Below are 63,053 nucleotides of genomic sequence, written 5' to 3'. Positions count from 1 at the left end.
ATTGGATGCAACATTATCTCGAATCTGAAAGGTTGAGCATTTCTTTTTCTGTCTTTTCATTCTATGAGCACAGCGCAATGGCTTGACCCCATTCTAGGTTTAGCCTCTAATAAGAAGTCATCAATATTATTCTAGTTGGAAGACAAAGAAAACTCATCCAAACTAACTTGAATAAGTATTTTTCCCTATCTCCTATTGGACTAGGTAAACCTCTCCCCTTTGAGGTCTAGATCTAACAAACCAATTGCTTGGAAGAAATATTCCAGGTCCAACATACTATTGGAGAAATGTTCTAAGCCTCCCAATTTCTTGGATTGGTGTAGAGGAGTGTTCAAATCTCCATTTTAGCATCCATTTAATATTTTGATTATTACACATCATATTTCCAAGGAAATCCCATTATTTTTTATGTATATAGATAGCAGCCAAGAGACAGGGGGTTGACCTTGGAGTACAAAAAGGTTGAAAGATCAATCGGAGGTTACCTCCCTATCATCTAACCAATACTAGTTTTATACTTCAAAAAAATAACATAATCCATAAGAACCCTATACCATTAGTCCTGTCTAAAACACCATACTACTACTATCAATCCAACAATTAAACTTAAACAAATAACAAAAATCCTTGCAGTGCTTCAAACTCAGAATAAATGATATCATTAAAGAAAAAAGAAAAACAACCAACTGGGCTAATTTCCCTCCTTATTATCTAGTTCATCAACATCCTTTGCCTTAGGTCTATCCCTATCCATAGTTACCCCCTCCTCCTTGACAGATTTTCCCAAGAGGGTGTTCATCCAGTCCTCAACCAAGAAGCCATATTTGGAGTGAGAAGTCTCTCTCTCCTTTTCTAGGTCCTTGAAATCCTTGTTCGCTATAGAAATTAAAGGGTGGTAACTGCAAAATACTTCACTTCAATGGAGAACTCAATTGAGGTTTCAAATCTTTGGTAGATGTCAGTATGATCATCTGCCAAATCCTTCCTTGATTGTTTGGGCCTGTCAAGATGAGCCTTGAAATAACTTCATTCATGGCTATGCTTTCCTTTATTTTTCCCCCACTTTAGGAGTGTCCTTCATGAGGGAACTAATTTCCTCACCATTGCTTCTAGCTGGGGAAGGGTTAGCCCCCAGGGTATCAGAAATATGGGAGGGGCTAGGAGGGTTGGAACAAGACTTTTTGTCAATTTCCTAGTAGGGTTTTTTCATCTTATGGGTTTAATGTCACTTTTAGTAGACTCTGAGCTAAGGACCTTTTCGAGAGTCAACCTAAATTTCTCCATTTGGAGGTGTTTGGTGGATCTATGAGAACTCATTTTTCTCTTCCTAGTATCCATATCAGAGTCTATGAGACTAATTTTGACCTCAGGAATGGTGGCTTTCTTTATTTTTTATGGTTAGGCCCATGGCCAGGGTCAAAAGAGACTTGGGGGGTAGCAGTAGCTAGAGGGTTAACCAGGAGTAGCATATTTTGGTCAAGGTAATGTGTATAAAACGTATTCATTAAACCCTGGTGGATGAGGTAAAAGGGTTTTCCCTCCTTCTTTCCCATAGCCTTGAAAATACTATCTTCCAAAGAATTCAAGAAAAAGGAATAAAAAAGAGATTTGATCTAGATTTCTAAAATGGTTGAGGATGGGGAAGTGGTAGAAATAAAGTACCTGAAAGAAATGTTGCAGAGTTATGTATCTAATAATAGTATAACAAATGATGTACTGGGGCTTAGTGAGGTGTTCCTTGGAAAACCCACCACACATACAAACCAGTTCTTCATTAAACTTGAAGAATTTCCACACAATAGTTTCATCGTTCATGCAAGCTTGTTTTCACCAATTCTTGCCACAAATGGGAAACCCATCGACCCTAGCAATAAGATCCTTAGTGATCTCAAAACTCATCCCATTGACGACCACCCTTCTATCATTCCACAAATTGATGTACTGAATAGAGATGCTTTTCTCATGTTTTATCATCCCTTCCATACAGGGTAACAAGCCACCCTCTTACAAATAAATAGTTGTTTCTTCACTCTTGTGAATGTACTCCTCCACTCCCAATGATTCAATATGATCACTGGTGCCTGTACTGCCACCCAACTCAATCACCAACTCTTCAGATTTTTCCACCAACTCCTCTAATTTTTTTGACATTGATCAGTTGCAGGTAAGCTAGTTTTAGGAAGTTAAATAAAATATACTCAAGATGCAGATGTAGAGACAATCAAAATCCATCATAAGGCCACAAAATTTTTTGAAGCCCAAATAATTTCTTTCCATGGAACATGTGAATTGTCCCTTTCTTTCCATAATCACATGTCACCAACTATTAATGTAGTAGGGTATGAGAGAGGTTTCATTATTATCTATTACAGTCATTTTTTTGAATCTAAGAAAATTCATTACCTTCATCCTTTTGGGAAAACAAATAACGTTTATGGCAAGGAGATCATAAAAGTGTATCTACATATAATCTTTCCATACGTAAACTTTATGAGACCTTTTTCTTTCCCACCCATGAGAAAACTTGAAGACATGTCACTTGGTGTGATGATTCATATGATAGTGTTAGGGGTAAAAGCACAAACCTATGTCACCTTTTATAAAGAAATGAGATATTAGAATGTGATAGTTCAACATTAATGACAAAAAAAATGATATTTGTGTTTAAAATAGGAAGATGATTTAAACTGATGAAATGTGTAGAATTGAATGAATTTTATGCCTATAATTTTTATAATTTTTTTTAGTAAGAATTTATTCATTTTATTTTATTTTGAAGTCTTTTTTTTAATTGTAAAAAATATATGGTGTAGTTCCCATCAAACAAGTATATGCAAATCATCTTTTTTTGTTCTGATTTGAAAATGTCTTATAGATGACATGTATAGCTAGTGAATTAAAAAAAGAAATAATTATTTTTTATGTGTATTTTCTTTGTTATAAGTACTCAAGTTTGACCTTATCAAAATCCAACAGTTTTTTCCTCCCATCAAAACTTCCCTATCAAATCTATACATTCTTGAAAAACAATTACATATTCATGAAGAGGATTGTATCCTCTAGAGATAAATATAAATTTTTAATTTTTTTGATATAATTTACTATTTTTTTTCTTTTTTGAGGGAGCATCTTCTAGAATGTTGAAATATTGACTTATAATATTTTGAGATTATAACATATTATAACTAATCAAAACACTCAAAAATTTATATAATGATGATATTGAATCTGAGATCTGTATTTAAGGGTATTTTTAGTTCTTGAAAACAATTGAGTTTTGATAGAGAAATGAGATTTGACCAAAACAAGTTTATTCTCATGAGAGATGGATTCGTGTTGAATCACTACTCATGAAACATGGGTCAATGAGTTTGACTCAAAATCACACAGTTAAATCCTGATATTCACATCACAATTTGACTTGTTGTGGAAATTATCTCATACTTATCAATTGATGAGCTTAAGGGGCTTTCTAATAAATGGTTCATAAGGCACAACACTTGGTGAAGGTTTTGCAAATGGGGTTGCAAGCTTTGGGTTTAACTATGGAGGAAACTCTGTAGTTAAGCGCGCTCAGGCTAGAGTAGTACTGGGATGGGTGACCTCCCGGGAAGTCCCAGTGCTTCACCCCTGTGAGCATCGCCTAGATCCAATGAGTGCTAAGTGTTCCATTTATTCTCATGAGAGATGGATTCGTGTTGAATCACTACTCATGAAACACGGGTCAATGAGTTTGACTCAAAATCACACAGTTAAATCCTGATATTCACATCACAAATGTGACACTGTCAAACCACTATCCCATTTATTTTGGCATTTCTTGGCAAACAGCTATCCCCAAGGTGGCCAAGTCTCAATTCTTCCTCAACACGTCTATGTTGTTGCATGCTTCCACCATCTCCCACATCCAACATGTCTGGAACTTAGAGCCACATCCGCATTCCCATCGAGGTTGGATTCAATGGTGGAATGATGCCATTACCAGAACTGCTCATTTTTTGTGCATCTACAGGTGTCAACTGGCTATCTTCAGAAAACGGTCTTATGAAGCCAACACCCTTGCCCTCAAAAAAGCCTCTGAAGCTCTCACCTTCAACCCCTTTGATGTGGAGTTACAAATTCAACTTGCCAAGCTTTGCCATGATAAGCAAATTGCTGATAACTATGATGCCCGAGGAGCCCAAATCAAAGCCTCTCTCCATTGGTTGGAGGTTGGCGACAAAGCCTCGAAGGAATTCTTCCAGGCTCTCTGAGCCCGTCATACCAATGTTGGGATTAAAAAGATAAAATAGGGAACTGATGTTCTTTCTAGTCTGCCTGACATCCTACAAGCTTTTGTTCTTCACTATGAGAACATGTTTGCTTCATAGGGAAATTCGATTGCTTAGGAGGAGGCTCTCAGAAAGTGTATTGCTGTTACTCCAAACTGCCTCGCGGTTGAGCAACGCGCTTTCTATGAGCAAGTTATTTCCCTCCAAGACCTTAAAGAGGCAGTTTACTCCATGGCGGATGACAAATCGCCTGGGTGTGATGGATTTTTCTGTGAATTTTACAAACATCTTTGGGATAAAATTGGTCCTGATCTGCACAAAGTCTATCTTGAAGCATATCATTCTAAAAGCCTAGGAGCGATCATAAATAAAGGCAATATTAAATTTATACCTAAAGCTGGTGATTTTGAGGACATATGCAACTGGAGGCCCATGACCCTCCTGAATGTGTCTTATAAGATCATTGCGAAGGCGCTCTCTCTCAAAATCTGCCATATGCTACCTTTAATTGTGCGGCCTAAACAAACTGGCTTCATCAAATCTAGATATATTCTTGACAACATCATTGCTGTCTGGGAAAGTATGGAATGGGCCTGTAAGTCCAAGCAGCAAGCTATCTTTTTAAAGATAGATTTTGCTAAAGCCTATGATCGCATTGAATGGCCTTTCATTTTGGCTATGCTTCAGGCTCTGGGTTTTGGTCCTAATTTCATTCAGTCCATGGAGATGCTCTTTGGTGACGCTAATGCTTGCATCACCATCAATAATTCGTAATCTGAAGCTTTTGGGCTTTTTCGCTCCATCAAACAAGGTTGTCTGCTAGCTCCAATGCTTTATGTCCTTGTTGTTGAAGGTTTTGGTTATTTACTTGCTCACTCTGTGTCTTCAGGACTGGTCCGTGGCATTTCCTTGCCTAATTCTTCCTCCCAGTTAGTCAATGGTCATTTTGCTGATGATTCTTTTCTTACTCTTCTTGAAGATGAAGAAAACATTAAAAATGCTTTAAATTTTTTGGACACTTTTTGTCAAGCCTCTAGCTCTACCATTCAATGGCATAAAACGCTCTATTACCGCCAGTGTTTCTTGCTAGCTCCACCTTGGCTTAGCCAGTTTCAATGGAAATAGGTTACTCATGGAGAAATCTTTCGCTTTTTTGGCATTCCCTTTGCTTTCCAGGCTTCCCCTGTGGAACATTGTAATGTTGTGCTTGCAAAGATTAGCAAAAAGCTTGATTATTGGATCACTAAGCCGCTTTCTCTTGCTGGTAAATTCCAGATTTGTTCTAAGATTCTGGCTACCACCCATGTGTACTATTCTTCCTGTTGGGCTCCCTCCAAAGCTTCCTATCTCAAGCTAGAACATTTTCTCAGAGATTTTCTTTGGGCCTTTGGTTTTGGCCATCGTGGTTTTCACAGAGTTGCTTGGGATTTCTGTTGTCTCCCAAAGGAATCTGGGGGTCTCGGCCTACTTTCCACTCGAAAGTAGGGCCTTTCCCTCTGTGCTAAATGGATTATCAGAGCTATTTCTGGAGATGAAACCTGGAAGATACTAGTAAGGCATTGCATTTCTTCTAGCTTCCCTGTTAACAGACCAGCGTGGAAGGGGATTGGTTTCCAGACCCTTCTCACTATGCATGAACCAATGGTCATACAGGGCTCTTTTGTTATAAAGAGCATCTAGAAAGCCTGGGAAGCTATTAAACCTTGGCTTCATTGGGCTGGTGATGAGTTTCACAATGGGCTATCCTTAAATCAACAGAACATTTGGTGGTCTCCCCTGTTTTCCATCCAGGGCACTCCTCTTGCCAAGACTCAAGGTGCCAGTGCTCTGCATTTCTTTAAACGTGGCATCTGCACTACCAAGGATATTTTTTCAAGAGTCACCATGAATTTTAGGTCATGGGAGGATATGCAAGTTCAGTACCGCCTTGTTAGTTATAATTGCCAAACTTTTGACCTTCTGTTATCTTCCATCCCTGTGTACTTAGTTCATAAAGTGGGGATTTACTCTGTTCGTCCTTGGTGGCATGATTGGAAGTGGTATCCTGCCACTCCATTTACCAGTTATAAGCCCAACATGGGGTACAGATGGCTTTCACCCCACATTCCAATGGTGGACACGCTTAATCAACGGTGGCATTTGCAATCTTCACTTTCTCAATGGAGAAAACATTTCGACATCATTTGGAGTGCCATTATTGAACCTAAGATTGCCCACTTTTCTTGGTGCCTTGCCTTCCAAGGTCTTCCCCTGGGGCCTTGGCTCAAGCACATTAGGGTTCCTGATCCCAGATGCCCCTTCTATGGTCAAGCTGAGTCCTTTTTGCATTTTTTTGGTTTTGCAAGCGTGCTCATAATTATTGGCATTGGATTCATGATTTTTCAAGCCTTTCTGGCTTGAACCTTTTTCATGGTATATGATCCTGTTGGGTGATTCCCCCAGAATTCCTCAGAAGTTCTCCCAAATTTGGCATACCTTCAGGATGGAAATTTTGTTTTCTCTATGGAAAGATAGGAATGCAGTTTTATTCACTCACAGTTTTTTGGATGTTAACGTTGCAATGTACACTAAGGCATGCATTTGTAACAATGTCATTATGCAGATACAGGTGCAAGCTAATAAAGTTTCCCTGGAAGTTGCTCACTTATAGGAATTGTTAAATCATTGGGGCAATGCTCCATGCACCATTGCCAGGGTGCCTCCGGATGCCTCAGCCAATGCCTCTTCGTCTTGCGGTCGCCGTTCCCAACACCAATCCTCTAGCTTCCATTAACACACACCGCGCCCCCAGGATCCCCGCCACCAAAGCCAGTGGGCATGGCAGTTAGAGGCGCCACTCTGCTTCCCCACCGCGTGGTGGTTCTGGCTGGTCCCCGGCTCCTCCCCCTGGGTGGGCTTCTTGCCGGTCCTTAGTTCCTCCCCCTGGATGGGCACACTCTGGCAAGTTTCCTCGGCTGGCCTTGGCAATTTCTCCTCTATGGCTAGACAAGAAGGATGCAGAGATAGCGACTACCCCAGATCCTGCTAATGCTGCTGACGGCTGGACTGTTCCCAGTCCGCCCCACAATCCCACTGATGCATGGGGATTTCATGATAAAGATGATCCTCCCTCTGTTGGCATTGCCTTGGCAGCTTAAAAGTTTTTTTTTTCAATGAATAGTTAATAGTTTCTGGCTGAGGCCATGTTATTTTTTTTGGCTTTGGCTATCTAAACTCATTCGTGGGGTGATCCTATATCCCCTGGCCCTTTTTTGTGAATTGTAATCTTAGTAAATTTTATTAATTGAAAAGGACTATTCATCAAAAAAAAATGATATAACCCGTGCGCTGGGTGCTAATAAAGTTCAAAGAGATTGTAAAGTGGCATACACAAATCATAATTTTATTCAAATAGGAAAATATGAATCATAATATTTTGGAAAGAGTGTTTTCATTGATATTGTTCTAATTGGTAACATTATTGTCACTGTAGTTGTTTGTGTCACCTGGCATTCCTACCCTAAGCGTGGAGGTTGAGGCTCCATCTTTCCTTCCAGCATCTGCGCCACTTGCCCCATACTTGGCCTTAGCTCCTCGTTCTCCTGAATGCATAATAGTGTTACGATGCATGATCTTCTTACCTCTTCCACATCTGCCTCCTCTGCAACATCCTCCTCTACAATATTAATTGTGTTCCCCTGGTAAACTTGGGTTGTAGCCCATGAAGGAAAGTAAATATCATTTGAATCTTGGACGTTCAAGCTGTCTATATTTCTTCGCCTAGAAATGATTTCCAAAAGGGTCATACCAAAATTGTAGACATCTACCTTGGAAGAGATGGGAAGACCATAGATCCATTCTGGAGGTAAGTATCCTCTCGTTCCTCTCGTAGTGATCAGTATGAGACTCAAATCTCTACCCATCAGCTTTGCCAGTCCAAAATTGGCTAATTTGGGTGACATATTACCGTCCAGCAGAATGTTTGCGGGCTTCACATCATTGTGAATGATGCAATCTCTACATTCTTCATGAAGATAAAGTAACCCTCTTGCAGTGCCTAACGCAATCTCCAATCGCATCTTCAGTGGAGTAATCTGTGTTCGCCTTCGGAATAATTTGCGAATAGAATTGAATTCAGGGAGTCATTGGGCATGTAATCATAAACCAATAGCCATCTCATTCCTTCTACACAAAACCCTTGAAGCCTAACCAGATTGACATGGTGTATGTTTCAAGAGAACTAATGTATGCTCAAAATTGCTTCTCATCTTGTCTCGAGCCCTCCATTTTCTTAATGGCCACAAGTGTACCATCTCGTAGAGATCCCTTGAACACTGGGCTGAATCCTCCACTCCCCAACTTTGACTTAAAATTGTTCGTCGCAATCTTCAACTCCTTGTAACTAAACATTCTCAGGAAAGAATATCGGGTATCCACAGGTGACCTCCTCAACCGTAGCCGATGCCTCCACCAAATTACAATTGAACAGATACACAGAGCAAAGGTGAGTGCACCAATAATACCAAACACTATACCGACTCTAATTGGGCTAGAGTGTTTCGTCAAAAGTTTAAAGGCACCCACTCTAATAAAGACATTTGAACTCCTTTTTGATGGAGTAGATCTGCGCATGTTTAGCAAATTGCCAAACTAGATTCGGCAGGGCCCTGAAGGTGGATTGAAGTTGAACACGGTGCACGAACAGTTGCAGAGGCAAAAATTTTGGCAATCTTTCTTTGTAGATGTAACATGCGAGGTTGCCAAATCATCAGGCAAAGTGACACCAAGGTCAATGAATCCGTCAGTGCTACCATTAATGGCATCACATTTTAATGGACTCTTTCAAACACAACCAGTGGAAGCCCAGTCTTGCGAGGGCACTAGCTACAGTGCAACATATTTGTATCGACAGTCGGCTAGCATCATCCTCATACACATGGTCATATGCATAAGCATCAATGAGTACGCTATCTATCTATCCAATCAAATTTGTACTATGCTCTCCAATCAAACTCGTACTGTACTCTACAATTAAAATAAAAATATTGTCAAAACTGACAAATTGCATGGCATAAGTTTTAAGAATTAAAATACAATTGTAAAACCAAAATTTGTATCTAATTTTCAGCATTAACTTTTTTAATTCAACTGCAAAATGTTACCGCCTAATTTGTTTGAAGGTTTGAGACAATTTTCAATGTATGAATTCATTACTCATCTTAAAATTAATTATATGATTTTTTCTCAATATTCTTAACATTGTGAACAATCTCCATATTGAATTTGATGGTGATAATTTTTTTAATGGTCGTTATTATTTTTGGAAAAAAAAAAATTAGGCAAAAGTGGCAAGCCACTGTAATATTTTATTAATCTGACTCAACGAGGTCAACTGGGAAAGAATCAGTGAAGAAAACCTAGCATCAACTCTAATGTATACATAGTTTTAGATATTTTGAACAAATAATTACAAAGGGTGAATCAAGTACCACCAATCAGTATATCTAGAATTGAATATCACCTTCCTTCAAACTGGTATATGTGAGCACGAGCTAGCAAACTTATCTTCCTAAATTAATTTTTTGAGGGCAACATGTTTCTCAATTATGGATAAAGGGTGAAGTGATGAAATCAACAATCCATCACAACCCAAATTCGAAAGAAAATCTGCAACATGGTTTCCTTCCCTATAGGTGTGAGATACAAACATCCAAGCACTCATCTAGGAGCCTCCAAATTTGAATAAGAATATATTTTAACTTCCAAGAGAAGATAGTCCTATGAATATAGGATTTAATAATGACAGAGGAGTCCTCTTCAATATGTAGCAACTAAAAATTACCTTGTTTTGCTAAAATAAGACTAGCTAACAGAGCTTGTGCCTCTACCATGTTATTTTCATTAATAGGCAAAGGGGATACTATAATTGCCACAACATCTCCATCTAAATTTTTGATACATGCACCAAAACCAGAAGGGCCAGGATTACCTCTTGATGCACCATCAAAATTCAATTTCCAATATTGCTCATCTGGTGGCCTCCATCCTTTTTGTTTATGGGATAATGAAGAAGTGGAAGAATTACCAATTTTTCAACCATTTGGAATGAATAAATGTTTCCATCTTTGAATAATCTGAGAGTCCCAAGAAGTAACAACAGGATTAAATTTTGTTTTTTTCAAACTTGAATTTGTCACCTCTGAGATATATCTTTCAATTCCCTCCAAAACAATTTCTAAGGAATGGCTCTCTTTTCTGAAAATGTGTTTGTTATGTTCCCACCAAATAGCTCAAACAACCAATGTTAGGATACATTTCCAAAGGCTTGCAAATAATGATTTGGGATAAAGGACTGACCAAGCTTGAAAAAGATCCCACAAATTATTTGGAGAGGAGTACTATAGTCCAGCTTATTCAAGACAAAACTCCAGCATTGATAAGAAAATAAGCATGAGACAAAAAGATGATCCACTAATTCTTCACACTCATCACAAAAAAACACAATTAAAAGAGGAGGCAATGTGCAATCTAGTCAATCTGTCACTGGTCAAAATCCTATGTTTTAGTGCAAGCCAAGTGAAACAACCTGCCTTTGGAAGTACAATATGATTCCAACAAAATGAAAATGCCCTATAGGTAACTTTATGTGAAACATTTTGTTGCAAAATTTTATAACCCTCTTTTACTAAATAATTGCCACCCTTAGCTAGAGCCCATAAAATCCTATCTTGAGATCCAGAAAATAAAACTTGCCTGGAAGACAAAATATCTTTGAATTGTCTAATTTCCTGAGATGAAAATGGTAAAACCACTGGATCCTTCCAAAACACTTTTCCTAAAAGTTCACAAACATATGCCACATACTGATAAAGTTGAGTACCCCAATGTAGTTTTGACACTTCAATAATATTCAGAGAAATCAAATTATTGGAAAGTGGAATTTGACCATTCCAAGAATCTCTCCAAAAGTTAACTTTAGTACCATCATTAACTTTCCAAGAAACATAATTAACAACAATATTATGAGAAGATGTCATGAAATCCCATATAAATGAACCTTTAGGAGGATCCAAAATAGAGAGGATTCTAGAAGGATCATTATTGTCTAGATACTTTTGTTGCATAATTTTGCACCAAGTGGATTCAGGTTTAGTGTACATTTGCCAAACCAATTTTCCACCAAATGCTTCATTTCTTTTAGTAAGGTCATGCACACCTGCCCCTCCTACTGCTAGAATTTGTGACATGTCTTGTAATGAAATAAGTGAGATCTTATGAGAATCATCCATATTACCTGTCCATAAGAAGCCCTTAATCATTTTCTAAATTTGAACTAGAACTTTGGGGGGAGCTTTAAGAACAGCAAAAAAGTAATTTGGAATTGCAGCGAATATTGATTTAATCAGCAAGACTTTCCCAACCAAGGATAACCATCTGACTTTCCAAGCAGTGATTCTACTTTGAATACATTGAATGACAGAGTCCTAGTAAGATTTATTTGAACCCATAAAGAAAGGGATGCCCAAATAGATAGAAGGTAAGAAATCTTCTAAGAAACCCAATATTTGTTTAATTTTATTAGAAATCACTTTGTTTGTGTTAAAAAAATAGATTTTTGATTTTTGAGCACTAATGGCTTGACTTGACACTGCTGAATATAGATTGAGAACATGAAGAATATGCCTAGCTTTCTGAACATTTGATAATCCAAATAAAATTGTATCATCTGCAAATAGGGAATGTGTTATAGCAATATTTGTACTCGAAATAAGCGTCCCATGCCAATTACTAGGCTTGTGTTGATGTGAAATGGTCCTACTAAAGGCTTCAGCCATAATGATGAAAATAAATGGGGATAGGGGGTCTCCTTGCCTAATCCCTTGAGTATTAGAGAAGAAGCCCGCCGGTTTACCATTTATTAATACTAAAAACAAAGCACATTATTTTTGAAAAATTATTATAATCAATACTTTTAAGTTTTAATGAAGATGCTTCCACAAGTTGAACTTTATTTTTAGAAAACTTCAAATAATTGGTAGTGATTTGGTTAACATCAAATGGTAATTTGTTTGTCCATTATTACGGCTTGTTAGCCACCATGCAAATATAGAGTAGATATGATTAACTTCGAGAATTTATATTTGTATTATTTATTTTAAAAGATGAGGCTATAGATTAGGTTGTTTTTTCAAGAAAGAAAGAGGTAATTACAAATAGTAGATGATATATTACCAAAAAATAGTTACAAATATGAGTTAACTAAATTATATTTTTTAAACTTTCATTTATGAACTGTTTCTAATTTTGATTATTTTGACATTGATTTGTATAATTATAAATTAAATATATTATTATTTAAATGTTAAGATATTCAAACAATTTTGACATAATATTATTGATTTTTTTTAGTTGATATGTATTTTGACATAATAAGTTGTCTAATAAACAATTTTTATATTAAAGAAAAATCTGGTGATAAATTGATATCTATTATTCTAATATGTATTTTGATATAATAATATCCTTAGAATACATAACTAACTCATCTTGATTTTCTAAAATTATATAGTGTAATAGTATCAATCTTCCTTTAAAATATTTAATCATTTCTAATCTTTTGTATCAAATAATTTTTAAAAAAATAAAAATATTATAAATAATTTTAAAACTATAATGACAAATACACACCACTTGCTCTATTTATAATTTTTTTATGTAATTTTTATAAATTTTAAGTGAATTTACTTCACACACACACACACACACACACACACACACACACACACACAAGTTAAATAGCAGTAATTATGTAATTAAACTATAAGAAAAATTCTTTAATAAAATTTAACACCTAAATATGTAATAAAATCATGATATATTATAAGTAAGATATATCACATTACCATATTATAAAATGATTGGGGCAACTAGTTGAAAGCAACTAACAAAGTAAAACTAATAAAATTTACATCAAATTCAAAATGATTAACATTATCAAATTCCACAATCTATTTGTCATGAAATTTTGTTTCGATTTTGTGTCCATTTTACCATCAACCATCTCATGACACTATGTTATCCATCAATCACTGAGTGTGAGAAACGTTGATGCTAAAAAAATACACAATTGAATTGAGAAGCAAAATTTCATGAAAATTTTATTAAATTGTATATTAAATGAATATGAAACATTGATTACAATTTCAAGTTTTCCAAAAGCAAGAGAGTGTAAAATGAAATATAATCATTTATTGTATAAAAATATTTTGTAAAGATTAGTTTACATATATTTATATTATCTTTAAAATTATTCCACTCAAAAATTAACATAGACATATCATCAAAGTTAGAATTAAGCTAAAAAATATGAAAATATAATAATTCATTGTCATTAAATAGAGAAAATAGTTTTTTAAATAAATTTTTTTAAATGATCTAAAATATAAAAAATATGCAAAAGAAAAAATATATAAAAGTTAATATAAAATTATGAAAAATGCAACAATAAAATTTTTAAATTTATTTAAATAATTAGAAATCATTAAAATACTAAAAATTAATTTGATAATTCTTAAAACAATTTATTTCCTATTAAACTCATCATTAATATTAAACATCATACATTTAAATTTTATTTAAATAAAATTTAATACATATTAATATCTATACCGTGCAGTTCAGTTTAGTTCTGACAATATTTGTATGCATGCGCTGGAAAACTCAATAACTGCACAAGATAGTACGCAAAGTCAATCACTGCACAAGACAGTACGAATATGATTGAGTGCATAAATAGGTATCCGTCGATGCTTATGTCTATGCCTATGTATACAGGCAATGGCTACCCAGGCAGGAGGATCGACTGCCTCGGGTATGCCCCCGCCATGCCCCATCGTTATGCCATCCCCATCATGCCGGATCCATCCGGCCTCTTACGTGCGGGCGTTGTACCCGGTCTCCTTCGTAACTACATCAGCTAAAGTCTAATTGTACTAAGTGTCTGTCATGTCAAGACTGAACGGAAAAATAAATCCGTTGATTAAATAAACTCTATAATAATACGACGAATGAGGATGATAAAAATGAAGTATTTTTTTTAAGTTTGAAAGGTTTAAACAGAGTCCCTCTTTGTACGATATGTATTTTAATTTGTTACTTTATAACTATTTTTTTAATCGCTTTGTTAGTTTAGTTATATTATTAGGAACATAATATATAAATTATTTTAAAATGTATTATATAATTATATTAATATAATTTTTCAATTTTAAAATCTTTGATTTGTAGAATCATTAAGAATCTTTTTATTTTACTATATTTGTAACACTTTTGAGTAATTTGTTTAAACAAAATTGATCACTCTTTTCAAATAATGGTTTTTTCATATCTATCTTTTATCTTTATTGTTTAAAACATTTTATTTTTAAAGGAGCAAACCTAACTAATTAGTTTTAAATAAAGGGGTTTAGATATTTGTTGTTTATTTTCAATGTAAGTTACTTATGAAATGGACAGTTTTATGAAATAGACTTATGTTAATATGTATCTTTATATACTTTTGTTCCATCAACCTTTTTAGCCATAGTTGAGGGAGGTTGGTGAAACTTAAGTTTTTAAAAGGACCATTATTTTTCAATTATATTTTTATATTATCATTAATCTATAAATTTCATTTTAAATTTACAAATTCTTGTCTTGGGAATTAATCACACATCATTTTGTAATTTTAAAAGAGATAGATATTAAGAAGAATGTTTTCAATTTTATAATTTTGTTTGCATAATTTTCCCAATGAAAATATATAGATAGTTTATATATTAGGGATGTGCTTTAATTTTCAAAATTTATATATCTTGATAAATTCCAAAAGTTGTTTCTAAATTTCCAATATTTTGTACTAATATTCAATTAAATTGAGTGCTCAAGTGCTAATTCACATTTTAATGAAAGTAACAATAATTTTTTTACATGAAAATGGTAATATGTATCTCTTTTATTAATGTGAGCCAGTATGAAACTTAAATACAAGCTCTAAAATATATAAAATAAATGTAAGACATAAGTATTTTAATGTTAATTATGTGAGCTATTATTAATATTTACATAAGTTTCTAAAAGAAAAAATTATAATAATGTAATTTATAAGTACATTTTTAAAAAATATTTAAAATCTAAAATAATAAAAATAATTTTATAGCATTTTAACTGATTTATGTGAAATCATTTTTTTCCTTTTTGAACAATAGTCAAATATACACGATAACTAGAAGGCCTTACAATCTAATGACACCATCCTTTTGAAACTCGCAAATTCTTTGGCCCCACAGTATCCACATCTCTTTCTGTCATTATGTCACTTTGGTTAAACTTAGCAGATCTTCCTTTAGAGACTATATGACAATCCTCGATCTAATATGCATTTGATGGCTCTCATTCAAGCATTCAAACTACTATATTTCTACAGCCCAACTAGATGCGTGTCATAACCTCATTTTTTCACACAACTTAAAAACCTTGCACTTTTCTTTAGCGACAAAGCGATGACCTTTGATTAGCTTTTGATCTAATGTTTGCAAAATTAGTTTGCATCAAGTATCCACCATAGGCACAATATAATGAGTAATCAAAATCAAAGGACCTATCATGATTAATTCATGATGAGGGGGACCTGCCTCTAGTACTGATGGCACAGAGACTAGAGATGTATGAAAGATCATGTGTGATGTTGGTGAGTCGGCAGTTGGCATGGTTCCTGCTAGTAATACTACTCCCTTGGTGATATCTTCAAAGGTAGTAGTCAGTACCAACATGGTTAATGATCAATTGCAGTTAGTTTCATTTGGATTGCAGTCTAAGCCACTGACTGAGATTGGCACATTCTATCAACATTACATTGTGAGGTATGCTCATCAATTCACCTTTGATGACCATGTTGATGAGATGATGATACAAAAATGTATTTTGGTTCCTAATGCTTATCATCAGTTATGGGATAGTTTGATGCCTCGAGATGAGAGTTGTGACAGGCACGACATGGAAATAGGTTTTGCAGTTGACAACTTGATAATACATGACTTAGAGAAGGAGTTTTGGAGTGATGCTTCAACGGGTGTTGTTATTGATTCTACTCCTTTGGCTATGACATCTCTTGACTTATCTGGTGATCAGTCACAGTGGGTTGTATCACTTGTTCATGGTGAGCTGTTGATTGAGTTTGGTTTTTTTTATCAACATTATATTGCAAGGTATGTACATCCTAGATTACCCAAAGGATAGATTACTATCTTATCATAGTTATAAAGTAACAAGGATAGATTACCTAAAGGACCAAGCAAAAAATTGCAGATGAAATGCTCAACCGGAAACAACAAACTCTTACAAAATACACACCCGAAAAACCACAAATCTGCACTGTTTAGCACAAAGGCAAACTCTGCATGAGCATGCACATAGAATGGCTTCAAAATCCCATCCTTAACCTTCCTAAAAACTTGCAAACTCCCATTCTTGGGTCTTCTTCTCCATAGGTTTGGCAGCCTCTGAAGAATAACAAGAAATGAGCAAAAATCAAGTTCTGGAATGAGCCCAAAATGCCTCCAAACCCCTTAAAAGAGGGCATAGCCCTAACTCACGTCCAAGAGGGGTTAATAAAACATATTTTAATAATAATTTTCATTTATTAGTCCATTAGCTTCCAAATATTATCCCCTTTTTTCGAAACTTCACCTTTTTGGGCCTGCCTGCCTTAGGAAAGATTATTATTTTTAATTATTTGAAAAAGGGACATGACAAGTCCTCCCCTCACAAATATTGCTTGTCCTCAAGCAATGGCTAAACAATAAACCAATCAATCCACCTAGATCCCAAATGTAGTCATGAACTATACTACTATCAATTAACACAAGCTCCTGCAATACCCTCTGCAATATAACCAAGAGGAATCCATAACCAAACTGACAATTATAGCTCAACCAAAATCCAAATCCAACACTACCATAGTCAGAAACCCATGAGAAACAAACTCTTAGAACATTAGAACCAAATTAAAGTGGATAAATCAAATTGCCAACATAGTAAATACCATCAACGCATCCCACTGGCCTATATGGAATGTACAATCCAACTCTGCAACAATGGTGAATGCTCCTGAATGAAAATGTACCGTGTATGGAGAATCCACACACTATACAACTCCTACAGTCAACATAACTCTTTAGATCACCGACCACTGTCTCATAACCATAACTCCCATGCACTGAAGATGGTGAAAAGACATTACAAAATAAATAGCAAGAAATGGAACCCAAACCAAATTTTCCTGCCATCAACTCCTCAAAACAAGGATCAAATGCTAACGGATGTACATACCTTGCAATATAATGTTGATAAAAAAAACCAAACTCAATCAACAGCTCACCATGAACAAGTGATACAACCCACTGTGACTGATCACTAGCTAAGTCAAGAGATGTCATAGCCAAAGGAGTAGAATCAATAACAACACCCGTTGAAGCATCACTCCAAAACTCCTGCTCTAAGTCATGTATTATCAAGTTGTCAACTGCAAAACCTATTTCCATGTCGTGCCCGTCACAACTCTCATCTCGAGGCATCAAACTATCCCATAACTGATGATAAGCATTAGGAACCAAAATACATTTTTGTATCATCATCTCATCAACATGGTCATCAAAGGTGAATTGATGAGCATACCTCACAATGTAATGTTGATAGAATGTGCCAATCTCAGTTAGTGGCTCAGACTGCAATCCAAATGAAACTAACTGCAATTGATCATTAACCATGTTGGTACTGACTACTACCTTTGAAGATATCACCAAGGGAGTAGTATTACTAGCAGGAACCATGCCAACTGCCGACTCACCAACATCACACATGATCTTTGATACATCTCTAGTCTCCGTGCCATCAGTACTAGAGGCAGGTCCCCCTCATCATGAATTAATCATGGTAGGTCCTTTGATTTTGATTACTCATTATATTGTGCCTATGGTGGATACTTGATGCAAACTAATTTTGCAAACATTAGATCAAAAGCTAATCAAAGGTCATCGCTTTGTCGCTAAAGAAAAGTGCAAGGTTTTTAAGTTGTGTGAAAAAATGAGGTTATGACACACATCTAGTTGGGCCGTAGAAATATAGTAGTTTGAATGCTTGAATGAGAGCCATCAAATGCATATTAGATCAAGGATTGTCATATAGTCTCTAAAGGAAGATCTGCTAAGTTTAACCAAAGTGACATAATGACAGAAAGAGATGTGGATACTGTGGGGCCAAAGAATTTGCGAGTTTCAAAAGGATGGTGTCATCAGAGGTTAAGAAGTGTCACAGTTTGATTGGATTATAGCTGGGGGTAGGAAGGCTTTTAAGATGTATTTAAGTCATTGATCAGGTTGAGGATCAATGAATTTTGCATCGTCACTATGAGGAAGTGCTCAATTTTTAACCAATACGACAAAGTGAGGTTACGACACATGTCTTGGTGGGCCTTACCCTATAGTGGAGGTGTTATCTTTCATACCATTTGACAAAGTGCAAGGCAGGAGAATCCCCAAAGGAGATGTCCCAGCCCCTAGAAAATAACCACAAAGTCAAATATACATAATAACATAGAGATTTAGATCAACACAATGTCAATTCTCATAATACAATTTTCATTCAACATGCCCGATTGTAAGGCCTTCTAGTTATCGTGTATATTTGACTATTGTTCAAAAAGGAAAAAAATGATTTCACATAAATCAGTTAAAATGCTATAAAATTATTTTTATTATTTTAGATTTTAAATTTTTTTTTAAATGTACTTATAAATTACATTATTATAATTTTTTCTTTTAGAAACTTATGTAAATATTAATAATAGCTCACATAATTAACATTAAAATACTTATGTCTTACATTTATTTTATATATTTTAGAGCTTGTATTTAAGTTTCATACTAGCTCACATTAATAAAAGAGATACATATTACCATTTTCATGTAAAAAAATTATTGTTACTTTCATTAAAATGTGAATTAGCACTTGAGCACTCAATTTAATTGAATATTAGTACAAAATATTGGAAATTTAGAAACAACTTTTGGAATTTATCAAGATATATAAATTTTGAAAATTAAAGCACATCCCTAATATATAAACTATCTATATATTTTCATTGGGAAAATTATGCAAACAAAATTATAAAATTGAAAACATTCTTCTTAATATCTATCTCTTTTAAAATTACAAAATGATGTGTGATTAATTCCCAAGACAAGAATTTGTAAATTTAAAATGAAATTTATAGATTAATGATAATATAAAAATATAATTGAAAAATAATGCTCCTTTTAAAAACTTAAGTTTCACCAACCGCCCTCAACTATGGCTAAAAAGGTTGATGGAACAAAAGTATATAAAGATACATATTAACATAAGTCTATTTCATAAAATTGTCCATTTCATAAGTAACTTACATTGAAAATAAACAACAAATATCTAAACCCCTTTATTTAAAACTAGTTAGTTAGGTTTGCTCCTTTAAAAATAAAATGTTTTAAACAATAAAGATAAAAGATAGATATGAAAAAACCATTATTTGAAAAGAGTGATAAATTTTGTTTAAACAAATTATTCAAAAGTGTTACAAATATAGTAACATAAAAAGATTCTTAATGATTCTACAAATCAAAGATTTTAAAATTGAAAAATTATATTAATATAATTATATAATACATTTTAAAATAATTTATATATTATGTTCCTAATAATATAACTAAACTAACAAAGCGATAAAAAAAAATAGTTATAAAGTAACAAATTAAAATACATATCGTACAAAGAGGGACTCTGTTTAAACCTTTCAAACTTAAAAAAAATACTTCATTTTTATCGTCCAAATTCTTCGTATTATTATAGAGTTTATTTAATCAACAGATTTATTTTTCCGTTCAGTCTTGACATGACAGACACTCAGTACGATTAGACTTTAGCTGACGTAGTTACGAAGGAGACCGGGTACAGCGCCCGCACGTAAGAGGCCGGATGGATCCGGCATGATGGGGATGGCATAACGATGGGGCATGGCGGGGGCATACCCGAGGCAGTCAATCCTCCTGCCTGGGTAGCCGTTGCCATGTATACATGGAGGATGTCATCTGGCCAGTGCGAATATGTTGCACCGTAGTCGGTGCCTCTTGCGAGAGCCAGGTGCAATTGTCTGTTGGTTCAAAGCCTTCGACGCAGCTGCAGAGCTGAAGATTACTGGAGTCGCAGATTTCCTAGGCACCATAGGGACCATACACGTCACATCCATCTCTGGGTACGGACCAGAACATGCTCCACTTACTCCCAACGAATGCATACACTCGCACTTGTCCGAACTTAGTCAAGACGAGGCGTATTAGCGCATTAAAAGGAGGAATCAATTCATAACTTTCAAAAAACCCCGAGCTATTACTAATAACGCTGACATTGATCTGACGTTTGTCTGCAATTTCTGGAACTCCGCTGTACATTGTGCCCTCCCAAATGGCAATGGCTGGCTGGGTATGTCGTCTGTCTTCCTTCCGTCTCTCCATTCCGACATTCTTGCTTCTTCACATATCACAACAATCAATGCACGGACCCCGTGGCAGAGTACTGACACAAACCACTTGAGACTGGCATTCATTGCACTTTGTAACTCTCTCTCTTTAGTATATTATTCTTCTTGTCTAAGGTTATTCAGCACCACTTCTTTGTTTTCTGATTATTTCTTGATTCTGTAGATGCAATGTAATGTTCTAATACAATTGTGACTCTATATGAATGAGTTTTAAATATAATCTACAAAGCAAAAATATTCATAACTCTTGATCCTTTTCAGTTAACTGATATATAAGACTATCAAATTATGATTCCAGTGATGGCTTGATTTGATTAGTGTTTCTTTTGATACTTATTTCTCCAGCTTATGCAATGAATATGGTAAATTTGTGATCCTTAATGTAATCACTGACAAAATCAATCACTATAGTGATCTTCCCTAAGCACAAATTTTGTAAAAAAATTTTAATTCAAAACCCAATATGAAGTCAAGATTATAGTAAGAATTCACTATTATTATTCTTAATGAAGCTTTTTATTGGTTCACTTTTATTTGTTAAAAAAACAAAAAATTATCATAACAAGAACCAACGCTAGAACTAACCAAAATAGTTCACTTATTCATTGTTTACTTATTCTATTTCAATCCATTCTTTTTATCTTTATCCATTCGTTGTTATAATATAATAAAGATAAATAATACATTTTTCTACTTCTCTATTAAATAAATAATGAAAATTTAAATTTATTTTAATTTCTTATAGAAAAACTTAACCAAAATATTATATGTTGAACATATAAAATTAAATGAAAACTTTTAATTAATTATATAAAAATTTAATTAAAAAATTCGTGATTGTATTTGATAATATAATATAATACTTCAAACTATGCTTCACATGAAGGCTTAATTTACTCATTCTATCAATAGATTATTCTATCATTTGTAGGAAAATTACATTGTTCTTTTCAAGACACTTCAACAAGCACTTCCTTATCTGAATCTAGAATTTAATATCCGTTATCTAAACCAAGTGTTGTATCACTCAATTTTAGAATCTAGAATTTATAAAGTGCTGCGTATGAGAGTAGCAGTGGGAAAATAACAATTTTTGCCTCCCTGGAACTTGATCCCAACCTAGAGAGTGTTAATCTGGTGTGGCAAGTGGGTAGCTCAGTCAGCAACATGATTCCTAGCATCCACGGTTTTGCTGAGGCCAACAAAAATAGTCTAGAAGAACTTAATCTCCAAGTTGGATCTTCCTCTGCTTCCATTGCTGAATAACCTACACCAGTTGTTAATAATATGAGTATTGCATTTTTTAATCATGGGTTTTTTTGAGACATTAGATTACCAGGGTCTGTATTGTGTTTCTAGATTTTCATATTCATAATTATATGTCATGATTCATCATTACAAGAGAGTTGTGAAAATTTCATCATCATTGGATTTTGTACAATTCACTAAATAGTGAATTGTGGATTATAATCTAAAGGAAAAGAAATATGCAATTCAATTTAACTAATATTTTTCTTTTTTCAATTTAATTTTTCTTCTTATATTTTGAAAATGTTTTAAAACTTCAAGATCTAGCTAAGGAAGAGGAAAGGAAACAGGTTTTTATAGTCCACCACACCAGCTATAGTTTTTGGGTTGACATATGGTGATAGTGATATGGGATTACCTCATTTTCGGGAGATACCTAACTACACTACAAACGAGGCGTACATACCCTGCCCTGCATTGGGATTTGAATTTGTGACCTCTCTTTCAAGAGTACCAGTTCTATATGTATTATAGAGAGAATTCCAATAGAGACAATTTAAAATTTGAGTTTTACTTTGAGTTCAAATTTGTTTAGCCTCTTTTAGCTTTTTCATTATTTCGATAATGAATAATAGATTGCAAATCCAAAATAACCAAGTAAAATACTTGCAAACAATTTGAATCAGAATCAATATTAATCTACTAGATGTTGAATTTTGTGAATATTTAGTATTATGTGAAATTGAACTCTTTCTATAATCTTAATTAAATTCGTAGTGAAGGTGATATAAGAGAGTGCTAGTAAAAAGTGGCTTTTGAAGTTCAAGCCTTGGAAATAACATGAAATATATGTTGCATTCTTGCTATATTCTATAATCTATTATAACAAATTCATTTTCTTTATTTAGTTTGGATTCAAGAGCATTTTCTTTCTATTGATTTCAATTTGGTTTTTTCACATCCCTATAATATTTTTGCTTTAGTTTGCAATGTTATGGGTGGAGATAGGATGAGTCAAACCCAATAAACACGATGACTTCTATAACATCGTGATAAATATCAAACAAACATCAACAATGACCACCAACAAATGTATTATACATATCCAATGTATGGGGTTAATGATTTACATGTGTCATAAGACTTAAATTATTTTTCCTTTTACATTGAGTTAAAATTAAATGTTTGGAAGCCTTTTAGCATGACCTATCTATTATATTACTCGAATATTTTTCCTCACCTTTTAATATATTACCTAACTATATTTTTCTATCCAAAATACAAGCACTAAATACCAATCAATAATTATTTTTTAAGACGTATATTCTTGAGCTTCTAAGGTTGGGTCCCACGGAGGGGGGCTTCATTAAAAATCTATTAGTCCAAGCTTAAAAATTCTAGCTCCTAAATTTAGGGAAGTGTAGTCCATTAATTTTAAATTTGAAGATTAACTAAGAGATTTTAAATTCATGTGTCATAATTGTATTACAAAGATGGCTTTTTAGGATCCATATACCAAATGCCTTGAATTAATTATTTTTTGTCTAAAATCCATATCATTATAAATTTAAAATTAGAATCCATAACATTCCTTTAAATTATATTTGAAAACCAAAATTTTTAAAAATAAATATTGTTTTAAGTTAGTGGAGCTATGTCTAACCCTGAGATCTAAAGACCTAAAAAGTAGGAGCTTCTATTTGGTATGAAAAGATTTTAATACACTGTTAGGGAGATTAAAGGTCTATTTTTTTAAGTAGATGAGGTCTCATGATTTTTTTTGGGCTACAAAACTAATTAGAATATTTTCTTTTAAAATAGAAACCCCATTTTTTAGGTCATAATTTGAGTGGATGAAAGTGAGGTGAGATTCAAACATTGACAAAAAATAATAATTTAATCTCATGTTTTCCCTAAATAAAATTCACATGTATGCTCATCTTATTTTTCCTAAAATATCTCTATAAGTACAACTCCATTTTAAATTATAACACTATAAATCTTAAGTTTATTTTCAATATACAATTTAGAGGACCATTATCTCTGTTAAACTTATTAATTTTTTTAGAAAAATATAAGAATAGTTGCATTTAAATATTCTCCTTAGTTTAAAGTTTTTTTAATATTCTCATTGACCAATGGTTGTAGGAGTCAAGTGTATGAGGAACACATGACTCAAGTTGGAATTAAGGATATAATTGATAATCAAAGTGCAATTTTGTTATGGATAAATGTTTGGTTTATATTACAAGGTATTATATTGCTATTATTATTATTATTTATTTTAATAAAGGCACATGATGTGGTAAGCCAAACTATGCACCCTTAATGGGAGATGTCGTGGGAAGAACAACTAATGTGGAGTTCAAATTCCTCACTATGGTTCCTCTCACTAATTGCAATATAACTTTAAAAATTTGGTGGAATTGCATGGAAAGAAACTAGAAAATAAGGTCAAATGTATTTTAAGGGGTTCAATGTTCCAAATAAAAAAACTCATTTGTGGTATTGTGCGGAAAGAAATTAGAAAATAAAAAAACTAATATTTATTGTTAATAAAATAAAATTATAATTTAAATGTTCATAAGATATAAAAACTAAGGTCAATTAGGAAGTTGTTCTTTAAAAAAGTAATTTTATTTAACATATGTATTTTTTAATTCATAACTTGAGACATTAGTATATTATATAGTTTTTTCTTATTTTGATAAATGTAGTTTTTAAATTAATTCTAATTTTATTATTATATGAAAATTCTTTTATAGTTTGTCATATATTTTAATATTTTAGTAGAATTATTCTTATATTTTGTGTTGAGGATTACAAAATATAAGAAAGATATTTTAAATATAAAATTTTAAAAGAAAATTACACTTAAATAAATCTACAAGCTAGTGTTACTAGAACTTTTTAAAATTGTTTACATGAGTAAAAGTTGTCACAACATCATACTTGAATAATTCTTTTTAATAAATTATTGTTAAAGTCATTGTTAACATATATTTTGAGTTGAAAATTTGTGACCTAATTATAATATATTGAGCTAGATAATGTATTTGACCACAATTATTTTTTCTACTAAAAATACTTATATTCATTTGTGCTAATAAATTATCTTAAAATATAATTTATCAAATTTAAGCTTCCTTCTAATCAAAGCACCACCAAAATGGGACTTGATAAAATAATGCCCTCCACTTCATTTCCCCATAACCCCATAACCCTTTAATTTTGCCCAAATCTAGAGCTGAATTTTGTTAAGTGATTTAATTTCTTTCACATAAAATGTTGTTATTGATTCTATGAGATATGCTATTTTGCTACTTATTTGGAAAAGTAGATGTTTAGTTTTCTAACTATATTATACATGAGGAAGTAGAAATGTTACAATTTTACTATGACATTATGTTACAATTGACTTTTTGTGCTTTCAACTGAAGACATATTATACCAAAGCAAAATGGAATCAAGTAAGTTCTTGAGATTCTAGATGTAAGAATTGAGAATGGTGTATATGTTGTAAGCTAGTTAGGGAGATGATTCGGAGACTTCTATATCTCATTGCATCTTTTATTATTTAAATCTACATTCTACTCTATTGGATTGCTATCATTTAATGTAATTCAACTTTGTTCAATAAAAAAAATGTTCTAGAAAATATCTATATTTGACAAGTATTTAATGATAGTGATCCAATTTATAACTTTCAAACTCTACAAATGAATATCACGAGTTGTTGATAAAATGATTACACACAATAAAAAGTATGAATACACAAGAAATCTTGTATAAGAATGTCATTATTCAATTGAAAATATATTCTTAAGGGCTCTAGTGGCACAAGAAAGAGAGGGAATTAACATATTTAAGGTAGAACTCCATCCTATAGATTTTTTAAAAAGAGACATTGAAGAGATCAATTTCTAGGATGAAGCAACCCCGAAACCTATTTCCATTTGGAAAATATTAAATCTTTCATTTAAATCTATTCAAATATTTGTTGTGATGTTTCAATTAGAAATCACATCAAGTAAGAAGTATATAAGGTAATACAAATGAAAATTAGAGTCTTATTATTGTTCCAATCAACGATAGTTAGATGTCCTTAGTTTTCTGTACCCTAGTGGCTCTTACATTATGAACTTAATCATAGTTTCTTAGCTAAGTTTATTGATTCTTATAAGTTTACTATGGTTAAGTATAGCTAACTTATTTTATTATTCTTGTAACTTGGATATATATGTTTAAAATGGTGGGACCTATAATTTTAGCATAGTTTGTGTCTTGTTTGATTGCAATCTTAGGTTTCCCTTCATTGCCATAGAGTTTTATCTTGTTTGGTTGTAATCTAAGATTTTCCTTCACTACTTTTTGTTGGTCTTCATGTTATGTAATGAAATCATGATTGCTTTTGTTAATAATCTAATAAAAAAAGAAAACCTTAATAAGACTTTATGAATTTGTTAAAGGAATATCTCATTATTACATAAATGGAAACCTTCTAATTGAAAATAATAAGTTCAAATCAATAAAAATATGATACTAAGAATAATCTTCATTTATGTACACAAATTTAAGTAAACACTAATTAATCATTATTATCAGTTAGTGAAATAAATATTATTAAAAATTAAATTAGGATGTTACTTAGCGAAATACATCTAAAAGAACTTTTATCACAGCTAGTTTTAGGGTTCAATCATCAACATCTAGGAAAGAAGAAATGTAGATAAATTGTTTGACGAAATGCCTACACCAAGCAAGCAATGCATATGCTATGTTTGGCAAAATGTCTTGAGAAAAAATCAAATGTACAAAACATTATGTTGATGATTGTCTCATTGGAAAACATGCTTCATGTAATGCCAAGGTTTCTAGAGTATTCACCCACAACTCACCATAAAAGTTGAATTATATTATTGAGCCAATTTCCATTCTACAGAAGCTGGAGAAATGGTATTACCAAAGAATTATGAAAATCCCATCACATTCTATTCAAGGGTAACTATTCAAGTACATACAAGACAAAATACCACACAAAAGAAAAATATAAGAGAATTTAACATAGTGCTGAAAATATATTGTAAATGTAACAAGAAATACAATGGCAGATTTTGAGAATGGACAGTAACCCAAACAACTTATCCATATAAACTATGGATGCACAAACCAAAGAAATAAATGCATGTACAACTAATAGAACATTTTCGATGCAATGATAACTACGTGTATATATGTGACTGTACATTAGCGATTAACTCTTTATCTAATTAATCATGAAACACACTAATCTACGTATCAATTTTAGCATGTTATCAAGGAATTAGCATACAATCAAAATCATTAGAATAAGTAAAATTTTGCCCTTTCATTTATTATGTAATTCCAATCAATGCCATTGTGTAACTTTGTTATCTTATTCTAAGTCCTTCCAGTATAACCCATACACACCAGTCTACCTAGATTAAATCATAAAGAGAACAAGAACTTGATAAGTGAGTATTTGGTTGTTAAGATTGATGATTAATGTGATAAAAAGGTGTACATTAGTTGATTAAAAATGTTTTAGAATTAGGAGTATGTAAGTGCAATTGAGGAATGGAGTCATGTTCATATGAATGGAAAAGAAGAGAATTACTACTACTATAAAGAGGAAGGAATTTTATAATTCTTAATTAAAATTTCTAAAAATTGAAAAATTAAAATATGAGTCATCAATATTTTATAATAAATAAATTTAGGAACTCTTCTTTTAACCAAGATTGATAGAAGTGATTTGCTTCTATAATCTTAAATTTAGAATTATTTATGTTCACATATCAAATGTCGCATTTTAAATACTATTTATTTCACAACAAAAATAATTTTAATTGTCATAAATAATACAACTATAAATTCTAAAATTTATACATAAGTACTTAGAATAAAATTCAAAAACACATCCTACTAAACATAATAATAAGTATTTGTTAAATAATTTAAAATTTATTAAAATATAAATAAATAAATTTAGATTTATATTAATATTATTATTACATTTAAAAATAATAATAATTACTTTTAGATTGAATTAATTGAGATGTAGTTTATATCTATTGTTATTATTTGTCTAAAGAAAATATTTTTATGCTAACATTTTATGGTGTCTTTGTTGAAGTAATTTATAATATTGTTTACCCTTCCTCATTTTTATTAGACAAACAATAATCACATAAATTATAACACAAAGAAAAAAAACTTAAAGATTGAAACTACATATTTTACTTCTATTGATTTTGATTTGGTGCAAGATGACTATTCTCAATTGTATCAAATCTAAAGAGAAATTACTCTCCAATTAAAAGTATGCAATTGAAGTGTTAAAAAATCAACTATTTAACTAAATATGATTAATTAGAAAATTAAATACAATTTTAAAAATAATAAATCTAACTAAAAAAGTAAAATTGACTAAAAGTGAAATAAATCTAATTAAATGATTTAAGGAAAAAATAAGATACCTTGAAAGCTTTATTAAAAGATGTGAAAAAATAAGTATCCTTTCACCTTTATGTTGATATGGGATAAGATTAGCACAAAAATTAATATTGTTTTAAACATCAACATGAAATTATAATTTTTATCATTAGGAACGTGGCATTCCAAAACAAGTACATGGATAACAATTTTCTCATGAGAGGAAGCAACTTCTTTTCTTTTGCATTCAAGACCCTCCAAGTCTATATTGTGAAAAAAAAAAGAAAAAAGAAAAATACAGAGCCTTTGAACACAACAGAACCAAAACAGAGAGATGAACAATGGGTAACCATATCTTAAGAATTTAAAGGTTGTATTTACATAAATCAATGATCAAAAACTTACTAAAAAGATATAAAACAAAAATTATAAACTTCTTTGCAAATTAAAAATGAGATTGCTAAGAATAAAGTTGGATTTTTAGAAATTTTAGAAATTATGAAATTTTTGAATGAATCATCAAACAATCAATTGGAAAATAAAAAATGGACCAGGTCTTCAAAAATTTCCATCAATAATACAATTTCCGGGAGCAAAGCTCCAACACAAAGCCTATCTACTTAATTAGATTGTGTATGAGGAGCAAAGTGTCTTTCAATAAGAGGAATTAGATTGTGTATGAGTAGTAAAGTATTTTTCAATCATTTTAATCAGTAAAATGTCTTCGAATCTATGTTAGATATGTATTTTACAAAAAAAAAATTTACATGTCTAAGATCAAATTATGGTTACATTCCTATAATAGTGAGATTCTACTTTTCAAGTTGCTAGATATAGTTCACTTTGGACTATGGGGTCAGTTCTATAGTGTTATTTACAAAGATCTTTCTAAATAACACCATGGCATTGGTGCATTCTATGGGCTCTATAGACACATGTTTCTCCTTGGTCAATCCTTATAAATGTAAACTCAAAATTTAAAACAAATATAAGAGCTCTAATATGCATATTTTATATCCCTTTTAGTGTGAAAAATTGAGATGTGCTAATATTAATTACTTTTTAATGTCCAAATTAGTGTGAAAAATTGAGATGTGCTAATATTAATTACTTTTTAATGTCCAAATTGGAATAATTTCAAATGATTCCTTGCTTCTACTTATGGTTATAGTTAAAATGTCTTGAAATACAATAAGAAAACATCAAATTCATGAAAAAGAGTGTTTAATCAATTGAAAACAAAAAGGTTGATGAAGCTAGGTATTTGAAAGTTGAATTTGAATTTTTTAAAAGAAAGGAAGAACTTCACAATTTTTGGTTTATCTTAATATAGGCAAACCATAATATCCAAATGACTAACAATCATGTAAATAAAAGTGTATAAATATGTGTGATAATGAAAATTTATTTTTATTTTTATTTCTTATAAAAAAACTTAACCAAAATATTAAATGTTGAACATATAAAATTAAATGAAAACTTTTAATTAATTATATAAAGTTTAATATAAAAAATTGTGATTGTATTTGATAATATAATATAATACTTCAAACTATGCTTCACATGAAGGCTTGATTTATTCATTCTATCAATAGATTATTCTATCATTTGTAGGAAAATTACATTGTTCTTTTCAAGACACTTCAACAAGCACTTCCGTATCTGAATCTAGAATTTAATATCCATTATCTAAACCAAGTGTTGTATCACTCAATTTTAGAATCTAGAATTTATAAAGTGGATCTGATATGTAGTGCACCCAATAAAAAGCTTCATTAGGAATAATAATAGTGAATTCTTACTATAATCTTGACTCCATATTGGGTTTTGAATTAAAAAATTTCTACAAAATTTGTGCTTAGCGAAGATCACTACAGTGATTGATTTTGTCAGTGATTACATTAAGGATCACAAATTTACCATATTCATTGTATAAGCTGGAGAAATAAGTATCAAAAGAAACACTAATCAAATCAAGCCATCACTGGGATCATAATTTGATCATCTTATATATCAGTTAACTGAAAAGGATCAAGAGTTATGAATATTTTTGCTTTGTAGATTATATTTAAAACTCATTCATATAGAGTCACAACTGTATTAGAACTTTACATTGCATCTACAAAATCAAGAAATGATCACGAAAAAAAAAGGTGGTGTTGCAATAACCTTAGACAAGAAGAATAGATTGACATAATATACTAAAGGGAGAGAGTTACAAAGTGCAATGAATGCTAGTCTCAAGTGGTTTGCGTCAGATTGTACTCTGTCGTGGGGTCCGTGCATTGATCATTATGGTACGTGAAGAAGCAGGAATGCCAGGATGGAGAGACAGAAGGAAGACAGATGGCATACCCAGCCAGTTGAAATAACTGGCCGGGTAGCCATTACCCTCCCAAATCCCAGTCTCCCAATAATGTACTGAGTTGTTCCATGTCAACACCAATTGTTTGGCCCTAGAGGGATCCATGTGTAAGCAAAAAAGGCACTGGCTAAATAGCCAAATATTTGCACCAGCTATTTGGGCAGTGCCCTTACCTCCATCTCGTATGTCTATTCCGTGTCTGTAGTAAAATGTACCTTCTGTCAGCGTTGGTATATTTTGTCAGAGTTAGTAGATTGTATTGTCAAAATTCTGAGGTCATTTGTGTAGCCCTTGAATAGTCAGATAAAATATACTTGTGGATAAAATATAAGTTGTTTGATTTTCATCTCTTGCCTAAGTTATGACTTGTCAAATAAATTTATCATTTCTAGTGAAAATGGTCTAATAAATTTAATATTTCCTTCTGTAACTATCTGTATTAGCTTAACTTTTAAATCATTTTAAAAATATACATTTTAAATTAAAAAATTATATATGTAAATTTAAATGGATATATTTAATATTATAATAAGAAAATGCATTGAAATAAAAAATACTTTTTCAATATCAAACATTTTTAAAATTTTGAATAATCTTATAGAAGAAATATATTTATAATAAATGGTTTTTTAGTTTTCCAATCAACATATTAATTTTGAAAAAAACATTAATAGTTTTTTTAATAAAGAGTAATTGTTGCAATATATATTTGATTCATACCAATTTAAAATATAATATATGTTTGAATTTGTTAATTAAAAAAAAAATTCATAAACAATTCAATAATAACAAAGGAGTTGTATATAAAAAATATAAAAATAAAATGCATAAAATAATAATATTTTACTTCATATTGATAAAAAATACTTATTATATTTTATCAATAAATAAAGGAGTTGTATATAAAAATAAAAAAACACATCAAATAATAATATTTTACTTCATATTTTAAAAAATCCTATTATACTTTATCAATAATATATTATTTTTAAATATAAGAATAAATGTAAGAGTCAACTAAACCTACATTCATAATTATAAAAAATATAAATAAAATGTATATAAAGAAATATAAAATTATATAAAAATAAATGTTAATATATCATTATTGAGATAAAAATTTTACTATCCACATTAAAAAATCTTCAAAAAGGTATTGAGCATCACATACCATTGTTGTATTGGTCATAAACATAGGACATAGGATCTAAGTAACATTTGTTCCTATCAACATCCTCCACCAATATCCAACAATCTCTATTCCTTAATGAGTAGGAGATAATTTCCACACCAAATGGAGTTCCAAGATTTGGGTTTAACTATGAAGGAAACTCCGTAGTTAAGTGCACTCAGACTGGAGTGGTATTTGGATGGGTGACCTCCCAGAAGTCTTGGTGCTTCACCTCTATGAGCATCACCTAGATCCAATTAGTGTTAAGTGTTTCATTTATTCTCATGAGAAATGGATTCATGTTGAATCACTACTCATGAAACATAGGTCAATGAGTTTGACTCAAAATCACATAGTTAAATCTTGATAGCAATATCACAATCTCTATTCCTTTTCACACTCCAAGAGCACCAATACTATATTTATTAAAATATTACTACTAGAATTTAAATCCAATTTTTTTAAAATTTTCTCAAAGAGAAACAAAGAAATGAAAGAATTGATAGAATCTATGGTAATGATAAGGAGTTGCTTATGGGCTAGGATATTTCTTTGGCCTTTGAATTTTTTTATAAAAACCTGTTTACTTCTGAAGATGTTGACAATTCAAGGTTGAGGAGACTTCAATGTTATGAGCTTATTCCTAAGAAGCTTTCAGAGGATGATATTTTTGCCCTTCAAAGCCTTGTTTCCCAACAAGAAATTGTTGATGCCATCCGCAAGCTAAAAGATAACAAAGCCCTGGGGCCGGATGGCATTCCTACTAAATTCTACAAAGCTAACATAGATTGGATCACCAAGGACCTTTATGAGTTATACCTTGAGGCCTTCTCACATGGCACTTTGGGGACTACTATTAACACTGGTATCATAAAGCTCATCCCTAAAGAGGGAGACGGAGCTTTGATAAAAACTAGTGTCCTATCAGTTTACTTAATGTTTCCTATAAAATTCTTGTGAAAGTTTTGGCCTCTCGATTAGAGGCTATTCTCCTTAATTTTATCTGCTCCACTCAGACCTGCTTCATTAAAGGTAGATTCATCCTTGAGAATCTCATTACTAGCTGTAGGGAAGCCATGGAATGGGCCAATACTTCACATTAGGAGGTAGCTATGCTTCTTCTTGATTTCGAGAAAGCCTACGACAGAATTGAATGGGGCTTCATCTTGATGATGTTAAAATCTTTTGGATTCCCTAATATTTTCTGTAAGTATATTCAAATTCTTCTAAAAGATGCTTCTGCCATGATTAATGTCAATGGCACCTTGTCCAATCCTATTCCTCTGTCTCGATCTATTTGATAGGGGTGCCCTCTTGCTCTTGCTCTTTTTTTCAATGCTTTTGATGTTGTTTATTATATCCTTAAAGATGGCACCATCTCATCTAAGGTGTGTGGTATTACTCTTCCTGATGATTGTGAGCTTCTTAATATTCAATTTTCTGATGACACCTCTCTTTTCTTAGAGCTTAGTTTGGATAACTTCATCTACCTCCGCAATAAAATTGATGTGTTTGGTAAAGCTTCAAGAGCTTATATTTTTAGCTCTAAATCCATTTTGTTAGGATGGCATGATCGTCCTCCGGACTGGCTTCACCAATTTGGTTTTTCTTGGGGGAGACCTAACAAGATTGTTAGGTATCTTGGTATCCCCTTTTCTGTAAGCCCTTCCCTCAAAGATATGTGGTTATCAATAAAAGATTTTTTTTTAGAAAGATTAATAATTGGAATCATAGGCTCCTTTCCCTTGCTGAGAGAGTTCAAGTTTGCCAGAAGATTCTTTCCTCCTATAGTATATACTATTCCTCCATTTGGATGTTTAGTAACTATCAGATTTTGGAAGTTTAGAAGGTCATTAGACACTTTCTTTGGTTGGATGGCAAAGGTACGAAGAAAGCCCATTCTATTAAGTAGGCCTGGTGTCATCAGGAGAAGGGTCTAGGTGGGCTTGGTTTGAAAGATCTCAAGCTTTAGGGAATGAATCTTGCCTCTAAATGGATCCTTCAATCCCTTGATGGTAACGAGCCTTGGAAAGTGCTTGTTAGAAGTAACATTCAAAATGGTCTTCCTAAAATTGCTAAATCTTGGAAACATCTCCCCCTCAACGATCTGATTTTTGGCAAATTCCATGTTCCTGTGAAGGAAACTTGGGTCTTCCATTCCATATGGAAAGCTTGGGAGAACATTTGGCACCATATTGATAACTCAGCCTTTGATTATAACTTCACTCTTCAAGGTGAGCGATCACTATGGTGGAATCTTCTCCATCAGGGCAAACCTCTTGCTTTAACTAAAGGTTGTTCGGCTAGATTTTGGGCCAACAAAGGTGTTAAGCATATCATCAATATCCTTGAACACAATCAATTTATCAGTTGGGATGTCCTTGCCAATCAATATGACATTCCTGCTTCTCATAAGTGTACTTACAATCTTATCAAAATGGCTTGTTCTCAACTTAATCTCCCCCGTAACGCTGATATAGACTCTCACCGATATCTTTCCTTTAGGTGGCAAGATGGTACTCTCCTCAGTTCTATCAAAGCTAAAGATATCTATAGATTTCTTAATCATTATACCTCTATTTCCCACCACCTTAATGACACTTGGTATTGTTCCTTTACCTCCACAGATTGGCATAAAATATTTGATAAACTATGGAAAGCTCCTATTCAGCCTAAAATTCAATGTTTTAAGTGGCAGCTCCTACTGGATAGACTCCCCATAAGAAATCAGCAAGCTAACATTGATATTTGTTCTATCTGTAGAGTTCCTGAAACTATGAGACATATTTTCTTTGATTTCTCTTTTGCTAGAGAAGTATAGCTCATGTTTGGTATATGCATTACTCATTATGTTTACATGTTGGATATTATTTCAGGTTTTATTGAAGGCCTTAGAAAAGATGCTAACTTGTTCTGGCAAGTTCTCTCATCACTCATCCTTTGGCATATATGGAAATGTAGAAATGATGCTAAGTTCCAAGGTTTTGCCAGGACTCTTACTAGATTTCATAGAAATCTCATATATTTTAAAATTGTTTCATAGGTCTGTTGTGTTCTGAATATGGAAAAAAGGAAGCTCCTTAGATTTATGAGGGATGGTCGAACTACCATGTGTATCTACGAGATGGAGAATGGTTACGAATTGGCCAGTATAATGGACAATAAGGTGGCATTTGATGAAGCCCTTGACAAGCTCATGCAAGAGATTAAGAATAGTAAAAACCCCTCTGCTGATAATCTCCATATCTTTCACCAACTGTTGGATCAAAAAAAAGTTATATGGATGGAGGGTCCCCTAGGGTGGACTGCCTGGATCAATAAATTTGAAGATGCTCTCCCTCAGGACTAGAATTCCTTTTGTTATTCTTCTGGTTCTCTTGTCTTTTTGTATAGCTCTAATATATATGTATCTCGGATAGTGGTCCTGCCTGGTGGATTGTTCCTATTTGTTGCTCCTTAGATAGTTGGTTGAGGCTTTGCCTCCCTCCTTGTTGTTTTTCCTTTTGAACTCTCGATATATAATATTAAAAAAAAAATCCAATAGTAAGTATATTATTGAGATAAAAATATTATTATTGAAATAAAAATATTATTTTCAAGATTATTATTTTTTATATTAGAAAAAAGATACATATCATTATTCTAATCCATAAACATATGATAAAAAGGCCTCCATACACAACTAACCTTTGATCTATCAAGACAATCTCTACCAAACATCTACAGATGCATCTATTCATTTATTATGATTTCTTAAGATTTCTAGAATTAGTCGTGTAAACCTTTAATGCTTGAGAGAGATTGTAGAATAAGTCATTAGGTTCATATAAATGTTTTTTTTAAGGTTCATATATATATATATTTATTTATTTATTTATTATTTTATTTTTTCTAAAAGGTAGTTTATACTTATTTATAAAATATAAAAAAAAAGACCTTGTGAAATTCTATGTATTTGTACATTGCAATTGATACATTAAAATAAATGTAGAATTACACAAATATTACACGTTTAGTTTAATATAATATTTCTCCTTGTGATATATTAACAATTGTTAAAAAACAATTATATATAGTACTTATCACACATTAAAAACCAAAACAAAAATTGATATTGATATCCTTTTTAAATTTAATAATTTTTATTATTAAATTAAATTATTTCATTTATTACAAATATATTTATTTTACATTTATGATAAAAATTATTATATAAAATACTAATACCAATATTTTATTTATTTGGTCATGCATATTAAAGTTTTATCTAAATTAATTATTAGTCTAACATGAGTCGCGTTTAATTATTTAAAACAAACCATCATTTTTATTTTCATTCAGATGTTTTACAGAGTCTTATAGAGTCTCAGAGAATAAATTTTTATTTTCACTCAAATGTTGTTTTACAAAGTCTCAAAAAATAAATATAAAATTTAAGAAAACTAAACTCAGAGAAATGGAGGAATCGGTAAAATAAGATTGTGGGATTCAAGGACCACACAAATCACCTCAGCATTTGGACTGTACAATCCGACAAAATATACCAACGCTGACAGATAGTACATTTTACTGCAAACACAGAACAACAGACGGAAGAGACGGAGGTAACGGCCTAGCAATTCGCTTTCCGCCGAAGACCATCCCCGGCAACCAGTTATCTGCAGGATAGTCGAAACTCTGCCAAACAATATTAGATTCATTGTCATTGGCCAGCATTAAGAAATTACCAGAATCCGATAGCACAGCCCGGGATGCCTTGTCTGTTGTGTTGACGGACCAAATAGATGTACCTTCTGCGTCCAACAGTACCAGATTACCATCACTTGACAGCATGAAAACGCAAGATCTGTTTCTGGCGGGAGTCTCCCTGTTGGCCACCCAAACATACGCCCTCTCTGGTATATGGGCGTACCAGATGCCAATATACCAGCTGCTTCCATCGGGACTGAAAAATCCTAATTCAAATGTGCCGTTCTTTGAAATAATTGTCTGATTTCCAGTAAGCGTCGAAGCACCCAATGAAAGAGTATCTCCGGCCTTGACTGCAGCACTGTGGCTCTGCAATTGAGTAACAGCAAAAACCATGCTAGAACATAGTTTCACCCCGTCTTCCATAACTAAATTGTTTGTGACGGAACGGACGTCGCCCATTGGTTAATATAATATATTTCCAATCGAACTTCTATGGTGGAAATTCAAACTACAAATGAAAGTCTCTCTGAAGGGGCAATTAAGTCGTATGAGTTGGCGTGTCAAAAATCACGGACACGTCCACCGTCAATTTAACTTGTTTGCAAATTTAGTCGTGGTGGAAGGAACTAAAATTATTGTGCGATTCGTCTACCCAATTTGTACAAGTCTGAATTACTCTGAATTAACACAATAACCGCAAAAAATAGGTTTTGGAGTGATTTTCCCATTAAAAAAAATTACTTTATGTATGCTTAACCATAGAAGTCATTTGTATGCTCAACCATAGAAGTCATTTGTTCATAAAGGTGATTATACTAACAATCTCATGGAAGCTTGGGCTATTTTATATGCTGTGGAACAGTGTTGCTTGTGGGGATGGAGTAAGATTATTTGTGAGTCTGATTTCCAGGTGGTGATGAACATGCTTTCTTCGCAAGAGCTTGAGGATGTTAGTTGGCAGCTGGCCACTGTTGTTAAGCAGATTCTTTTCTTCTCTTCCTCTTTTCAGTTCATTAAGTTCAAGTATATTCCGCGAGAATGGAATAGACCTGCTGATTGTTTAGCCAAATTGGCTTCTAATCATGATCCGGGTTGGAATATTAGGGATAGGGGGCAACTGTCCTTTGAGATGGTGCAAGAATTTGATGATCTTGTTGCTCAGGATCGAGCTCCTTGTTGAGCTCTCCTTGTTGAATTCCTTTCTGTCTTAATAAATTTTTACCCCTCTTTTTTGCAAAACTAGCACACTTTTGTGCGTTCAACGATGAGTCAATAGAAATTTTGATTTTCAATAAAGTGATATATCCTTCATGATATATAAAAGATATAAATCTCATTTGAACAAAAATTAAAAACTGGACAACATAAATCTCAAGAAACTTATGGACCCATTTCACCCTTCCATTTGCCAAAAGAAAATTGATTATTGCAAAGAATTGTCTAGCTTTTTTTCTATGCAATTGCAAAACTATGAGTGTCCATTAGAATATTGAATGACACCAAAAAGAAAAAGAATAGGGAAAAAATAAGGTAGCTTTCTATTTATGATTTGAGAGCCCTTTGCTCATTCCCACATTTAAAAAAATGGAGAAAAAACTTAATAATTAATTATTAAAATTAAAAAATATATATCATATTGATCACAAAATTATTTTTTTAACTAAAATGAAATTTAAAAAAATATTTGATAGATCAAACTAATTAAATATTAATAAAGTAATGTAAATCCAATTAAAAGAAAATATAATATATGAAAATTTTATTATAAATAATAAATTGAAATATTATTATATTTCTTCAAATTTTAAAAAAGAATTACAAACTAATATTATTTATTGGTGAAAACTACCTTTGAATAGAAATCACAATTGTTGCACTTGATTGTCAAAATTGAATTAAATGAAACAATCATAAATTTTGAATGGAGAAAAGTAAGATAACTTACTATTCTTGTTCCAAAACCTTGTGTTGTTACCAAATAATAATAAGAGAAAAAACATAATTAATAATTCTAAAAATTAAAATTTCATTAATTAAAATAAATAAAAATTATTTAAAAATCTAAATTAAACTTAAAGCAAAAACTAAAGTAATATCAATCCAATCAACACTAAAGACATAAAAATATATAGAAGAATATTCAAAGATATTAGAAATTTTCTTACATAATAAAAACTTTTAAAAATTTTTCCTTACAAAAGATTTTTTATATTTTAGAAAAACTTATACAAGATTGATATAAGATATTCAATTTAAAATCATTAAAATTACAAATAATATTTTATTTAAAGAAGAAAGTTGTAATGATTAAAATTAAATCGAATCTATATAAAATAATTAAATATTGCAAAAAGAATTAAAGTTGTAACAAATAATAATTTCTAATGCTTTCTCTAACTTTAAAACTTCTTAAAAGTTTCAATCACAGAAAAAGCTTATGCAACTAAAATATGTACAAAGTTACCAAAATACTATAGATGTTTCCCTAACTACAATTTATAAGAATAATTTGTTTATTACAATTTTGCATAAATCTAAGTTACTAGACAAAAAAAAAAAAAAAAAAAAAGACAGACTATTATTTCTACGAACCTATCAAGTTAACTAAAAGTATTTAAAATCATTGAAAATAAACGAAGAAAATAGTGTGGTTGGACTTTCTAGTCATTCTAATTCAAGGATATTTGTGTAAAAGAACTTGCTTCAAGGAAATTGAGATCTTTTTGATCAAGCATGGAAAATCCAAATTTTCCTTAGTACTTTTATTGATGTGAGTGTCCTACATTCTTGATGATCTTCTAGAACAATTTCTTTTGAAATATATTTTGCATTGCAATCTCAAAATGAATATAAGAACATCACTAAACATCTAAATTTTAGAAACATCTATTGACTATGTATTCAATAAATATTAACAAGAGCTTACTTTGTACCAATAACTGTCAAAATTGTACCCAGTGAGAGTAAGCCTAGTTTCATCACCAGCCAACATTGCAGTAGGCCTGAGTGAAAGTGTTTTAGGAACATCCATTGACCTGCAAGGTTTGCACAACTAAATCTCGCCTACAGTGAAGTATTAATTAGAGAGGAGAAATAATAATAAACTAAAGTAATATGTGTTGAGTTTGAGTTAGCTAGTGAATGCATGAAATTAATTATTAATAAGGGTGTGATAATAGTGGTGAAATGGTGAATGTATTAGAATATATTTAAGTGAAACATTGACAAAAGTTTTTTAAAATTTAGAATAAATTAGAATAGTGATTTAAAACTAATTTTATGTACAATTTTGAAAATGAGTTAAATATCAGAAAGAGATAAATTTATTTATACATTCATTTTCATATTTGGTTTCCTTGTTTTCTATTTATGGTGGATTCATTCTAGCTCAATTTTCTTGGTCTTTGTAGAGTTTATTTTTCAAAGATATGGAGTACTTTTGGTGGATATAGGGTTTCTTTCTTCCCCTGTATTTTCCCTTTCTATTATGGTTTCCAATTTTTTTTAAAAAAATTTATTGTGGTTTTGGAGATCTTTGGCCTGTAGTGTGAGGCTCCTTTTCAGGCTTTGGGTGTCTATTTGAGCTAGTCCCTAGGTATTGGGATGTTTGTCCACTTGTCAATGGGTTAGTTGTTGTTGGTTTTCATAGATTCATCTGAGAGGTGAGGTTGTCTTCCTTCCTCATGCTCTTCTATGCTTATTTTTCCTATTTCTATTGTGGCTAGGTGTATGATGATTTATTCTAGTTGTGGGGAGGGTTCTATTTCCACTTTCCATTTATTCAAGTTTTTCATGATTCATGTGCCTTGAAAGGTGCCTCTTTCTCATCCTGGATGGATGGTGTTTCTTCCCTACTTTCTATGGGTTTCAACTTCTCTTATGATTTATTTTCCTATGGTATCTCAAAGTTCTTACTACTAAGTAGCTTCCCTCATTGTGTTCTCTATATGGTTTCTCTTATGAAGAGGGATTTTTTGGGTTTCATTCACTTGTACTTCTACATGCCTAGGAAATATAGCATATAGACATTGGGACTCTCTATTTCAAACCACTATATACGGAGTTCTGCTTTTGTCAGATTTTGGGCTCACTCTTCTTTCTTCCTATCATTATATTTCGGTTCTATGTCATTTAGGGTTTTTTTAAAATTACTTTCTCTTGGTTGTTTTTTGTGTTATTTAGCTTATATTTGGGGTCCAACTCTTTTATTTCTTTGGGTGACATCTTAAAATAACTAGTACATGCATGTATAAAAATGTTTACATTTTGTAAGATACCTAGAAAATGGATCTTTAAGGAATATTAGAATTCTATTAAGCTTTATTATAGGTATATACTTGTATAGTAACATTTCAATCCATTGGCACAATAGCTTGTGATGCGAACCCTAAATTGAGAACCTTCAAATACCTACCAGAAAGCCAACACATAGTGCAAAACTATGAATGAGACATAATTACAATAATGCATGCAAATAGAAAAGTCTTTAAAGCACTAAAATAAATTATACAATTTTATGAATTCTTGTAATCATTAGACTACCATACATGAAAGTTATAGGAAATATTTTATAGAAATGTATTGTCAAGTAAAGCTCACATAATAGAATATTTTGTAGAGCTAAATGTTGCTTCTCAACTACATAATATAGAATTAACTACTATCTACTTATTTGTAGCAATAACAATCACATTTTCCAATAATTTTTCAAAAAAAACATATTATCAACCATTCTTGGAAACCAATTTATAAACATGGTTGAACATAGAAAACCCTTTAATGTGTGGAAAAAAACAATTACCCAATTTTGAATTCTTGTGAATGTTTGATTAGTCATTTGACTACTGCACATTAAAATTATAGGATATACTTGGCACACTAGTGTTATTAAGTAAAACCCATGTCACGGTCTGTTTTCCAATGCCATGTTATAGGTAGATGGTATCATTTAGTTAGACAATAGATAATGAACTGGTATGTCACTACTCAAAAGCAATAAAACTCACATTTTTCAGAATGTTTTCAATAAACTTGACAAGGAAAATAAACATAGACCCAATAAATGGGTCAAGATTTTTTGCATTAAGAATCCTAATGCACACCTGATACCCAAGGCCCTCTTTCATGCCAATTTTTAAATGCACAAACTAGTCTTTGCAATTTTTCGTTCAAAAACAAAATAATATTGAGAATTATTACAACGTGTCAAAAAAAGTGTTAAACAGATAAACAACTATGTCCATATAATATTTTTTAGAGTTTACATTAAATGACATAATATCTTCAATGAAGATGGCATATTTCGTTTAAAATAATTCAATTATAGTTTGAAAATATCATTTACCTCCTCATCATTTTCATTGAGAGCCAATAGAAACATAGATAAATTAGGTTTTTCATAAATTTTAGATGGACTAAAATTATCGAATTATAAAAAATAAAAATAGAACGACAACAACTCTTAAATCTAACAAGTTAAGTTTTGTATAATAAATAGAAGTGCACATGATAAATGTTGTAGTTTCCTCCCATACACAAGACATAATATTTAAATAAAAAATCATGTAATCCTTCAACATAAATAAATAAACTATAATGATAATTAATATATAAAATTTATATATATTTTTTTGATGAATAGTCCCTCCTTTATTAATTTAAAATGCAAAAGTTACATATTCACAAAAAAAGGGCTAGGGGATACAAGATTAAATGCGAGTGTCCACTTGGCACCAAGATGGAAATAAAAAACTATTCATAAAAGAAAAAACCCATTCAAACGGTTAGGGCATCACCAGTCGAGGGAGGAGAGTCTTGTCTATTAAAACCCCAATGATCCATGGGACTAGTAGGAGACTAAGGTGGAGCCAAGCCATCTTCAATAGCAATATTGTCATCTTTTTCTTCTCCCTCCACCCTAGGAGGTGAGATGGGTAGATCCTAGTGAGGGAATGACCACTTGGGATTAGATGCAAGAGGAGCCAACCAACTAGCAAAGGCAAGAGGAGCTATTGGGGACCACCCAAAACCACATTGTAGAGAAGCTGAGTGGCAGTGTTGAACATCCCAACCTATAGGAGAGTAGTGTGGGGCCTAGGAATGAGGCATCTATAAGCAGTGGACTGAAGAGTTGTGTCCTTTGCGGTGTCCACTAGGTGGAGTTTACTTTGCCAAAGTGGAATTTAGTGGAACTCGAGAAACCATACACAAATCTTTTTTCCCAATAATTAAGTAGCTCTTGCAAGTGGGCCACCTCCAAAGCCACTTTATTGACTTGTTCATGAATCTGGAGCAATGCATTATTACATATTCAAGCTTTAGTATACATAGAAATATTGTCAAGAAAAGTGTGACTGAAAAACACAACATTTTTATGTTTCCATAAAGTGAATAAAATCTCCAACCTAAAAGCATGCCAAATCTGAGAATACATAAAGGGAATTCTTGTTGTGTCGCTGAGAAGAATCATATGCCAAGAGAAAGGCTCTGGCCTAAAGGATCTAAAGAAATCATGAATCCAAAGCCAATACTATTGAGCTCTATGACAAAACTAGAAGATATGCATGAAAGACTCTAGTTGACCACAAAATGGGCACCGAGTGTTAGGAATACCCAAATGCTTGAGCTAAGGACCAAGGGGTAGACCTTGGAAGAGGACACACCAGGCAAAGTGTGCAATCTTTGGTTGAGTAATGGCTTTCCAAATAGTATTAAAGTTGTATCTCCAATTTTGTTGCATACAGTTTAGATGCGAGTGCTAGTTGAGAGTCTCAACCATGGGCAAGTGATGTACCAACCACATATAGCCCATCTTAGGCTTGTAATTAACAAGAGGAGTACATGGATAACATTTCCAGTCCTTCCACCAAGGCTTGATGGACTAGATATCAAGCTTGTGAAGCAAATGAGAGGGAAAGGCGGAGACCAAAAATTCAAATGTTTGTCGATCTAGGTGAGAGAGACGGAACTAGATCTACATATCATCCCAAGATCCCATACTCATAGTGGCTCTAGAGAAAAGATCCTTGGGTGTCCTCCTAGGGAACAACCCTGACGAATCGATCTGAAGATCCCAAAGATCTCTGATTGTTTATCAGTGATAGTGATGCATGTACAGGGATCCCCAAAAAGAATTTCCATCAATTAAAGAAAAACATGACCGAATCCCAGAGCCCAAAGCATGGCAAGAATGAAATACCATTCTATGTGGTCATAAGCTTTGGCAAAATCAATTTTAAAAAGGAGAGCTTGCTACTTAGATCTACGGGCCCATTCCATGCCCTCCTAGACAATAATGATGTTGTCCAAGATGAAAGAGAATTTGATGAAGCCAATCTGTTCAGGTTGAACAATCAAGGGCAGAAGATGCCGAAGCTTACGAGCTAATCTACGAGTCAGTTTCGACTTTAGTTGTGAGCGTGCCTTGCTCTTTCTAGTCATTTGCTGCAGCCAGTCTCTATAATCTCTATTAGACACGAGTAAGCTCCACGAACTTGGTTTCTGGAGTAATTTGAGATGGTTATAGACGTATCAAGTATTAAGATCACAATAAGAATAATATTTTTCTTTAATGAAGCGATTTAGAAAATGGGTTGCATTCAATTTACAGTGGTTTATTTTTGTCTGAAGTACTTCCCCTCAATTATATACCAGATTTTTGAATTCTATAGCAGCATGAGGAAATTTTTTATCACGAGCTTTGAAAATGATCTTGAAACAGTTCTTCTTATCGTATTATTTAATTTTATTAAAGTCATAAAAAAGCGTTGAAATCAGTCCCCTAAATTTTTTGGTTTAGCAGCTTATGATCTTGTATCAACTATTTTGTCGTCTAGCGTGGAAAAGCCCATTTAAAGTGTTGATTTACAGCTAACATGGTTAGACTAGAGAAACACACGAATCCTTTCAGTCTTCCATTGACATTGACATTGACTTGCTTAGGCCATCACACAGCTATGGAACTTCCCAATCTTCTACAGAGAAATTTCCTGATAAGACAAACATTTATTGTAGAATTCTCTTTCCTTGCTGTTATATCAGGAAAAAAATGCTAAGACAATTAGATCACTGCCACAATTCTTTTTCAAATATTTTGCATTCAATGAAGTTATATTGTGCGCGGAAGAAAGGTACAACCATGGCTCATGAGTATGGCCTTCACTTTTGTATTGCAGTGGTACTTGTCACATTCATCTGGCTAGGGCACTTGTTCGCCAGAAGACACGACAATGGTGGGGTGACCAATTATCCCATACTTGGTTTTCTCCCTTCATTGATAAAAAACTGCCACAGATTTCATTACTGGATTGCTGACATCCTCTAGCTCACTAGTGCATGGAGAGGGGTTTAAAGACATTTTTTGAGACAAATCCTTAATCAATTGTCTTAATATGAGACAATAAAAAAGTTGTTTATCGTCTCAAATATTGTCTTTAACCGAGTGTCTTTAAATATGTCTTAAAATATTGTCTCTATAAAACAATATGAAACAAAAATCATTTTCTCTCTTTAGAGACAATACTCTTTAATCCCAATTGTGGAGACAATAAATGTTTAAATTCAACTATTCTTCAACTGTTGTCCATCTATTTCAATGTTATTAAAAAAATAAAAAATAAATTTAAATTAATATTATTATTTTCCTATGATTTTTAACATCTACAAGCAAAAAGAGGGGTAAAAATTTATTAAGACAGAAAGGAATACAACAAGGAGAGCTCAACAAGGAGCTCGATCCTGAGCAACAAGATCATCAAATTCTTGCACCATCTCAAAGGACAGTTGCCCCCTATCCCTAATATTCCAACCCGGATCATGACTAGAAGCCCATTTGGCTAAACATTTAGCAGGTCTATTCCATTCTCACGGAATATACTTGAACCTAATGAACTGAAAAGAGGAAGAGAAGAAAAGAATTTGCTTAACAACAGTGGCCAGCTGCCAACTAACATCCTCAAGCTCTTGCGAAGAAAGCATGTTCACCACCACCTGGGAAACAGACTCACAAATAATCTTACTCCATCCCCACAAGCAACACTGTTCCATAGCATATAAAATAGCCTGAGCTTCCATGAGATTGTTGGTATAATTACCCTTATGAATTGAGAAGAAAAATTTAACATTCCCAGAACTACAACGAGCCACTCCGCCAATACCAGCCGGACCAAGATTCCCACGAGAAGAACCATCAGTGTTAATTTTCAGAACTCCACAGGGAGGAGGAGTCCAGTGCCCATCCCAGTTAACCCGACCCTTTCTCTGATGGTGAAGTTGCCTGGACATAGAAGGAAACCTATGAGCCGCAATCCCATCCTGCAGATGAAAATTGAGGTGATTACAGATAGCAAGATCAATCGGATCCATACCCCCATCAAGCTCACACTTCACAAGAATAGTTTCTTGGAGATAATGTGATATTTTTCACCAAAGATACAAAACACCAAGCCGAACATCTTGGAATATGCGACGATTCCTCTCCAACCAGATATGCCAAAGCATGAAAGATGGGCCAGCAATCCAAGCAGCATGGAGAGAAGAAGACTTGAAGGGAGCACTACCCAAGTGAGCCCAGAACTCAGGCAAAGAGGAAGCATGCCGACAAGAGCAACCCCAAGCGCTCCACCAAAGGTGCCATATCTGAGTAGAATAGGAGCAATGGAAGAACAGATGGGAGACAGACTCCTCTCCATTACCACACAAAACACAATAAGAGGGGCCCTGAAATCCACGTTTACAAAGATTATCCCAGGTAAGACAACAGTTGTGAGCCACTAGCCACATGAAAAAATTGCACTTGGACCAAGAAACTTTATTCCAGACTTGCTTCCACCAAGGGACCTCAGCATCCCCAAATAATTGTCTAGTTATCTCCTGATACCCAGCAGAGACATGATATTTACTAGACAAGGTACCGCCCCAAGCCAATACATCTGGACCAAGCAAAGAGGAACACTCTCTAGAGGCCATAATTTGAAAAAGCTCCTGACGATCCATGTCTATACCTCCAGGAGGCCAATTAGAGGAATGCTTCCATCTATAACCAACAATAGGTCCCAATTGATAAGGAGTCTTGTAATGAGCCACTTTATCCCATCCAGCGGCCAGAAAAGAGTCACAAAGAGGCTGAAGATGAGGCTATATGGATAAAATGGAAGGGAATCCATCCCAAGCATCAGACCAAAACAAAGCCTGAGAACCTCCTTTACATATCCAGAACAAACCCCTCTTCACCAACATCGCACCTGTCTTCAAAGTATGCCAAACCATTGAGCCACGACCTTCAAGAGGAAGTGTAGAAACAGAGCAAGGATCAACACCATGAAAATATTTATGAGTGATAATACGAGCCCAAAGTTAATGCTGTCCAGAGCACCATCGCCAATAAAGTTTAGCAACCAAAGCTTGTCTACTCAATAGAGCAGAACGAAGACCAAGACCACCCTCCTTTAAAGGCCTACAAGCAGTTGCCCAATTAACCAAGTTCAATTTAGTACTACACAAATTACCACTCCAAAGGAATTGTCGAGAAAGAGCGTCAAACTCCTTGAGAAAGTAAATAGGTGCAGCATGAACCATGCTTCTATAAGTAGGAAGAGCTTGGATAACAGCTTGAAGAAGAGTAACCCAGGCAGCAGTAGAAAGCCATCTATGACTCCAATGATTTACCTTATCCTGAAGCTTGGTAATCAAATTTTGCCAGAAGAGACGTGGCTGCCTGGAAACAACAATAAGAATGCCAAGATAAGTCAAAGGAAGTGAACCTATCTGAAACCGTAGGATACCAACAATCCTGTGCTGAATAGAATCAGGAGTGTTAAAAAAGTAAATGAAAGATTTGTGCTCATTAACTTTCTGGCCTGAAGCTGCCAAATAAATGTCCAAAGCATGTCGAAAGGCTTCAGCTTCCTTGATCCTAGCAAGACCGGCAAGAGCAGAATCATCAACAAATTGAAGATGGGAAAGAGAAGGTAAGCCATTACCCCACCGCCAGCCTTGAATAGAATTCTGGGACACCTGATGCTTAATGAATCTGCCCAAGCCTTCAGCCATGATGATGAATAGATATGAGGAGAGAGGGTCACCCTAGCGGAGGCCTCTAGAAGCACCAAATAGTTGTGAAGGTTGACCATTAATAAGAATAGAAAAAGAGGCAGAAGTAACGCAACTCATAATCCAACTCACCTAGTCAGAGCTAAATCCAAAAGAAAGAAGAATACTCCTTAGGAAGCTCCATTTAACTCTATCATAGGCCTTAGCCATATCCATCTTAACAAACATGGCTCTCTCCCTTGAAGTAGCCTTAGAGTGAATAGCCTCAGTAGCAATAACCACCCCATCCAAAATTTGTCTTCCAGCAACAAAACCACCTTGTTCTTCTGAGATAATAATGGGAAGCCACATTTTCAGTCTCTCAGCAATCAGCTTAGTAATAACTTTGTAGACCACATTACATAAGGCAATTGGTCTAAAAAACTCCAATTGATTAGCACCCTCTCTCTTAGGAATAAGAGTCAAGAATGTAGAGTTCAAAGCTCGAAGCATTTGCTTGCTAGCATAGGATTCTTTAACCACCTCCAACAAATCATGATTAATGATGTCCCAAAATTTCTGAAAGAATTCAACTGGAAAACCATCAGGAGCAGGAGCCTTCCCCTTAGGCATGCCAAAGACCACCGCCTCCAGCTCTTCCAAAGAGATAGGATGCATGAGATAATCATTCATTTCCTGAGTGATAAGGGAAGGAATACAGGACAAAATAATATTTTCTTCATTATCAGCAGGAGGAGAGTCCTCAGAGAAGAGGGTAGAGAAGTACAAAATAGCCTCCTGGAACAAAGCTGGCAAGGAATTCAGTTGGATACCTTGAGAATTAACCAAAGAAGAGATAGTGCTCTAATTCCGGCGAGATTGCACTGTTTTATGGAAAAGGCAGTGTTTCGATCACCTTCCTGGAGCCAATCAACTCAAGCCTTTTGCTTCCAAAAAATTTCCTCTCGAAGTTCCCATTCTTCTAGAGCTCTAGAAGCAAGGGATTCAGCCTGGCCAAGATCCTCCGAGAAACCTTGATCTCTAATCTCCCTTGTGATGACATCAAGATTTTCTTGAGCAAGCCTCTTCATAAAGTGAAGATTCCCAAAGCATTCCCTATTCCATATCTTGAGCTTCCTTTTAACATATTGAAGCCTTTTAGAAAATGAGAAAATTGCAGTACCATATGCAGGGGCACCATCTTTCCACCAACAAAAAACAAAATCATGAAGAGAGGAGTCACGAAGCCACATCAACTGGAACTTAAAAGGAGGATGCTTCGGAACATAAGCCCCTATAGTAGAAAATTTGATTGGCCAATGATCTGAACCCCTCCAATCAAGGATTTCTGAAGAGATAGTAAGGGTGCCACTAAGCCAGAAGCAAGAAACAAGAAATCTATCCAGGCGTTCTGAGATAGCAGCAACACCAGTCCTGCGATTATTCCTGGTATAGAGGCCATTAGAAGGCTTAACATCAGAGAGATGCAAAAGAGATATGTGTTGCCGAAGAACAGAAAAAGAAGGCCCCAATCTAGCCAAACCACCATGCTTCTCTTCCAGACTTAAAACTGAATTGAAGTCCCCTGCTAACACCCAAGGATGATAAGGATGACAATTTCTAACATATTGAATATGTTCCCAAAGTTTCTCCTTTCCCACAAGATCAACAAGTGCATACACATTAGTAACCATGATTACCTCTCCTGATTCTAGAGCAAAAGCTACCATAGAGAGAGCTGAGCGAGAAGACATCCAGCCAAGAGGAGAAATTTTTTGAGGATCCCAAAATATAGCTAAACCACCAGCACTGCCTGTTGCCCCAACACACTGGCATTGGCCACGAGACCAAATACTAGAGGCATGTTGGACCATAGACTCCACAGAGAGCTTAGTCTCTTGGATACAAAAAACATCAGGACTATGATCAACCACCAAGTTATGAATAGCCTTTTGTCTAGGGATGCTATTCAACCCCCTTACATTCCATGAGAGAATAATCATCATTGGGTAGATTTGGGAAAATTAGAATCCAAAGGTTTCACTGAACCAGACTCAATCAATATATCTCCTGTGAGTTTAATCTTCTCTTGGTCTGTTTTGTGCCCACTCCTTAGAGGGGGAGAAGAAGAAGCCCGCTTAAAGGGTCGAGGCAGCAACCCCAAGGGGAGAGGAGATCCCTTGCCCTTACCTGATGGTAGCACATCCTTAACCAAGTCAGCCAAAACAACATCATCATCTTCCAACACTGCAGGAGTCACCAGAACTGTTGTCACAGGAGCTACAGGAACCTCACAATTCTGATATACTACAACTTGAGATGCCCCACAAGCATCATTAGGAATAGATCTCTCATCTGGGCAAGCTGGATCAGAAGAGATAGGAGGAGGAATACCCTCCTCTAGAACCATACTATCCAGCACCTCAAAACGGTTAAAACCTAAATCAGATAATCTTTCTTTCAAAGGCCTCTTTTGACCACGTCCCTTAGCTCGAGGACGAATAGGGGTAAATCCATCCTTATCCTGCATTGGAGCCTTACCCTTACCTGTAGCATCTTGTGGATTCATCCCCTTGGTAGTATTAACCATTTGAGATTGTCCTTTCCCTGTAGTATCTGCCCAACCACCAGCATTTCCAGCTGTAGATCGATCCACTCCTTTGAAACTCGAGTTACGGGGGCACTGCCGCAGTAAATGACCATACTCATGACAAATCCGGCAACGAAAAGGGAGGGATTCATAATCTAACTGCTGCACCCAAGAAGAATCCCCTAGAGAAATTTCCAAAGAATCTGGTAATGGGTTATTCAAATTAATTTCAACACAAATTCTAGCAAAAGAAATAACTTTTTTATCAAGGGTTTGATGTGCGATTGCAGCTGGCTTCCCCAACAAAGCAGCAATTTGTCGAAGGATGTCTTCACGCCAAAATTCCAAGGGAAGACGAGGCAAGCGAACCCAAACTAGCACTGTTGAAGGGAGATCCTCAGCAGAATTAAAACCTGAATGCCAAGGTTTGACAAATAACCCCACATTGTTGTAGAAATAAGGGCCTCCTTCAAAAACACGATCACGATCAAACATGCAAGAGAATACAACAAAAAAATAACTATTCCCTGCCAACATAATCTCCATATCGCCTTCCACCTGCCAAGAGCGACGGATCCATGCCTCAAGAGCGGATAGGGAAATCCGGATTCCAAGAAATTTGCATATCAAAGCATGCTTGGTCCAATAATCAATGTCCTCCATTACAGCCGTTGGAGGAATAACCAGAACAGGGCGATCATGGCTACGCGGAAGACATCCATTAACTTTTTTCAGCTTGGAGCTCTCCCCTGAATAAAATGATTCAGATCGCATTGCATGCATAGTTGGAGAATAACCATCTGTTCTCACCAACAGAGAAGAAATCCCAGGCCCTGCCATGCAAACAATAAAACCCCCAATCCAAAATTGACTGCAGAAGATCTCCAAAAACACCGACGCAAATTATGTCCAGTAGCTAACAATCCAAACAGAACAGAAAAATAGTAAAGATCAAACACCAAGAACAGGCTAGGGGAAAAACCCTAGCCCAGCCGGCAGCCAACGCTTCTCAGAGACTCCATCCCGAAAAAAACATATATGTAATCATGATTTTTAACATCTAATATGTGAACACAATAATCCAATATATTCACTGTAATTATTTGCAATATTTTTTTTCTTACAGAACATTCAATAATGTAGCATAACCAACAAACTTGGCCAGAAAAAATATATTAATTTATTTATTTCCAATATTTTGTTTGTTACAAAATGATGTGGGAGTTCGTCCACTACAACCAATAAACTATATCGTGGAAATGACATAGCCATCACTAAATAATAACATTGATTTTCTTATATTCTATAACCTCATAATGAAGTACTTAAACTGACCCTAACACCTTAATACTACACTTGTCCACATGTCCACCAAATCTAATGGTGTAGTACAAAAGATGTTGGATTTAAATATATATTCTGATGAAGAGTCATAATGTTCTCAACATGCCACATCTAGAATGCCCACATTTGTGTGCAAATGCCCAACAATGGTTATGAAACAAACAAGAAGCATCTCATATTCTTCAAGGTCTTCCAGTAGCCTGAAAGAGAAAAGAAATGTAAGGATATAAGAGAACTCATCAAATGATGATGTTCATATATGCAAAATTCATCAACAAAGAAAACATGTACAGAATGTTGTGAATCATAGAGATCACTCAAATTGAAGTATGCATGAATCTATTACCTTTTTTTTGTTGTGGGGGGTAAAAATAGACTTTCTTATAACAATTATTAGGTCCTTTTATAAAGGTTATAGATGTTATCTAAAGTGATTGAAAGTAGTCGTAACTCTTATCTTTTAATCAAAACAAAATTGTCTACTTATTCAAGAAAACCTGCAGTTTGCTGAATACATACTTGCTTTTGCAATCAGCACACTTCCTATTGTCAGGTAGCCTTAGAAGACTTTCCAATATCTGCATGACAGACATTTCCATTGACAATTTGAGACCCGGTGAGAAAAAAATACACGTCAATTTGTAAGTATAGAAGTGATATAAGAAAGAACAGGAAATGTTTATTGCATGCAGATTAGATTAAAAGAAAACCATATTGATTGTTCATTTACAAAAAATCACACAATTAGTTTTATTGAGTTGAACTTAGAGAGAAAAAAGAATTAATCTAGTGGCTTAATTTAGCAACAGGAAACTTGATGTACACTGTATTAGATTTGAGAGCTATGAACATGGTTTACAACTGTCTCCGTTGATTACCATGGGCGAGGAGATACAGGCCACTAATATAACATTAACTGTTTAATTTTTTTTAGCAAAGTTTGGATGCCAGTGTTTCCATGAGACTGAAATCAAGGAAACTAGTCTCATAGGGGAATCCACACTGCACTTTAAGACCACACTATCCAAATCCCTCCAATGTACAGTACTTGCCAACAAGAGAAATCAATCATCTAGCCAACCCAAATGTGAATGAGCTTCCACAATTTCATCTATAAGATTAGGGATAGAAAATTTCATAGCTTGAAGCCACTGATGCCCCACCTTCTCATTGCAGATAACATGTTTCGCTGAGACAAGTCCACAAACACTTCTGAGCAACATCCTTAATCGAGAACACTCTCTCATGTTAATCTCTTTCAGTTTCTTCAGTTGACCTATTTCCTCTGGAAGTTCCTTCAAGCCCTCACATAGTGAAATGTCTAGAAATTCAAGCTCCCCAAGTTTCCCAATTGATGCTGGAAGCTCTTTGATATTAGTTTTGTTAGCTTTGGATAGTTGTTTGTCCATTTGCTATTATTTAGCAAGTAATTGTTTTGCTAACTAATTGGTTAGATCAGAAACAAATATGTGTTAATTAATTGACCACTTTTGGAAACAACTAGAAACTGACTTGGTTAGGGTTGTTAAGTTGTTTTAATCTAAACCGTCGATTGTAAATCAATCTCGGCCATTGGTTTACCAATAGGAGTAGTATAAAAGGAGGTCAGGGGGGCATTTGGAGAACAAGAAGTTTGGAGAAACTTTTGCAGTGTTAGAAAACAGTCTTGCAGTGTTAGCAAGAGCGCAGTGTTAGTGTGGGAATAATAGTGGGGAATATCAGCGGGATAAATTAGGAGGTTGTCAGAATTCTATCAGTAAGAGGAAAGAAATTTTGTATCTCTTGATTTGCTGAAGTTTAATATTATTTCTCATCTATAGAACTGGTTTTCCCTTAGGAGTTTTTCTAGGGACAATTTGTTTGAAAATATTGTGTTCATTGTGTTGCACATTTCTTTTCATATTTTATAAGTGAAGTTGCAATTGTGTTATTTTTCGATATTAGCTGGGAATTTATTTTCAGCAGTTTAATAACCATTTATGATAGGAGATTAATAATCAGTGACTACAATAGTTAAATTTTTCACATGGTATCAGAGCATTGTTAAGAGTAGAAGAGTTTTGCCCTAAGAAAGAAATTTTGAGCATGACAATGTATGTAAGGGATGTGTGTCGGGGAAGTTTGCGAAAGCATCTTTTCCAAGGAGTGACACCAAATCTAAGGGTGTTCTTGCTCTAGTACATTCAGATGTTTGTGGACTGATGTCGACGAAATCTCTTAGAGGATATGAGTACTATGTTACTTTTATTGATGATTTCTCTAAAAAGACCTGGATATACTTCTTGAAGATTAAAGATGTAGATCCCACTTTATATAGACAGTTGATTGGTTTGCTTATGTATTTGGTCAACACTAGACCAGATATAGCATTTGCAGTAAAATCTCTTAGTCAGTTCATGGTTGAACCAAAGAGAATGCATTGGATAGTGGCTAAGCATGTGCGACATTACTTGCGTGGTACAGTTGAGTATGGGATCATATATGTTCAAGGTGAAGATATTAGGTTGATAGGCTATACTAACGCAGATTGGGAAGGAAGTACAATAGACAAAAGGAGCACTTCAGGGTGTTGTTTCAACTTGGGATCGAGAGTTGTATCTTGGTTCAGCAAAAAGCAAAAGTCTGTGGCTCTAAGTTCAGCAGAAGCAAAATACATAGCAGCTAGCATGGCAACATGTGAAGCTATATGGCTTCAGAAGTTGTTAGTAGCCTTGTTTGGTCAGAAGGTTGGGACTACTATGATACATTGTGATAATTAGAGTTGCATCAAGTTGTCTGAGAATCCAGTGTTTCATGATATGTCTAAACATATAGATATCAGATATCACTTCATCAGAGATTGTGTACAAAGGGGAGTTTTTTAGCTATAGTACATACCTATAGAGGAGCAGGTAGCAGACATTCTGAATAAGGCATTGGAGAAGGCAAAATTTATCTTCTTCAGAGATAAGTTAGGTGTCCTACAGAACAGCTTCCTCACTGAGAGGGAGTGTTAATTTTGTTAGCTTTGGACAGCTGTTTGTCCATTTGCTATTATTTAGCAAGTAATTGTTTTGCTAACTAATTGGTTAGATTAGAAACAAATATTTGTTAATTAATTGACCACTTTTGGAAACAACTAGAAATCGTCTTGGTTAGGGTTGTTAAGTTGTTTTAATCTCAACCGTCGATTGTAAATCAATCTTGGCCGTTGGTTTACCAATAGGAGTAGTATAAAAGGAGGTCAGGGGGGCATTTGGAGAACAAGAAGTTTGGAGAAACATTTGTAGTGTTAGCAAGAGCGCAGTGTTAGTGTGGGAATAGTAGTGGGGAATATCAGCGGGATAAATTAGGAGGTTGTCAGAATTCTATCAGTAAGAGGAAAAGAATTTTGTATTTCTTGATTTGCTGAAGTTTAATATAATTTCTCATCTGTAGAATTGGTTTTCCCTTAGGGGTTTTTCCAGGGACAATTTGTCCAAAAATATTGTGTTCATTGTGTTGCACATTTCTTTCCGTATTTTATAAGTGAAGTTGCAGTTGTGTTATTTTTCGATATTAGCTAGGAATTTATTTTCAGCAGTTTAATAACCATTTATGATAGGAGATTAATAATCAGTTACTGCAATAGTTAAATTTTTCACATTTGAGGCCTCATAATGCTGATAATCTTAGCGTTCTTAAAGAGCTCATATTTCTGAGATCATATGGCAACTTTTCAACAAGATGGGAGTTTGTAACAGACCATATTTGAGTAGAGGACATTTGAAAGATAGTAGTGGGCAATTCCTCCAAGTTGCTACTGTGCTCCAGATGAAATCCTTGTATGTTGGCACATTCAATGTGGAAATATTTGCAAACCCTTCGCTTAAGCTCAATTATAGTCTATCCAAGTTTTGCATTATTTTTCTCTATTTCACACTGGTGGGTACAGCAAGATTTTGCAACCGAATGCTCCCGAGTAGAGGGAGTGAAGATAAAACACCAAGACCTCTTATTGTGGCCTTTTTAGAGCTCAAATTACATACAATTAAAAATTTTAGTCTTTTCATGGTTCTCAGAAATGGAGGAAGAAAGTACTCACTTGCAAAGAAGAGCAACACTAGAACGTCTGTTTCTAGAAAATTCATCTCATACCACTGTTTCTCGGCCATTGAACTTGCATGATGATAAGATGAATCACATATGCAATCGAATTATAACATTTAAGGTAGAATTTTGATATCAAAGGTATTGTTGTTCTAATCCTATCACTATATATCACAACCAGAAATACAATTGTCTTGACTTCTCTAGAGTATTGTTTACTGTGACGAATCCATTCCATTACACAAACAACTGGTATCATACTTAATTTTGAAATGTGAAGGATTGAAAGCAAAAGGGGATTAGTGACTTATAATTATGAGTGAAATTCAATACAGATTCATCATGACTGATACAATAATTAATTTGTGCATAATACCTAATAGAATCCCATGGAGTTCAACATGAGGCTCAAATTCATTCCTACAATTGAAATGTTTCCAATGATGGAAAACCTAAAGAGTTCCCAAAAGGGAAAATGTGTATTTGAAGATGTATATCCTAGTGTCTGTGAGATGAACCCCACCAGAGCAATCACAAGGAAGTGAAGACCAGTTAATCTAGTGGCTGCATTACAAATAGGATGTGAATGAGTTTTAGTATGGTATACTAGTTGACAAAATGTTGTGGACGACATGTACAAAGAAGCATACAAAGTCAAACAATTAAACAATTACCATTGAAACTCTCACAGAATCTTAACAAATTTGCATAACCACTGTAAAACCACTTGGATAATCCAAGCTTCCTTAAAAATCATCAACACACATGACAGAGAGAGTTATTAAATATGTATATCTAGGAAAAAATAATATAAAAAGAAAAACTAATGTCTAATTAGGATGTTAACCCAAACATGGAAAGATGTTATTAATTCCAAGTATAATAAGCTTCTGGAGCTGACTACTTAAACATCACACACTAAGTTTATTTCCTAGACCAAAAGTGTTAAATAGTCAAAGTTGACTTTTTTCCTTAACTTAATTATTCCCTTAGTATGTGCCGTTGCCTTGCTAAACATTAAACAAATCTTTAAGCAACAATGCAACAGATCTTTGATATGGTTTTATACTTTCTTCAATCTTATTCCAATTTTATTGGCACGTTTCAAAATATGAAATAATGGGGTTTCTATTAGCTACGAGAAATTCAAATTAACATAATTTCGGTGTGTAGAAATTAATAAATTATAGCAGAGCTGAAGACAGATCCAAAACAATACATAATGATAGTATTCATTGCACTTCAACACGAAAGCCAGAGAAAAAATGGAATCTTAAAATATAAGTTTGAAGTAATTTTTTTGAGCTATTTTAAGTTGTAATTAAATTAGAGTTGTTGTAATTCAATTGTATAGGTTTTAGGCATCAAACTATTTACAGAAAAGTTAATCATATCTGTATTAAAGATGGACTAGTCATATAAAGGGTTTAGTAGTTCTCGGCTACAGTATTGTAGTGATAAGTGGGAGGTCTCAGTTTCAGTTTTACTCGTAGTTGTTCCGTAAAAAGTATGGAATGAGAATTCAGACAAATAGATTTATGCCAAGCTGAAATTTTAGGAAATCTATAATGTTACTGGAGAGAAGGTATTTAAATATGAGGTCCTGTGGATAAAACATACAAGTGTCCGAGTTTGAGCCTTAATTCTCAATATACAGACCCAAGTTCAAATGCAAATGAGACATCATATACAAAATTTTGATTTGTGACTATTCATCTTCGAATATAATGACGGCTGTATAAAAAATATTTTTAAATTAATTTCATTTAAGATTTCTTCCATAATTCGAGTGGAAACGATATTGATCTCATGATTAAACTTGTTATGATCTCACATTAATGCTCCTACTGAGAAAAATATTCATAAAGCATAAGGAATATAAAGGAAAAATAGATTGTTTGTAAGAAAGATCAGTAACTCAATGATATGGCATGTGGACAGCGAATGAACTATTTCAAAGTGATCCATAAAAATCTTGGCAATGTCTGTTGGCAAAAACAGTCAGCACTTCTTTTCATAATTATGACAAGTGACTAACTATTTCTTGTAGGTTCTTTAAGTGAAGTAGTTGTCCCTGACATTGATAGGTAGATCTTTTGGTACAACATTAACCACACTTATAACACGTGATCAGAATTTAATTACAGATAAGTCTAGTAGTTGTATCTGTTATTAATAGGTTGATCTAATAGTTATATGCAATATTGATTGGTCAAAAAGAGAAATCAAATAGATCTGTTTTCACAATTAGTAGGGAAAAGTGGTGCAGGAGCCCCAGGGCCGAGGATAAAGGCCTAAAAGGAACCAGGATCACTGAATAGATTCTAAGAGGGAGCAAAGGATGAACATGACCTTGAAGGGTCATTTGATGTAATACGACCAATAATGGTCCGTTAAATGTGTTTTGATATGTTTTTATCATTTTTTATTGAGATCAAATATCGTGAACCTTAATGACATTTTGGGGTTAAAATGTACCTTGGGGGTTATTTGTGGATCCTATGGTTGGTAATCTTTTTAATGACCTATAAAGGTCCTAATTATTGTAATATGGCCAATAGAGCCAATATGTGAGGTCAAATGCACTAAATGTGCCAAAACTATGTAATTGCCTAAAATTGGCAAACTGAAGTCTAGAAGGCTCATAGGGGTTTTTTTAAGTGATTTAAGGTCTTTATAAATTGGATTGGCTCCTAGAAGGACTTCATATAGTTGATTTAATAGTATAAGAGCCATGGGATAAAGGGTTGTTGAAGTTGTCGTCAACTTCACAACATAAACTAATGTCTAACAGTCAAATAACGGACTGTAACCAGTTTGGGAAATAGTTAATTTGCATTGGTGAATGTGAGGAAGATAGAGGAGAGTAGTAGGGAAGATTGCTGGAATAGTTTAGAAAGGAAGCAATGTAAAAAAAGTTTTCAAAGCAATAAAATTTAATTCTCTGGAAACTGTCTACTCACTGTCGTAGGGGTACAGTCAGTATTTTGGATGTTTAAAACTCTTTCTTCCAATGCTATATTGATTGGAGATGTATTGATTTTGGATTGATCTAATCTCATTTATAATAAAGTATTAGATTCTTTTTTGACAAGTTTTAAGAAAGGAAACTTCAAGTTTGCGTTGGCTGTCTCTGTCATTAATTGGTGTAACCAGCAATTCGTTTTGAATTATTCATGATGTCTTAAACTCCCCCACCTACTGTGGTTAATGTGACTTGTGGGGAGAGTCTAAACCCTGTACAGTATGTGTTAGTATGAGTTTGTATGCAGGGATGGATTGGAGATTGAAGAGAGGACCAGACAATGTTGAAGAAAGTTGAGGAATGGCTGTCATACAAAACCAGTCCCAGTGCAAGGGTCATATCTCCCTAATAAACTGTTGGATCAGGTCAAATTTGAAATATGTTGAAGAGGGCCAAATTGTGCCAAATATCAATGGTTGGATTGAGCAAATAAGGTATGGTTCAAAAGTTATACATATCTGTTTGCGGGTCTATCCAGGAGACAGCAGAAGGTATGTTTTTGAAAATTTGTTTCCAAAGTTGTGTTTAAGGGAAGAAAGGACTATGGTATGTTTGGATAGGGTCTAGAGAGGTTGAAGAGAGTATTAGGAACAATTTAATGGTGTATTGAAGCATTGAGGGTGAAGGGACACTAAGTTGAAAGGGTTTGGAGTGACTGTCTCAAGGGGATGGTATATGGTTCCTATGTAAACAAGTTACAAGATAGTAAGAATCATTACTGTTTGTGAATCCAAAGAAGGAATGTGTGTGGGTTTTTATCTGTTTGTAAACAATGTAAATGAATGTTTCTATTGAAAGGGTGACAGGGGACCAATTTCTAGATGTGATCCAAGGTTGGGGTCCAATGTCAACTATGTTGACAATGTGTCGAAGGGATGTTGCAATGACAGTCACAAAACCTTTGGAAACTAATTAAAGCATGTTCAATGAAGTATATAGAATGGATTGGTGATTAGCATGGTTAATTAAAGGTGTGGAGCCTAGTGGTAAGAGCTTTTTGAATGAACATTAATTGGTCTAATGTGTGGGTTGGGTCCAAGGAAGGTGATCCATTTGTGAGGGTGAATAGGATAGTTTCCAAGAAGATTGGTGGAAGACCACTAGCCTCTGCATCAAAAAGTAAGTAGACTTAGAGGGCAACACTAATCAGACAACATTACTATTCATGTATCCCCTAGGGCAATGGCAAGACATGGCTCCTTCAAGTTACAGTTCGTGGGAAACGTTGAGAAAATAAGATCTATTTCACAAAATTTCACTTGCCTGACTTTTTATATCAGATCTTATATATGTAGAAGGGCAAAACCACAAAAACTAAAAGTTTTTGCCACTAAACATGTAAAGAGTGTAAATCCCACCTGTGTGAACAGAGACAATATGTGCATTGAAGGGCTTATGATTAAGCAATTCCCATTTCCCCGGCAAGCTCTGGTCCTTCCCGGTCACGAGTAGCCTCTTATTATCGACTAGAATGTCCTGGCTTCCCAAATACATTGCCAAATCTTGTAGTACCCGGTGCTGAGAAAAGTACAGCTCGGAGGCATTTCTATAAGAGACTGTTTCTTGGCTTCTGATGATTACCAGTACCATGTCAGCTCAATGTTTGAAAAGAATAACAGCAAAATGTTTTAAAAGGAAATGAATTTACCCTGGATTGGTTATTAAATTCAAGAGATCTCTTTTTGCAAATTCCAATAGCATGAGAAAAGCATCTCGCCACTCCATCTTCCTAACATAAACCCAAATGTCCAGCAGTGCATCAGCATAAACTTTCTGGCCCTCTGCAAATGAGGCCAAATCTAAGAAACATTTCCTCCCAACATCATCCAAGAAACCCATACTGATCTCCAAACATCTACGGAGCCCTTTTTGTTGATAGTGAGATATTGGTTCCCCATTAAAAATCCTTTTTGAGTGCAATCTCCCAGCTAATATGAGGTTCCCATTGCAAAGAGCTTCCTATCACCTTGAGAGCAAGGGGCAAGCCCTTATAGTCAGCTTGGACCTGCCATTCATCATATTCATAATTTTAATGATAATCAACAGAGAGGAACTTTCAATGGTTTATGCAAGTATCTATTTGTTAAGAAAAGACAATACCTTCATGACTAGATTTGAATCTGCAAAACTTGGAATCGGTGTCTGTCTGAAAGCAGAGAAGCAGAAAAGTGCGAGAGCATCCATGTGGCCCAGCAAAGGCAATTGGTACAGTCGAGTAGAAAGGTTTCTGGCTATTGTAGAACTGTCTCTGCTTGTGATAAGGGTCTTATATGCTGGTGCTTCAAATAGTAACTTCCCCTAACACCAGACATCATGCAATATTACCAGTGTTCTATTAGATTGTGTCTTAAGCTGCTGCTGTAGCTGTATACGTGCATTTTCAACACCAGACATCATGCAATATTGCCAGTGTTCTATTAGATTGTTTCTTATTGTGAGACAGTGATGCTGCTGTAGCTGTATACGTGCATTTTCAACATTCTTGAAGTCAGGGGCATCCCTTCCAACAATCTTCTCCCATTTCTTCTCCAAAATCTGTTTCAGGTTTGGGGATTGTGAGACAGTGATGAAAATCACATTTTCAAAATAACCTGATTTCCACACATCAATTTGGGCTTTTAGTTTACTGCAATAGAAATGCACAACCTTTAACCAGAGAAACCCCTCAACTGATAATTAACAATACAAACCAATTATAAAAACTATGATGGCAGTCTTAGGAGTCTTTGAATTCGAAATCTGAAATTTGTAACTGGAAAGTGCAGATTTCATGTCCATAAAAATCAGCTTTCAGAATCATTCCCAATACCAATGTACTTAACTATGACTTCCAAAAACTTCATAAATAATTCATATAGATCATAGTTAACAAATCTAAAATAACATATAACTACCTGAAATGGTTTGTTGGGGTCTGTATCAATCTGAATATGCTGCCTAGAATCTGAATATGCTGCCTAATTCACATAACCCATTTTTACCCATCATCTCGCAGGAAGACCTACAGTAAATACAAGTCAGAGTTCATCCATTTGAGATCAAACAATGAATGGAAGAGGAGAAGAAACCATATCTACTTGGAAGAGGATGATGGCAGAGATAATGTCAACTTACCTCCCATACTGAAAACTGCAAGTGGTACCCAACACTACATAATAATCCAAAAGAATAATAGAAAAGAATAACAATATTACCTTGATCTCTTGATTTTATGCGTTAACCACAACAATTTAATGTAAAAATGTGTATAAAATAACCGAATTGGATATGTTATATGAAATTAGTGCAAAGACACTATTACCTACAGGATGATATTTATTAAAGTTTTTTGCAACTCCAAGAACACAATGTAGCACAACGTGCACAAATAACACTAGCAGAAACAAAGCCTGGAAATAATGCACGCATTATTTTTATAAGTAAAAGGAAAAGTCATATAAAATTTAATCTATTTTTATGTTATCTTCTACGAAATATGTGTATCCATTTGTTTCCTTTTTGTTCTCTTTCTACGAGGCACTAGACGAATTGTCATTTCAGGTTGCTCATTGCATTGAACATCTTTGTCATTATTCTTCTCTCCCATATGTTGAGATGCAATGATGGTTGACTTCTGAGTTTCAAGAACATTTATTGCATCGTGTGAATGAATCTCATCTTCATGGTCACTACCAGATGCTTGAGTTGACGAGTTTGACTTTTGGGCTTCCTATACATGACACATTTTTACTATTAAAACATAATTTATCCAATTAACTTAATTCGTGTCATAAAATATATTAATTACATACATCAAATTGATCACTATTGATTAATTTGTCCCCTCGATCAATCATATATTGTCGAAGGCCTTGTGAACCATGTAGGAGAGCATACTTCAAGTCCTCCTCTACTACTTCCTTTTCAAAATGGTGAACCTATATTAACAAAAAAAACAAACTTATAAGGTTCAATGACTAACACAATAGAAATAACTTAATAACTTATTACTAAGATAGTGAATATAATAGATTAAATATTCACTTACCATGCTAGCACAAATGCTATTATATCCACTAGATCCTAATTTATGAGATCCGATCCTTGACACTTGAGCTTTGGTTGCATTCATTGTATCACGAAGGCGTCTTTTATTTCCTTCTATAGATGGCTTGTAGTTTGGATTGTCATCGACCTTCCTCTTATGCTTCCTCTTAAACTTGGCATC

General features: G+C 33.8%; 1 pseudogene; it reads right to left on the bottom strand.

The window, feature by feature from the left end:
• Positions 1–7,095: 7,095 nt before the first annotated feature.
• Positions 7,096–37,214, bottom strand: LOC149566918 (G-type lectin S-receptor-like serine/threonine-protein kinase At2g19130; annotated as a pseudogene).
• Positions 37,215–63,053: the final 25,839 nt, after the last annotated feature.

This window comes from Cupressus sempervirens, chromosome 3, assembly GCF_028749045.1.
Source record: "Cupressus sempervirens isolate cs-2001-9-10 chromosome 3, ASM2874904v1, whole genome shotgun sequence".
Lineage (NCBI taxonomy): Eukaryota > Viridiplantae > Streptophyta > Pinopsida > Cupressales > Cupressaceae > Cupressus > Cupressus sempervirens.
The sequence above is the reverse complement of the archived record's forward strand: the minus strand, read 5'-3'. Positions and strand labels throughout refer to the sequence as shown.